Source organism: Pristiophorus japonicus, chromosome 6 (genome assembly GCF_044704955.1).
Source record: "Pristiophorus japonicus isolate sPriJap1 chromosome 6, sPriJap1.hap1, whole genome shotgun sequence".
Classification (NCBI taxonomy): Eukaryota; Metazoa; Chordata; class Chondrichthyes; family Pristiophoridae; genus Pristiophorus; species Pristiophorus japonicus.
In genome coordinates, this window is record NC_091982.1 from 187,583,408 (window position 1) to 187,655,496 (window position 72,089).

The window sequence follows — 72,089 nt, forward strand, 5'->3', positions numbered from 1 at the left end:
TGGCTGCATAGTCCTCGATGAAGTCCCTACAGTAGCCAGTGATTCCCAGGAAAGACCTTACCCCCGACACATCCCTAGGGACAGGGAGTTCCTGAACTGCTTTTCTTCTAGCCTCATCAATGGCCCTTTCTCCTGCCCTTATCGTCAGGCCCAGGAATTTTACCTCTCCTAGACCTATCTGGGCTTTCTTGGGGTTAACTTTAAAACCCCCTTTCTTCAGTAAGACCAGCAGTTCGGCCAGCAGTGGACCGTGTTCCTCACTGCTGTCTGTGAACAACAACAGGTCGTCCACATACTGGACCAGCTGCTGTGGCTGGCTGAAGCCTTTTAAGCAGTTCGCCATGCATTGGTGAAAGATGCTGGGACTATTATGAAAGCCCTGTGGGAGGCAGCTCCATGTATACTGCTGTTCCCGGAAGGTGAAGGCAAACATGTATTGGTCTTCCCTCCGTACAGGGTTAGACCAGAACCCGTTGGATATGTCCAACACTGTGAACGTGGTTGCGGATGCAGGGATTTCCCCTATCAGATCCGCAAACGCCGCTACTGTGGGGGCACAAGCTGGCATGTTTTTATTGAGCACCCTATAATCCACCGTAGCCCTCCAAGATTTATCCGGTTTCCTAATCGGTCAAAGCGGGGAGTTGACATGGGTGGCTATGGGTCTCAAAACACCCTGCTCGACAAGCGAGCTTAAAGCTGTCTCCAAGTTTGCTCCTGCCTCTCGGGGAAAGCCATACTGCTTTTGCGGGCGGGACATGGGATCCCCATCTATTCTAACCTCCACTCCTGTGACTCTTCCACAGTCGTGTTTATGGGTGGCAAATGCTGCAAGATTTGCTTGCACATAGGCCCGGTACTCGGCTGGGGTGTTACCGACCAGAACCTCCAGGTCGTAACCCCCTTTTGGCTTCATTGTACACAGAGTCCCTTTTCCCTGTTTCTTATCAATAACCATGACTTCTCCCTCTGCTCCCGTGCCCACTGTGCCCCATAGACAGTGATTCCTCAAGTCTACTAGGATCTGGCGAGCGATGATAAAATCAGCCCCCAAAATCCCTTTTCCCACCTGCTCCCAGTTCATCAGGATGCACTTCCATTGTGTTTGGAGTGCTCCTAAACGAACTGCGAGCGGGACTGAGAAAAACCCAGCCTTCTCATTACCTGTGAACCCAACTAGTTGATACGGCACCCCGTTTGATAGAGGTGAGGTTGCGGGGTCCTCCGAATGGACTATCGTGCTGGAAGCACCAGTGTCCAAAAGGTAGGTAACCAATACACCCTCAACCTCCATCTTGACCCAGGGTCGTCCCCAGGGGTCGTATTCTAGTGGGCACAGGTATGCAGGCTGGGTCTGGGCTAGTCACGGCTTCTGTACTGGCAGGGTTGCTGGTGCTTCCCTGCCTGTTGCTGTGGCTACCTTCCCAATCCCCTCCAGCGCTGTCCTCACTGCAGCTACTATCTCGTCAAGGGATGGTGAGGAGCTCGCTCCACTTCCCCCACTCTGGGCGGCTCCTGAAGAACTTCTCCCCCCATATCTCTTTACTGAGCTCCTGCAATCCCTTTTAAAATGCCCAGCTTTCCCGCACCCGTAGCACACTCCCTCCTTATCAGATGAGCGGCCACCCTCCTGGTGCCATTCCCTTTTGGGAATCGGGTTGGGTTTTACTTCATTTACCCGACCTTTGGAGGTTTTCTCCTCCTCCCCTCCTCCATTCCGTTGGACCAGTGTCAATTGCCTGACCACTGCTTCCTCGGTGAGGTTGGGGTCCCGGGAATCGAACCACAGTTCTGCCCTGGCCTTGAGCCAGGGCAAGCAGTTTGCCACCAGCATCCTCAGCCTGCGGCCAGTCTGTAGCGCGGAAAGATTCGCCCGGTCGAGGAGCTCCCCACAGGCTGCATGGTATACCACCCACAGCCTGTCCGCAAACGCCTTCGGGGTTTCCCCTGCAAGCTGCCTTGTCCTTTCGACCCGTTCGAAAGGACTGCCGTCATCGAAGCCCATAGCCTCAAGGACGGCCCTCTGGACCTCAGTAAATGTGCGCTGTCCCCTCCGGCATTCTGCCGGTAGGGCCTGGTACAATTTGCTGTCCCGAAAGAAGAGCAGCAGCTTGGCTGTCTCTTCCTCGTCACACCCATTAATTTCCCCTGCCTGCATCACCTCCATGAAGTGGATAGACGGGTCTCTGCTGTGAGTGAGTTTGGCCAAATGGGCCACCATGGCCCTGAGTGATTGAACTCCATGGGGAATAATAAAGTCGCTCTCCAGAACTCCCTGACCTTGGCCACCTCCCTGTGGAGGACCGTACTTGTGCTGCCTGACCGGGCACATCCGCCCTGGTTCAGGATCTTTCTGCGCTGGTCCCTCTACCTCCGGCTGTCCCACCATACCCGGTGCAGCAGACAGTGCCTGGTCGCCTGATCCAGCCCTTAACTGACCCTCGGCTGGAGCCTCACATCCCTGCTGCCAAACGGGACACATTGGTCCTGCCCCCAGCCCTGGGTATGCTACTACCTGCGTGCCCCGCCCCTCCTGGTACCCCACCGGACAAACCACCGGTGCCTCAGGAGGTGGTCGGGCGCCTCTTGCCTTTGGATTCTCCTCAACCCCCCAATGTTCTCCTTTGTCCCCTGTGGACCCTCCGGGTCCTATCAGGGCGACCAGCCCCTTTGCCTGGGATAGAGCGTGGGTGAGAGTTTTAATCCTCTCCTGGCAGGGACCGTGATCTGCAAACTCACTGCTACTGGCCACTTTATAGGCTGCCTGTATGTCTTTTAATTTATTCTCCAGTTCCCAAATTTTCTGGATGTACCGAGAATTCTGTTCCCGGTGGGACACCTCACTACCCTTGGCCTCAGTGACCTGACACTGAAGATAGTCCCGGCTATTTCGGAAGGTCTCCTCCAACTGCCGGTTCCTTTGCTGTTCCCCAGCTAATTCGGCCAGCAGGTTGTCCCCAACCACAGCCCGGATAGCAGAGAGCTACTCTGATTTCTGAAGACTCTGTTCCAAGTCCTTCACCCGCTGGTCGAGCTTTCGGACTTGGCGGGTGAAGCAGATAAGCCAGATGGCCTTTTCCAACCTGTGGTTGTGGTCCTTCCCTGCTGTCCACTGAGCAGCAGCATCCACTGGGCGCTCTGCCCGAGTGAGGGCTTGCACCCAAGATTTGATGAGGTTCACCTTGCCAAAAATGTATGAGGAAATTCTCTCCTCCATTTTAGTTTCCTCTCTTATCACCTCATCTGTTATATTAACATCTCCTGTTTGCTTATGTCCCTTCGTGGTCGCCATGTTCTGTAAGGGGTTTTCACAGGGTTGTTGTGCCTTGGGTATCTCTCTCTGGGGTTCTGCCCTCACAGCTTATGCCTGGCCTGTGAGGTACCCTGAGTGCTGCAAGAGCACCCCTGGAGAGACTGTGTCCACAGCTTATGAAGGGGGTTTTGAGACTCGTGCATCCCCACAGCTTATGCCTAGCCTGTGAGGCACCTGTGAGTGTCAAACACTCCTAACCCCTTCTTCCCTAGCTTGTGACACACAGTTGAGCATTTTCGAGGCGCTCCTAGCTTCCCTTACACGGTTCTGACATAAGACTCACGATCAGGAGATGTAATACAATAGAACTGAGACAAGGTGATTCCAAGAGGAACTTTAGGCTTCTAATTTATTTGACAAGGTGTAACTCAACAAATAGCAATACACCAACAAAACAATCCCCCTAAATCCCACTAAAACGGACCCAACGAAAATCTTTACACCAGTTTAGCAGTACAATGACCAACCTCCCACCTTTCCTGGCCTAACTGAGTTGGGAGTTCTGGGGACCAGAGGTTATACTCACTACTGTGCCTTCCGCAGTCTGGTGGTTTGTTTCTTCTATCTTCGGTGTCTTCGGACACTGGTTTTCCTTCAGTGTCGAGAGGCTTGCTGGTTGTGGTTGTTGGATGTTGAGGGCAGGGAAAATAATCCTTCTTTTTCACTACATCAGAAACTCCTTTTTTATAGCCATATTATCCAGTCCGCCTCTCCTGCTGAAGTCGATTCTTCTCATTGGTGGACCTTTTGATTTTGAAAAATGCAGCAGTTTTAGATTATTTTTTTTTCCACTGATCTTAACCTACTCAAGGTTTGAGTGGGTGTTGATTGCATTGGCCTCCTGTAGCCATTGTGCTAGTCTGGCCTGAGCCAGATATTTCTATGCCTGATGAAAAAGGTGTTGGAATATGTATGTGGCATTGTTTAAATGCTAATGTTTTCAAGGGGCAAGTTGCAAGGGTATACAGTTCCCAGACAATTTGATTAGTTCCAATGTCCAAACTGGCCCTTTTGATATTGACCCCACCCCTTTTCTTGCAGACCCAACATACACCTTTTAAAAATCCCAAATTCGATTAAAGTTCGTAGTTTCTTCCATGTGCACTTTAGGATTTCAAACTTTCTGGTAGATAGTTCCAAATTAAATTCCCTTTCCTATGAGTCCAAACACTGGGGGGGGGGGGGGTCTCCATGAATGCATCCCCTTTTATCCCCTGCATGCCTCGTCTGCCCTTTTAAAATTCATTTGTGTCCCAAAGTTTTCCTTCCATCGGTTTCAATTCACAGCACAGACTGATCCCACAGCCCTTTTCCTTCTGGGTAAAATGAGGGGGTTTTCATCCTCCCCTACACATGTATCTTACATTATTATATATAACTGTATCCTAACATGCTATACATGACTGTAATAAGATATGATCTGTAATCACCAGCATACCTTACCACCAGGGGTGCACTTGCAAGAGACAGGTATATAAGGACAGGTCTCAGGCAAGTGCAGCATTCCAGAGCTGTGAAATAAAGGTGCAGGTCCAGAGTGACCTTCACCTCACTACATGCCTCGTGTGAGTCTGTACTGAGGGGACAGGACTTTACAGTGACGACGAGTTACGGGATTACAGAATCCACAGAATGGCGAACAATGGATCAGATGAAAAGTACAATGTGGGAGACAATTGGGAGGACTTTATAGAAAGGCTCCAGCAAAGCTTTGTAACCAAAGACTGGTTCGGCGACGGTAAGGCAGAGAAGACAAGAGCCCATCTCTTGACCAGCTGTGGCTCGAAAACATACGCTTTAATGAAGGATCTGTTGGCACCCGAGAAACCAGCAAGCAAGTCATTTGAAGAATTGAGCACACTGTAAGAGACCACATGAAGCCAGCGAGCAGCCTGCACATGGCCAGACACAGGTTCTATAACTACAGATGCTGTGTGGGCCAGAGCATACCCGACTTCGTGGTGGAACTTCGGAGCTTGGCTAGTTTATGTGAGTTCTCCGATGAACTGAGGAGAGAAATGCTGAGAGACTTTTTCATTGAAGGAATAGGCCACGCAGGCATATTCCAAAAGCTCACAGAGATCAAGAACTTGACCTTAGAGGCAGCAGCACTGGTTGCACAGACATTCTTGTTAGGGGAAGAAGAAACGAGGTTGATTTACAATGCAGGTACAACAACTAAAGAAATATTGGAACAAGAAGTTCACAGCACTAAACAAGCTGCTACCCCCACACACAGACAAAACCGGGAGAACAGGCTATCGACAGCAGGCAGAAGCCATCAAGGGCCACAGGAATGGCCGTTCACACCTCATCAACCCACAATGCGAGCAATCAACTACAAACTGAGAGAAGCTCAAGAGAGATCAGCCAGACGCAGCTCATTCTTTGGGAACACTTTGAACAATGGAACAGGTCTGTGCTGGAGGTGTGGGGGTGGGCACTCGGCAAGGGGATGTCGATTTCAGCAGGCTGTTTGCAGAAATTGTGAAAATACAGGGCATTTGGCCCGCATGTGCAAAAAAACGGCAGCTCGGCTGGTATACGAATCGGATGGGTCGGAAAGCGGACCAGAAGATAGTGGGGACAGTACCCGGGACACCGATGCACAGCAGATCAACACGATCAATGGCCGCTGCTCCTACAACAGGACGCCTCCGATAATGATGAGGGTCCTATTCAACGGGATATCTGTCAACATGGAGCTGGAGATGGGAGCGAGTCAATCTCTCATGGGCGCTCAACAATTTGAACAACTGTGGCCGCATAAAAGAGACAGACCAAAACTCACAAGGGTCGACACCAAACTAAGGACCTATACCAAAGAAAATGTACCAGTCCTCGGCAGCGCCATGCTCTCTGTCACACACAAAGGGACAGTGAACCGAATTCCCCTGTGGATTGTCCCCGAAGACCCCCCAGCACTGCTGGGGAGAAGCTGGCTGGCAAAACTAAACTGGAAATGGGATGATGTCCATGCCATGTCATTAGAGGAACGGACCTCCTGCTCAACAGTTATAAAGCGATTTGAACATCTCTTTCAGCCAGGTGTGGGCACTTTCAAAGGGGCCAAAGTCAAAATCTACATCACACAGGATGCTAGACCGGTCCATCACAAGGCCAGAGCTGTACCCTATGTGATGAGGGAAAAGATTGAACACGAACTAGACAGGCTTCTGCGGGAAGGCATTATATCACCTGTGGAATTTAGTGACTGGGCAAGTCCCATCATCCCAGTCATGAAGCCTGATGGATCCGTACGAATCTGTGGGTCTACAAATCTACCATAAACAGAGTCTCCCTACAGGACCAGTACCCGCTGCCCAGAGCGGAGGACTTATTTGCCACATTGGCTGGAGGTAAACTTTTCTCAAAATTAGACCTCACATCTGCGTATATGACGCAAGAATTGACCGAGGAATCCAAGCTACTCACCAACATCAACACACATCGAGGCCTTTTCATGTACAATCGATGCCCATTCGGCATCAGGTCAGCAGCTGCCATATTCCAGCGCAACATGGAGAGTCTGCTCAAGTCCATCCCGGAGACAGTTGTATTTCAAGACGACATACTTATCACGGGCAGGACACCGACTCCCATCTCCGTAATTTGGAGGAAGTACTAAAGCGGTTGGATCGGGTAGGCCTTCGAGTCAAGAAATCCAAGTGTCTGTTTCTCGCACCCGAGGTTGAAATTTTGGGCAGAAGGATTGCCGCTGATGGAATCCGCCCAACAGAGTTCAAAACAGAAGCAATTCGCCTGGCACCCAGGCCCCGGAATGTCTCAGAACTGCGCGCCTTTCTCGGGCTACTCAATTACTTTGGGAACTTTATGCAGAACTTAAGCACGCTGCTGGAGCCTCTCCACGTGCTACTCAGGAAGGGGTGCGATTGGTTTTGGGGGGACGCCCAGGAACGCGCCTTCAATAAGGCACGCAACCTTCTGTGTTCCAACAGTGTTTTGACTTTCTTTGATCCAGGTAAAAAGCTAGTTCTCACATGCGATGTGTCAGCGTATGGGGTCGAGTGCGTTTTGCAACATGTCAATAGTGCGGGCAAATTACAACCCATAGTTTAAGCCTCCAGGTCACTTTCGCGGGCGGAGCGCGGGTACAGAATGGTAGAGAAGGAGGCGCTCGCGTGCGTGTACGGTGTCAAAACGATGCACCAATAACTTTTCAGGGCCAAGTTCGCGTTAGAAACCGACCACAAGTCCCTCACGTCCCTCCTATCCGAAAGCAAGGCAATAAACGCCAACGCCTCGGCGCGAATTCAATGGTGGGCACTCATGCTGGCGTCCTACGACTATACCATAAGGCACAGACCAGGCACAGACAACTATGCCGACGCGCTCAGCAGGCTACTCCTGGCGACCACGGAAGGGTCTGACGAACAGGACTGTGTGATAGTCATGGCAATCAATGCCTTTGAGTCCACAGGTTCGCCCATGATGGCTCGCCAAATCACAGCCTGGACGGTCAGCGACCCCACGTTATCCTTAGTAAAATGATGTGTCCTAACCGGTGACTGGGCAGAGGCTCGCAATGCCTGCCCCAAGGAATTAAAACCCTTTCACAGGCGCATGCATGAGCTATCACTACAAGCAGACTGCCTGATGTGGGGCAGCCGAATCGTCATGCCTCTGTGAGGCAGAGAGGCATTTGTCCGGGAGCTCCACCGCGAACACCCGGGGATCGTTCTCATGAAGGCCATAGCCGGATCCCACGTCTGGTAGCCTGGTATTGATGTGGACTTGGAGCTCTGCGTCCGAAGGTGCACCATTTGTGCCCAACTCAGCAATGCCCCCAGGGAGGCTCCACTGAGCCCCTGGCCCTGGCCTACCAAACCGTGGTCGCGGGTGCACGTAGACTATGCGGGCCCATTCATGAGCAAAATGTTCCTTGTAGTTGTAGGTGCATTTTCAAAGTGGATCGAATACAGCATTTTAAACTCGAGCACAACCTCCACCACTGTGGAGAGCCTTGCAACCATGTTTGCAATGCACGGAATCCCTGACATATTGGTCAGTGACAATGGTCCATGCTTCACCAGCACAGAATTGCAAGACTTTATAATTGACCACGGCATAAATCACGTCAAGACGGCACCGTTCAAGCCGGCCTCCAACGGCCAGGAGCAGAGAGCAGTGCAAATCATTAAACAAGGCATGCTTAAAATCCAAGGTCCCACGCTGCAGGGTCGTCTGTCGTGACTGCTGCTGGCATACAGATCTCATCTGCACTCATTGACTGGGGTCCTCCTGCGCAACTGTTGAAGAAAAGGGCTTTAAAAACAAGGCTCTCATTAATCCTCCCAGGCATGCACGAAATCGTTTCGGCAAAGCACCGTAAGCTGACTGAGTACCATGACAGAAATTCGAGAGGGAGATGGAATGAGATAGGGGACAAAGTGTTTGTACTAAACTATGGCAGGGGTCCCAAATGGCTTGCAGGGACAGTAACGGGCAAGGAAGGAAACAGTCTACTGGTAGTACAAATGGACAATGGCAAAACGTGCCGGAGGCATGTAGACCAAGTCAAAAGCAGATTTACCAATAACACTGCGGAACCAGAGGCAGACTACAATGTGGAACTCGCACCACACCTGGTGGACAGACAGAGGGAACAACCTGAGAAAAGGGCAATCCCAACAGACAGCCCAGGCGAGTCAACAACAATCACACCAACCGAAACAGACAGCCCAGGCGAGATACCAGCAACCACACCCAAAGAAAAACAGACACCAAGGCAAACAACTGAACCACAACTCAGACGCTCCACGTGAGAGCGTAGACCACCAGAGAGACTGAACCTATAAAGACAATAAGACCTTGGGGGAGGGTGATGTCATGTATCTTACATTATTATATATAACTGTATCCTAACATGCTTTCCATGACTCTAATAAGATATGACCTGTAACCACCAGCATACCTTACCACCAGGGGTGCACTTGCAAGAGACAGGTATATAAGGACAGGTCTCAGGCAAGTGCAGCATTCCAGAGCTGTGAAATAAAGGTGCAGGTCCAGAGTGACCTTGACTTCACTACATGCCTCGTGTGAATCTGTACTGAGGGGACAGGACTTTACACCTCCTAATATCTTCTTTTTTGTCTCAGGATCCATTTTTGATTATGCCTCCAAGAAGCATGTAGTTTTCTATGTTAAAGGTGCTCTATCGTTGTTGCTCTCCAAGCAAAGGGAAAAGATAATTTTCTGCAACTCTGCCATGTCAACTATCAATACAGTATGTGTGTGTATGAGTGTGTGAGTGTGGCAGAGAACATTTGATCTCCCGAGCATGAAACACTGCATATTACTTCATGACGTGTGTCCTTACGATACTCCAAAAGGTTGGTTTTAATGAAGCTTCAAAAACCTGATCTAACTCTTCAGATGTTATATTGGGATCCAATGTGCCCTTCAGTCATTTTAAGTTTCTTTTGAATGTTTGTAAGTTATGAACCACAAGCAATGTTTTTTTGAAGTATAATACTTTGCAGTGCTGCCATCAGATTTGTATTTAGTTAGATATTAATACATGCAAAGAAAAGCTTCCTACATAGAAAATAATACATTTGAAATTAATAAGCAATATTTATTCTGTTGGATATAATTATTTTCAACCAATCGACAAAATTAAATAAAGCTGCCAAAGAAAGAACTTTAGCCACATTTTAAAAGTTAAAAATTTAAAAACATTTAATTTGGATGTTCATATAACAGTTATAAAAATAATTGGTCCCAATTGTTTTCCTAATGTTTTCCTAATCATCTGGAGTTCCTGTTTAGTCAGCAGAATAACATTAAAACAATATTTCAATTTGCTTCAGAGACATAAAGCCATTTTAATCACGTATTACAAAAAATGATTTAAAAAAAAAGCTACCTTGATATATTGGCATTGAACCATCAAAAATTTTTGACATTTAGTCAATAGCATGTACAAGTGCAAGAACTACATCCCTTAAATCGAGATGAAAATTGCTCTAAAACAGAACATAAAGCATGGAAAAAGAACAGTCATTCAACCCACCAAACCTACTCTTTCTACGGAGCCTGTAAAACTTTTACCATCATTCACCTCAAAACTCCCTGTTTCCAAAGCACAGTCAAGCAAATTGCTTTAATACTTATGCCAAACTAGATTGCCACGATACAACCTTAGCTCACTGCCCTCTGTAGAAAACAGCAATTTTTGAATGATTCAAGTAACACAGCATCAATTGCTTTAACACATATCAGCACTGTGTCAGGAAAAAATATTAATCTGTACTTTTCCTTGTGACTTAATTTTAATCAGTTTTCTCTAATTCTGCAATTACAATCCAAACCAAATAGTATAGTTATTACAACTACTTTACGTATGTTCTTCAGCATTTTTCATATCTGGATTTTACATAAACTTCAATTCTTCAAATCTACTTGAAAGTTGCGCCTCTTTTCTGAACCCTCCTAAAAGATCAATGGGGTAGATTTTGACTTTGTGCGATGAGTGTAAAGTGGGTGATAGTGAGTCGGCAGCTCATTTCACATCTCTCCCGATTTTTATTTCCATTGAAGTTAACTGCTTTACACTATCCCACATAGTAAAAATCTACATCAATGTCTTTATATATATTGAACAAAATTCCAACTGTGACTTATACATATTTATAGTAACTTTAATTTTGATTCATAGTCAAATGCCTTTGAAATATAGTCTAGTGTTTAACTACAGTGAGGTGTTGGCCGCAGGCTCGGCGCTGGATAGCACCCTTGGTGGTGGTGGTCCAAGACTTGGTTGGGGTCAGGCATTGGGGGGACCAGTGGTGCACTGGGGTTCAGAATGGGGGGACAGAGGGCTCATAGCCATTGTACTCACCACGTGCTGGAGAAGGAGAGGAGACCAGGCCATCAGTGGGGAAGGAGAGGTCCAGATGGGGGTGGGGAGTGGGGGAGGAGGTGGAGGCCCGATAGCCAGGTCCAGTCGCCGCAGGAGGTCCAGCCGAGAGCTCCAGGTCAAGTCGAGTCGTCCAGCCGCTACAGGAGGTCCAGCCGGGAGGCCCAAGTCGCGTCGAGTCGCCGCAGTAGGTCCAGCCGGGAGTCACCGATGTGCGGTGTGGCGGGAGGCTTGAGGTAGGCCCGAACTTTTGGGATTCGCGGGATTGGGGTTAGGGTGGGGATTTAAGTCTTTAAGACCCCCTATTGGGGTCTATTAGGGCTAGGGCTGGGGCTTGGGGAAGTTTAGACAGTGGGAGGGGGGAGATTGAGGGCTGAGGAGCAGTTTAGCAGGGGAGCTCCCGAGGGAGCTGCTACTCCGACGGCCATCAGGCCCATATAGCAGTGCCTGGTCTCCAGTCGTCCTGGACCCCTTTGCCATTGGACCAAGACCTCGTTCAGCTAAACCCGTTTGGTAGCCGTTGTGCAACGATCACCCCACGTTAAAATAAATCACGCACAGGCATCTTCCACTCCTCTAACATAAAGTTCGGGACCTAGAACGTCAGGACCCTCATGGACAAACCCAACAGCGACATACTGGAATGCCGAACTGCCATAGTTGCCCGGGAACTTAGACGCTTTGATATTGACATTGCAGCCCTAAGCGAGACCCGGCGGGCAGGGGATGGCCAGCTCAAGGAACAAGGTGGAGATTACATCTTCTTCTGGAAAGGGAAACCAGAGGTAGAACGCCACCTCCGCGGAATCGGCTTCGCCATCAAAAACGAGCTGGTCGACCTCCTCAAAAACTCCCCCTGCAGGGCTAACAAACAATTCATGACGTTTCGACTCACCCTATCCCAGAACCAGTGCACCATAGTCATCAGTGCTTACGCCCCAACACTCAATGCAACAGATGAGGCCAAAGAGGATTTTTACTCCAATCTCGAAAAGTTTCTGTCCTGCGTCCCCGCGGGCGACAAACTAATCCTCCTCGGCGACTTCAACGCCAGGGTCAGCAAGGACACAGTCCTCTGGGGAGGCCTGATCGGCAGAGAGAGGGTAGGGAAAGCCAACTCCAGTGGTACCCTACTCCTGACAAAATGTCCAGAGCATGAACTTGTCATCACTCACACCTTGTTCCGCCAGAGAGACAAACACAAGGCATCGTGGCAAGACCCTCGCTCCAAACACTGACACCTGCTCGACTATGTCATCGTCTGAGCCAGGAATCGCAAGGATGTGTGCATCACCCGTGCCATGACAGGAGCTGACGACTGCTGGACGGACCACCGCCTATTTCGATCCATCATTGACATCAACATAGCCCCAAAGTGAAGGGGGCAGCAGAAGCAGTGTCGCAAAAAGGTCAATGCCAGGGCCCTGAAGGACACAGCAAAGAGAGCCCTTAACAACTCTTTTAAGAAGACAAAATTAAACATTACATCAAGTGCCCCCCAATAAGAGAGCCCTTTACAGTCAGCGCCTCACAGCTAACTTGGCATGTCTTGATGACCCCGAGATGCAGAATGTCCATAGCGCTTGGTCTGCCTTCCAGGCCTCCGTAACCAGTGTTTGCAAAGAGACACTCGGTCACTCAACCAGGAAACATCAGGACTGGTTTGATGAGAATGATCAGGAGATTCAAGAACTAATAGATTGCAAGTGCATGGCATTTCTGAGCCTTAAACAGCATCCCAACTCGAGAGCAGCAAAGCAGCATTATAGACGGCTAAAGGCTAAGGTCCAACAAAAACCCGGGACCTAAAGAACAGGTGGTGGATGGAGAAAGCACAGGAGAAACAGCAGCTGGCCGACAGCCATGATGTGCGAGGATTCTTCACCGCAGTCAAGGCTACATACGGACCCAACTCCCAAGGCCCCACCCCACTCCTGGCCAAGAACGGGGAAACACTCATCAAGGATATCGAGGCAGTCAAGGCCCGCTGGAAGGAACACTTTAACACTTTGAAGATTTCAATTGAGATTCTGCCTTTGACTCGAGTGTTCTCCACTCCATTCTGCAGCATGCTACCCGCCACCACCTCAGTGAAACCCCAACACTGCATGAGGTAGCAAAGGCCATAAGACAGCTAAAAAACAACAAGGCTACAAGAGTGGATGGAATCCCTGCTGAGGCACTGAAGTATGGCAGAGAGGCACTACTGGCGCGAATGCACGACCTCATATCTCTCATCTGGAGGGAGGAGAGCAGGCCGGGAGATCTTAGAGGAGCAGTGATCGTGACCATCTTTAAAAAAAGGGGACAAATCCGACTGCGGCAACCAAAGAGGAATCTCCCTGCTATCAACCACTGGCACTGGGAAAGTAGTCACTAGCGTCCTCCTCAACCGTCTTCTCCCTGTGGCTGAGGAGTTCCTCCCGGAGTCGCAGTGCAGATTTCGTCCCCTCCGGGGCACAACGGACATGATTTTTGCAGCGCGACAGCTGCAGGAAAAATGCAGGGAACAGCGCCAGCCCTTATACATGACGTTCTTCAACCTTACAAAGACCTTTGACACTGTCAACTGTGAGGGTCTATGGAGCGTCCTCCTCCGTTTCAGATGCTCCCAAAAGCATGTCACCATCCTCCACCTGCTCCACGATGACATGCAAGCCGTGATCCTTACCAACAGATCCATCACAGGCCCAATTCACATCCAGATCGGTGTCAAGCAGGGCTGTGTCATCACCCCAACCCTCTTCTCAATCTTCCTTGATGCCATGCTCCACCTCACAGTTGATAAGCTCCCCACTGGAGTGGAACTAAACTACAGAACCAGTGGGAAGCTGTTCAACCTTCGCCGTCTCCAGGCCAGGTCCAAGACCACTCCAACCTCTGTCGTCGACCTACAGTACGCGGATGGTGCCAGTGTCTGTGCACACACAGGGGCTGAACTCCAGGACATAGTCGACGTATTTACCGAGGCGTATGAAAGCATGGGCCTTATGCTAAACATTAGTAAGACAAAGGTTCTCCACCAGCCTGTCCTTGCTGCACAGCACTGGCCCACAGACATCAAGACACACTTCCCCTATCTCGGGAGCCTCCTATCAACAAGAGCAGGCATTGACAACGAGATCCAACACCGCCTCCAGTGCGCCAGTGCAGCCTTCGGCCGCCTGATGAAAAGAGTGCTTGAAGACCAGTCCCTCAAAACTGTCACCAAGCTCATGGTCTACAGGGCCATTCTAATACCCGCCCTTCTGTATGGCTCAGAGATGTGGACCATGTACAGTAGACACCTCAAGACGCTGTAGAGATACCGCCAACGATGTCTCCGCAAGATCCTACAAATCCCCTGGGAGGACAGACGCACAAACATTAGCATCCTCATCCAGGCCAACATCCCCAGCATTGAAGAACTGACCACACTTGATCAGCTCCGCTGGGCAGGCCACATAGTTCGCATGCCAGACACGAGACTCCCAAACCAAGCTCGTCCATGGCAAATGAGCCAAAAGCGGGCAAAGGAAATGATACAAGGACACCCTCAAAGCCTCGCTGATAAAGTGCAACACCCCACTGACACCTGGGAGTCCCTGGCCATAGACCGTGGAGGAAGTACATTTGGGAGGGCGCTGAGCTCCTTGAGTATCTTCGCCGAGAGCATGCAGAAATCAAGCGCAGGCAGCGGAAGGAGCATGCGGCAAACCAGGCTCCCTGCCCACCCTTTCCCTCAACGACTATCTGTCTGACCTGTGACAGAAACTGTGGTTCTCGTATTGGACTGCACAGCTACCTAAGAACTCATGCTAAGAGTGGAAGCAAATCTTCCTCGATTCCGAGGGACTGCCGATGATGATGATGATGAGTGTTTGACTGAACTGCGCTTGTGGAAAAGCAAATGATTAAGGAAGGACAATGTTTATTGATGCTACAATGTGTAATGATAACAGTGGAGACCAATAGAAATGAAATAACTGCAATGATAAACTCTGTGTAACATAGAAACATAGAAACTATGTGCAGGAGAAAGCCATTCGGCCCTTCGAGCCTGCATCACCATTCAATAAGATCATGGCTGATCATTCCCTCAGTACCTCTTTCCAGCTTTCTCTCCATACCCCTTGATTCCCTTAGCCGTAAGGGCCATATCTAACACCCTCTTGAATATATCCAATGAACTGGCATCAACAACTCTCTGGGGCAGGGAATTCCACAGTTAACAACTCTCTGAGTGAAGAAGTTTCTCCTCATCTCAGTCCTAAATGGCCTACCCCTTATCCTAAGACTGTGTCCCCTGCTTTTGGACTTCCCCAACATCAGGAACATTCTACCCACATCTAACCTGTCCCGTACCGTCAGAATCTTATATGTTTCTATGAGATCCCCTCTCATCCTTCTAAACTCCAATGTATAAAGGCCCAGTTGATCCAGTCTCTCCTCATATGTCAGTCCTGCCATCCCGGGAATCAGTCTGGTGAACCTACGCTGCATTCCCTCAATAGCAAGAATGTCCTTCCTCAGATTAGGAGACCAAAACTGAACACAATATTCTACGTGAGGTCTCACCAAGGCCCTGTACAACTGCAGTAAGACTTCCCTGCTCCTATACTCAAATCCCCTAGGTATGAAGGCCAACATACCATTTGCCTTCTTCACCGCCTACTGTACCTGTATGCCAACATTCAATGACTGATGAACCATGACATCCAGGTCTCGTTGCACCTCCCCTTTTCTTAATCTTCCGCCATTCTGCCTTCGCGTTTTTTCCCCCAAAGTGGATAACCTCACATTTATCCACATTATACTGCATCTGCCATGCATTTGCCAACTCACCTAACATGTCCAAGTCACCCTGCAGCCTCCTAGCGTTCCCCTCACTGCTCATACCACCACCCAGTTTAGTATCATCTGCAAACTTGGAGATATTACTCTCAATTCCTTCATCCAAATCATTGATGTATATTGAAAAGAGCTGGGGTCCCAGCACTGAGCCCTGCGACACTCCACTCGTCACTGCCTGCCATTTTGAAAAGGACCCATTTATCCAGACTCTCTGCTTCCTGTCTGCCAACCAGTTCTCTATCCACGTCAGTATATTACCCCCAATACCATGTGCTTTGATTTTGCACACCAATCTCTTGTGTGGGACCTTGTCAAAAACCTTTTGAAAGTCCAAATACACCCATCCACTGGTTCTCCCTTGTCCACTCTACGAGTTACATCATCAAAAAATTCAAGAAGATTTGTCAAACATGATTTCCCCTTCATAAATCCATGCTGACTTGGACCAATCCTGTCACTGCTTTCCAAATGTGCTGCTATTTCATCCTTAATAATTGATTCCAACATTTTCCCCACTACTGATGTCAGGTTAACCGGTCTATAATTCCTCGTTTTCTCTCTCCCTCCCTTTTTAAAAAGTGGTGTTACATTAGCTACCCTCCAGTACATAGGAACTGATCCAGAGTCGATAGACTGCTGGAAAATGATCACCAATGCATCCACTATTTCTAGGGCCACCTCCTTAAGTACTCTGCGATGCAGACTATCAGGCCCTGGAGATTAATCGGCCTTCAATCCCATCAATTTCCCAAACACAATTTCCTGCCTAATAAGGATATCTTTCAGTTCCTCCTTCTCACTAGACACTCGGTCCCCTAGTACTTCCAGAAGGTTATTTGTGTCTTCCTTCGTGAAGACAGAACCAAACTATTTGTTCAAGTGGTCTGCCATTTCTTTGTTCCCCATTATAAATTCACCTGAATCTGACTGCAAGGGACCTACGTTTGTCTTCACTAATCTTTTTCTCTTCACATATTTATAGAAGCTTTTGCACTCAGTTTTTATGTTCTCAGCAAGCTTCTTCTCGTACCCTATTTTCCCCCTCTTAATTAAACCCTTTGTTCTCCTCTGCTGAATTCTAAATTTCTCCTAGTCCTCAGGTTTGTTGCTTTTTCTGGCCAATTTATATGCCTCTTCCTTGGATTTAACATTATCCTTAATTTCTCTTGTTAGCCACGGTTAAGCCACCATCCCAGTTTTATTTTTACTCCAGACAGGGATGTACAATTACTGAAGTTCATCCATATGATCTTTAAATGTTTGCCATTGCCTATCCACCGTCAACTCTTTAAGTAGCATTTGCCAGTCTATTCTAGCCAATTCACGCCTCAAACCATCAAAGTTAGCTTTCCTTAAGTTCAGGACCCTAGTTTCTGAATTAATTGTGTCACTCTCCATCTTAATAATGAATTCGACCATGTTATGGTCACTCTTCCCCAAGGGGCCTCGCACAACAAGATTGCCAATCAATCCTCTCTCATTACACATCACCCAGTCCAGGATGGCCAGCTCCCTAGTTGGTTCCTCAACATATTGGTCTATAAAACATCCCTAATATACTCCAGGAAATCCTCCTCCACCGCATTGCTACCAGTTTGGTTAGCCCAATCAATATGTAGATTAAAATCACCCATGATAACTGCTGTACCTTTATTACATGCATCCCTAATTTCTTGTTTGATGCGTCCCCAACCTTAGTACTACTGTTTGGTGGTCTGTACACAACTCCCAGTAGCATTTTCTGCCCTTTGGTATTCCGTAGCTCCACCCATAGTGATTCCACATCATCCAAGCTAATGTCCTTTCTTACTATTGCATTAATTTCCTCTTTAACCAGCAATGCCACCCCGCCTCCTTTTTCTTTCTGTCTATCCTTCCTAAATGTTGAATACCACTGGATGTTGAGTTCCCAGCCTTGGTCACCCTGGAGCTATGTCTCCGTGATGCCAATTACATCATACCCGTTAACTGCTATCTGGGCAGTTAATTTGTCTACCTTATTCCGAATACTCCTCGCATTGAGGCACTGAGGCTTCAGGCTTGTCTTTCGAACACACTTTGCCCTTTTAGAATTTTGGTGTAATGTGGCTCTTTTTGATTTTTACCTTAGGTTTCTCTGCCCTCCACTTTTACTTTTCTTCTTTCTATCTTTTGCTTCTGCCCCCATTCTACTTCCCTCTGTCTCCCTGCATAGGTTCCCATCCCCCTGCCATATTAGTTTAACTCCTCCCCAACAGCACTAGCAAACACTCCCCCTAGGACTTTGGTTCCGGTCCTGCCCAGGTGCAGACCGTCCGGTTTGTACTGGCCCCACCTCCCCCAGAACCGGTTCCAATGTCCCAGCAATTTGAATCCCTCCCTTCTGCACCACTCCTGAAGCTATGTATTCATCTGAGCTTATCCTGCGATTATCTTGCGATTCCTACTCTGACTAGCACGTGGCACTGGTAGCAATCCTGAGATTACTACTTTTGAGGTCCTACTTTTTAATTTAGCTCCTAGCTCCCTAAATTCGTCTTGTAGGACCTCATCCCATTTTGTACCTATATCGTTGGTACCTATATGCGCCACGACAACTGGCTGTTCACCCTCCCTTTTCAGAATTCCCTGCACCTGCTCCGAGATATCCTTGACCTTTGCACCAGGGAGGCAACATACCATCCTGGAGTCTCGGTTGCGGCCGTAGAAACGTCTATCTCTTCCCCTTAAATTGAATCCCCTGTCACTATTTTTCCTGCCCTCCTGTGCAGCAGAGCCACCCACGGTGCCATGAACCTGGCTGCTGCTGCCCTCCCCTGATGAGTCATCCCCCTCAACAGTACTCAAAGTGCTGTATCTTGTTTTGCAGGGGGATGACCGCAGGGGACCCCTGCACTACCTTCCTTGCACTGCTTTTCCTGTTGGTCATCCATTCCCTATCTGGCTGTGTACCCTTTACCTGCAGCAAGACCAACTCACTCAATGTGCTATTCATGACATCTTCAGCATCGTGGATGCTCCAGAGTTCATCCACCCGCAGCTCCAGTGCCGCAATGCGGTCCGGCAGGAGCTGCAGGCGGATGCACTTCCCGCACACGTAGTCGTCAGGGACCCCGGAAGCGTCCCTGACTTACCACATAGTACAGGAGGAGCATAACACGTGGCCGTGCTGTCCTGTTATGACTTAACCCTTCGATAAACTTAAATTGGCAACAACAATGCTAAAGGTTACTTGCTGATATAGAAAAGAAAAAGAAAAACTACTTACCAATCACCAGCCAATCACTTACCCCCCTTTGCTGTGATGTCACCATTTATATTTCTTTCTACTTCTTTTTTGTCTCCCCGCTGCAGCTGCAGCCGCCGCCTCACCAACGTCCCGCTCCACCTCCTCGACACTGCTACTGCTCCCACCGACTGCAGGGCCTCTTGTAGGCCTCACCAACGTCCCGCTCCACCTGCTCGACACTGCTACTGCTCCCACCGACTGCAGGGCCTCTTGTAGGCCTCACCAACGTCCCGCTCCACCTCCTCGACACTGCTACTGCTCCCACCGACTGCAGGGCCTCTTGTAGGCCTCACCAACGTCCCGCTCCACCTCCTCGACACTGCTACTGCTCCCACCGACTGCAGGGCCTCTTGTAGGCCTCACCAACGTCCCGCTCCACCTCCTCGACACTGCTACTGCTCCCACCGACTGCAGGGCCTCTTGTAGGCCTCACCAACGTCCCACTCTGCCTCCTCAATGCTGCCAGAATGCCTGGATTTAGAGATAATGCCAGGCCAATTTCATTAGGTGAGATACTACAGCCACTCTTCCTTCTACCCAAATATTTTCTTGGTGTCTGGCATTATTACAGTTTAATTGTATTGTTTTTGTTGCATAACTGCATATTATTCTTATCCTTTCAACATGCAAATGTACATCATTTTTGAAACTTCACCCCCACCCCCATTTTACTAATCATTTGCCATGATATAGTTCTATTTAAAATATTTAACAAGAACTTTTAGAATCATTGGGGAGAACTTGGATTTCCACCATGCATTCTGTCTCAATGCTACTTTCTGTGTGTGCAGACTTGGGTGGGGATAGAGTCACAGGTGAAATGGCTTATTTCCAACAGCTAAAATGGAAATTGGAATAACTAGAACTGATTGATCGGAATCTTTAATCCCGATTTTAATCTAACCATCCCATCAATGGAGCGTGAAATCGGGCGGAGTGTAAAATGAGCATTTGATCTCGATCCAGTACCTTTCTCGCCAGGTAGTTCAAGTTAAAATCGGGGCTATAATTTTTTCCCTTGCAGAATTATTCTTTGCCAGCATATTTTTAATATTGTTCTTATTATATGGTTGCCATATGGTAGTATGCTGAAAGCTGGATTTATTCTTTCCACTCCGTGTAAAATAATCTAAAATCAAATCAAAAGGTCTTTCCATCATCCATCTGCAGAATAAAAACCACACCATGGGCTGAATGTTGAAATGGGTGGGCTGCGGGTGAGCGAAGTTCCTATCGCAACACCTGGAAATGCGACTTTTCCCGCATGCTGTGGAGTCATGGTTTGCCAGGTTTCCCGCCGGCAAGTCAGCCTGATTGGCAGGCTTTGCTTTCAGTCGGGCGGGAGCCACAGGAAAGGAGCCTGCTGCTGCTAGTGAGAGCCCAATCCCCGACCCGGGGTGGGCGGGGGGGGAGCTTGGGGGCCCGGGGGAAGCACTTACCTTCTCCCTGAAGCTGTTCTCATCTTCCAGCTGTTTGGTTTCTTGAGGCCTGGGAAATCCGGCTGGCCACTGTTAAACTTCCAAAGCAGATTAAATCAGAGGCTGCCAGCCTCATTAAAATATTTAATTGGATTTTGCAGGACTTACCCTCTCTCTGTAACCGGGGCTCAGCTTCTGCATGGGTGGTTGATCTTCTGGCAGTACCAATAATACTTGTGATCCTCATTTCCAGGGGTGTTAGTGGCTGCAGTCTTGCCGGACCTTCACCGGTTTTCATCCGTTCCCGGTGGTTGTTGGACAACTTCTTCTGCAAAGATGGCAATAGAAATTTTTAACAGAGGGTCCTTCTGCTGTCGTTACACACACAGATAATCACATTTACAATTCAAGTAATTGTCATGCATAAACAAAAACATTACTTACTCTAACTATTTGGCAAAGGTCCTGCCACTTCTTCCGGCACTGCTTGCCATCCCTCTGGGTGGACCCCACTGCTGAAACCTGCTCTGCAACATGCTCTCAAGCTTGAGCCATTGCTGCAGGTTTCAGCTTACCAGCACCCTTCCTGCCAATTTGTCACCATCCACTTTCCACAGCAGCTACCAAGGCATCATTGGCATCTTGTGTGAACTTCCTGGACCTTTTCCTTTCCAATTCACTGTCCATTTTTTGTTTTCGAGCTCCTGTGTGAAAATACTCAGAAATCTCCTTCAAGTTAAAGTGGTCTTTAAAAATGGCTGCCCCAGACCAGGAAGTGTACTGAGCATGTGAGTCCACACCAGTCATATGAAAAACGGACGATTTTTTTTCTTCTTTTTTTTGGCGCATGCGCAGAACGGGCATTTTTATCACAAAAATGTTTAGCTTATTCCTTTAAAAACAGAGGTATTTTAGCGCTGTGCCAAAATTAAAAAACTTTTGGGTGAAACTTGGTCCTTATTTTTTTGCCACTATCTCAGAATAAAAAATCAGCTGTCACTTGGAAATAGCGGCAAAAAACGGAGCTATTTTTCAACATGGAATTTCTAGCTCTTTGTTTCTTCTTCGTTCTTAAGTCTTACATCACACACAATTCCCTCACTTTTGTGATGGAAGCCATGGTGACATACTGCTAGCTCTTTGCTAATGATAATCTTATTCAGGATAATATGAAGCACTCAAGAACATTCCTTGGTAACTCTGCAGATGACTTTCTCTCCCTCTATCTATGTAGGAAGGTTTCCACATTGACAACTCCCGAATGGTAGATACAGCATTCGCCAGATTGCAAATCACGAGCCTGAGCCAAATGTATTTTAATGCTGTAGCAAAGGGAGTGAAACAATCTTTCACTGAATTGCTGCCCCAGGACAGACTTACTTTAAGACAAAGAAAGAGGATACTGCAATATTAACGAAATAAATAAGCTGACAAAACTAAAATGATACACTGCTTCACATCCAAAGGAGTACACTGCAATATTGATAATTGTGGCCATTGTATTGAGTTATGAAAAACAAGTCTTCAAGAACAGGCTTGATCGTTTGAGGTGGAGAAACCAACTGAGAAATTCTAAAGACAGTCATTATGTCATTTCATGGTTCACCAATCTCTTTCTAGAGGCTCACATTGTGTTGCGCAGAGCATTGTTATAAAACCCCTACGTAAAATTTTACCACAAATCTTTTCAGCTCCAGTCACATGGACAGATGGCCTCCGTCTTGCCAGTCAATAGGTTTTAAGCTTTTGCTTTTCAAAATCTTTGAGCTTACCAGAAGGACAGCTTCTCACACAGCAGTAAAGTCAGTACAGTTAAACTTTAAAAGAAAAAAAAAAAATGCTGGAAACACTCACCCAGTCAGGCTGCATCTGTGCTTAATCTATAAGGGGCCAATATTGCCCTCCGCCTGAAACAGGGTGCACCTATCGATTTTAACGTGTTCGGTCCTTCCCAATGCATGGGGTGGAGAATCCAGCGATTTTCAGCATTTTGGTTCTTGTTGCCGGTCAGGGCGGTGTTGGTGTCGGTAGAGGGGCGGAAGTGGGAGCGGATCGGAGCAGTCATCGCGCTGAGTCATCAGCGTGTCGCTGCTGACACGTAACAATATCCCTCCCCTTCAGTTAAAGGGGAGGGCCACCGCCAACTCTGTAGCCAATTTTGCGACAAACACTGGGCCACCAGGGAAGGTTTCGGCCGGGCTAGTGGCCTGGCAGCCAAGAGGGGGTGCTGGGCTGCCTGTTGGTGGCCGCCATGGTCGGGCCGACCCGGCAGTCGGCTGACAATTAAAACAAAATGCCGGCCACGGCAGTGTGCCCTTCCCTTCAAGATTCCCCGCCAAGCCACAAGAAGGCTCCTGCCGGGAAAAGCTGCCAGTGGCACTGACTGGTGGCCGATTCGCACCTGCGGGACAATTTTCCATGCATGCCAGAAACGGGGTCGCCACCGCAGCAACACGGGCGGAACAGAGATGTCGTGCACTCCACCTTCTGTTGGGGTGGTAACCGGGGCACTACTCAGGTGGGATCAGCAACACTACGTGGTTTCTCCATGTAGCGCTGACAAGTTTTAACACCCCTCCGCTTCCGTTAAAGGGGAAAGCCATTGCACACTCTGCAGGGCCTCTGATGGTCTCCACTGGGCCATCAGGGCGGCGTGGTGCCAAGGTTGCAGCCCAACACCGAAACGGAGAGCTGGGCTGCACGATGGCGGCCCGGACCACGCCGCAGAGCCACAAGACGGGCTGACCGGTGAGTCGGCCAAAACATGAAAATGATGCAGTGCACCTCCCCTTTAACTTCCGCCCCGAGAGGCTGCCGCTGACACTGCTCACAGCAGCCTCGCGGGGTGCAGGCCAATTTCCGCCATGGGGCACTAATGGGTCGCTGCACATGGCAATGATGTCATCGGCAATTGTGCGGCAGCCCAGGACGTTACTAGCGGGGCGCGGCGCTACCATGTTAGCGCTTCTGCTAACTCCAGTGCAGTTTCGCAGGAGCAGGTAGCACTCCCCTTGCCCCAGGCAAAACAGATTTACACCCTATTACTTACCCCCAGAGGCGCTAACGGGAGGCGCACAACAGGGGAATTTTGCCTCCTCTAAGTGTGGAGTCATTCTTTTGGGTTGTGAATTGTTTTAGGGGATTTTAAAAATATTATTTGTTTTCTTGCTTTTCCTTTTTTCTTCTCTCTTAATATAATCTTTCTTTCCCTTTCTGTGCCTGATTTAACATTGAATTAACCCACTCTAATTCACCCTGCTTCACAGTCCTTCCTCTGTTTATTTCTCAATCCTTAAATCCCATTGGCTAAGGAGATATGCTGTTTGTCCCATTGTTCACCAAGATCCCAGATGCCCTCTCTGCACCGTTATAAGTTCGCACTTCCATCAACTTTGCGGGCAAAAATTTTAAAACCTAATGGCTAGAAATTTGCCACATTTGCGCCTGTTTTAGCACTATTTTTGAGTGTTAAAAATGTGTTTTGTGGCGCTAAACAAATTTAGTACTGTTTTGCAAGTTTCGCCAGTGGTTTAGCGCCGGTGGTAAAAATTATCGCCCGCTTTTTTTGGCCATTTTTATGATGTCAATCGGCGTGCAACGCTCTGCTAGTGCCGTTTTTGCAAAATTTGCTGATAGCACCATTTTTAGCGCTGGTGATAAAACCCGTCCAAAAAAAATCAAGTCTTACCAGGTCGGACTCACGATGCACCCAGCGATAATGGTGCCTGCCATCTTGAAAAATGGAGCAAGCGTTCAGTGCAGAAAAGGATTTGGAGGGAAGGCTGTATTTAACAGATTGAGTTTTTTGTGAGTTTATACTTCATTTTTAAGGACATTTAAGGACATTTAAAACAATGGAGCCTATGCTATCTTTGCTATTATTGCTGGCTGCTTTTTCTATGAAGCATAGAGCTGGTAGAAGGTTTATTCAACAGCATTATGAGTGTAATCAAAGAGCTCGCAGATGTATGGGGAGGAGGCCTTATCCCCAACAAGGTTACAGGGAACAGCGCTCATACCTGCACCTGCCTGAGGCACATTGTGTTAGAAGGCTGCGCTTTCGAAAAGAGGTCACAGATATGCCAGCTCATAAAGGCAGATGTACAGCCTACAAGAGGGAAGAGGACTGCACTGCCCATCGAGGTGAAGGTGACTGCAGCACTTGCCTTCTATGCCTCCGGCTCCTTTCAGGCATCAGCAGGGGACATATGCTCCATCTCGCAGTACACTACACATTGCTGCATTCACCTGTTTTATGACTTGGACCGCATGTTCCGCCTAGCCTTTGGAAGCCAGCTTGAACGGCGCTGTCCGGACGTGTTTGATACCATTGCCCGACATAAACTCCTGGAATTCATGGCTGGTGAAACACGGGCCATTGTCGCTGACCAGGATGTCCGGCAAGCCGTGGGTCGCGAAAACCGTACGCAGACTCTCCACGATGATGGATGTCGTGCACGATCCATTTCGAGTATGCATTGACAATGATCAGGAACATTTTCCCCATGAACGGGCCCGCATAGTCTACGTGAATATGTGACCATGGCCTGGTGGGCTGAGTGGGGCCTCCCTGGGGGCATTGCCCAGCTGGGCACACATCGTGCACCTGTGAACCCAGTGTTCCAGGTCTGAGTCAATCGCCGGCCACCATACATGTGACCGGGCAATGGCTTTCATTAACACGATGTCAGGGTGCTCGCGGTGGAGTTCCCTGATGAACACTTCCCTTCCTTTCTGGGGCATGACTACCCAGCTGCCCCATAGCAGGCAGTCGGCTTGGATGGAGAGCTCATCCATCCGTCTCTGAAATGGTCTGACCTCCTTGGGGCACGCCCTGTGTGCGGGTGCCCAATCCCCAGTCAGAACACATTTCTTTATCATGCATAGGAGGGGGTCTCTGTTGGTCCAGAGTTTGATCTGGCGGACTGTGATGGGGGAGCCTGTGGTGTCAAAAGCCTCAACGGCCATGACTATCTCAGCGCTTTGCTCCGATGCCCCCTCAGTGGTGGCCAGTGGGAGCCTGCTGAGCGCGTCAGCGCAATTTTCGGTGCCTGGCCGGTGCCGTATGGTGTAGACATACGCAGCCAGCGTGAGAGCCCATCGCTGTATGCGAGCTGATGCATTGGCATTCTCAGTCTTGCTGTTGGACAACAGGGATGTTAACGGCTTGTGGTCCGTCTCTAGCTCGAACCGTCTGCCGAAAAGGTACTGGTGCATCTGTTTCACACTGTACACACACGCGAGTGCTTCCTTTTCGACCATGCCATATCCACACTCTGCCTGGGAGAGTAACCTGGAGGCATAAGCCACCGGTTGGAGTCGGCCATCATCATTACCCTGCTGCAACACACACCCAACCCTGTAGGATGACACATCGCACGTTAAAACCAGTTTTTTACTGGGGTCATACAAAGTCAACAGTTTGTTAGAACACAGCAGGTTCCTCGCCTTATTGAAAGCCCGTTCTTGACAGTCCCTCCAAAGCCATTCACAACCTTTACGCAGGAGCATGCATAATGGCTCCAACAATGTGCTTAAGTTTGGCAGAAAGTTCCCGAAATAGTTCAAAAGTCCCAGGAATGATCGCAACTCCGATGTGTTGCCAGGCCTGGGCACCTGGCGGATCGCCTCCGTTTTTGATTCAGTGGGCCGGATCCCGTCTGCGGCAACCCTCCTGCCCAAAAACTCAACCTCTGGGGCCAAAAACACACGCTTGGCCTTTTTCAGCCGCAAGCCTACCCGGTCCAGTCGGCGTAGCACCTCCTCCAGGTTGTGGAGGTGTTCTTCGGTGTCTCGACCCATTATAAGGATGTCGTCTTGGAATACAATTGTTCCAGGAATGGATTTGAGCAAGCTTTCCATGTTTCTCTGAAAGATAGCTGCTGCCGAACGAATGCCAAACGGACACCTGTTGTAGATAAATAAACCCTTGTGCGTCGTGATGGTGGTCAGAAGCTTGGATTCTTCAGCCAGTTCCTGAGTCATGTAGGCCGAAGTGAGGTCCAGCTTCGTGAACAGCTTGCCACCTGCCAGCGTGGCAAAAAGGTCCTCCGCTCTCGGGAGCGGGTATTGGTCTTGCAGCGATACTCGGTTGATGGTGGCTTTGTAGTCACCATAAATCCTGACCGAGCCATCTGCTTTAAGGACAGGAAAGATGGGACTTGCCCAGCCGCTGAATTCAACGGCCGAAATTATACCCTCTCTGAGCAGCCTGTCCAATTCACTTTCAATTTTCTCACGCATCACATACGGCACCGCTCTGGCTTTGTGGTGCACTGGTCTGGCGTCCGGGGTAAGGCATATCACTACTTTAGTGCCCTTGAACGTTCCGACACTGGGTTGAAACAATGACCCAAATTTTTGTAGGACCTATGAGCATGAACTTCGCTCCACAGATGAAATGGCGTGCACATCCCCCCCATCTATAATTAATTTCGGCGAGCCAACTCCTCCCCAAGAGCGCGGGGCCATTTCCCGGGACAATCCAGAGTGGCAGCCGGTTCTGTGATCCATTATGTGTTACCACCAAGTTTGCACTGCCCAGCACTGGGATGATCTCTTTGGTGTACGTCCGTAGCTGCGTGTCAATGCATTCCAGTTTTGGCCTGCTAGCTCTGTGTGGCCATAGTCTCTCAAATTGTTGGGCACTCATAAGTGACTGGCTAGCTCCCGTATCCAGCTCCATGCCATTCAATAAAACTTTCATCATCATGGGTGGCGTTTTAGTGTATGAGCTGTGGACGTCAGCCACATGAACCTGCTGAACTTCAGCATCCATGGCTTTTCCCCAAGCATCATCCTGCATTGCAGACCCCTCGTCTGGTTCCTCTGTCTCACAGATTAGCCTCGCTACAGCCTTTTTGCACATCCTGGCCAAGTGTCCACTGACATTACAAATCCTACAGGTATATTGCTGAAACCTGCAACTTTTCGCAGTATGTCTACCCCCGCACCTCGAGCATGGGCTGAGATTGTTGTTACCAAAAGGACTGTCACCAGGCATTCCTCTCTGATTGCCCATTTGGTTGTTTCTAGGAACTCTGATGGTGGATGTTAATGGTCCCATCGTGGGACGCATTGTTCCTCGTGGTGGCGTGAATTGACGATCCCCTTCCCATTGTCCCTGTTGCGGGCCCATCCTAGAGTCTGTTGCTGCCTGGACGGTTTTGAAATGCCCTTGCCTGTCTGCGGGGTCCCGAGCCGTGTTCACCATGTTAACTCCCTGGTCCATCGCCACGATGGGACCAGGGCTGCGTGCGTAAATTAGCTTGGTCTCCTCTTCCCCTGCCAAGAAGCTCTGAGCTATCAACGCCGCCCCTTCTAAAGTCAAGTCCTTGGTCCCTATGAGCTTCCTGAAAATCCCGGCATGATTAATGCCCTCAATGAAGAAATCCCTTAACATCTCCCCCCTGCAGGCATCTGTGAACTTACTGAGACTGGCCAAGCGCCGCAGGTCCGCAACGAAGTCCGAGATGTTTTGTCCCTCCCGACGCCGGTGTGTGTAGAACCGGTGCCGGGCCATGTGTACGCTACTCGCCGGCTTGAGATGCTCACTGATCAGCTAGCTGAGCTCTTCAAAGGACTTGTCCGCTGGCTTTTGGAGTGCGAGCAGGTCTTTCATCAGCGCATACGTCTGTGGTCCGCAGCTTGTCAGCCACTGTCGCTCCCAGCCAGTCCCTCGTGACAAAGCTCTGCTGGAGTCTCTCCACGAAGTCGTCCCAGTCCCCACCCACAAAGTAACGTTCCTTTGTGCTACCGGTGGCCATCCTCGTGGTTCGGTGATTCCCGTTTCTCGTCGCCATATGTGGTGTCCCTGCACCTTACTACAAACTCACACGAGGCATGTACTGCAGACACAGTCACTACGTGACCTTAATCTTTATTCCCAGGACCAAGGAGTGCTGACCCTGGGTGGGACCTCCCCTTTTATACCTGGAAACCCAGGTGAGGAGTGTCTAGCATAAGTTCACCCACTGTGGTCAGGGTGTGCATTTCTAGAGTATAAGTACAGTGTACAGGAGTTGCATGAAGGTTACAGTTGCATGAAGATTACCGTTGCATGATGGTTACATACATGACAGAGAGGACAATAGGTTTTGCACAAATTGCTGGCTTCTCCAAGGTACAGGCTGCCATTGACTGTACACACATCATCCTGCGAGCACCTTTGGAGGATCCAGAGGTTTACCAAAACTGAAAGGGATTCCACTCTCTGAACATACAGATCGTCTGCGACCATACTCAGCGCATCATGGCAGTAAATGCACAATTTCCAGGAAGCATCCATGATGCTTTCATCTTGCATGAGAGCAGTGTCTCACAGCTGCTTGAGTGTCAGCCGCAAGTCCAGAGCTGGATGCTTGGGGATAAAGTTACGGTCTCACCACCTGGCTCGTGATCCCACTCCGCAACTCTCAGACAGAAGCCGAGCATCGCTACAATAACAGCCATATAGTCACACTCTATATCGTCGAACAGCGTTTCCGATGCCTAGACCACGCTGGAGGCTGCCTGCAATACTCCCCTCAGCAGGTCTCTGAGTTCATTGTGGTGTGCTGCATGCTACACAACTTAGCCATCATGAGGGGACAGGATTTGCCACTGGGGATTGCAGAACCACCTCAGGAGGGAGGAGGAGGAGGAGGAGGAAGACGAGGAGCCTGTCGATGAATCCATGCCACCACCACCTCCACCACAACAGGAGAGACCTCGTGAAGCTTTCGCCACTGCAAAAGCCTTACGTCAGCAGCTGATAATTCAATGCTTTGCATTAAGGCTGAATGTTCGATTGTTGACTGCCCGCTCTATCCCACCATGTTGAATATTTCCCCCTGTTATTCTGCAAATGAGACACTGCACAAGATTGGTTAAGGTGAAAAAAAAAATTGGAATTTATTAAACATTTTTACATTAATGAAACTTTGTAAACTTTAATTTAGTAACTTGAATAAAATTTTTCAATGTGAAAACTTTTGTAAACTTTATTTAAATAACAGCAAAACAACAACAAAACAACAACCCCTGTACCAAACATCCTTTAGCTGCAGCCATTGTTACCCCCCTAATTTGAACCCACCCCCCCCCCCGCCCCCGTAGATTGTTGCCCCTACCCCTATCCCTATCCCTACCCACGTTGGGCCAAAGATGTTTTTTAGCAACGCACCCATGGTGCCGGTGTTGTCGAGGGAGCGACGAAGGAGATGCCATTGGACCCCCTGGAGAAACTGGGGCTGTGGAAAGCCCGGCTTCTGAGTGTTGAGCCTGTTGCTCAGCCTCGCCACTCACTGGTGCTGTCAGTCTGGGTGGCATGACTCTGGGGCTGGAGTGCCGTAAGTCGAGACCGTCAATTGCCGCTGGGCATTGACCACCTTGGTGTTCTCCCTTGTTGCAACTACAAGCTGTGAAAAACACTCCCTTATGTCCGCAGATCGTGCTGAAATGTTTGCGGAGATCCCACCCAGGACCTCGAGGAGTGTCGGCTGAGCTGGATGCTCTCCTCAGGCAGTCCCACCAAATCCAGGTGCGCGCCTGCCTGCCTTTCACCAGACCGACTTTACCGACTCAGCCTCCGCAGAGATGGCATACGGGATTCCACCCTGGGGGTTTGTTGCTGCAACCCACTGGGACCCAGGGACTCGGATGCTGGATAACCACGGAATGTGGTGACCTCATCCGATGAACTGGTGGCTGCAACTGAATCCTTAGTGCCTGCCTACAGACAGTGCATAACATTGACCCAACCCAGACCGTGGATTTTGCAGGACTGACTGTCATTGCCAAACGAGGGCTCAGCACCCCCATGGGTAGTTGATTTCTACAAGGCATTCTCAAGCAGGGTAAGTGGGAATAGTTTGGCCGGACTGCCACCTGTGCGTCACTGCTCACGACGGTTGTGAGACAATTTTCCCTGCAAAGATGACAATACAAATGGGCATGCTCACACTCACTCACTCACTCACTCACTCATACCGCAGAGACTGTGAGATGCTGTGTAAAGGCACTGACCCCCATCTCTCTCCCACTCTCTCTCTCTCTCTCTCACACAAGTAATTGGAGTGCATCATTAAAAATATTACTTACTCTGACGACCCTGCAATAGTCATTCCATCTTTTTCGACACTGGACATGGTCCCTCCGGATACAGTCGACTGAGGAAACCTCAGCCACACTTTTCCAGAGACGTTTCACACCGGATGCGGGGGTGGGGGGAGGGAGTTTTGCAAGACCCTTCTTTGAAATCTCCCCCCACCTGCTTTCTACAGCAGTAATGAGGGCCTCATGTGCATCAGGAGTGAATTTCCTGGCCCTCTTCCTATCCAAATCACCCTGCATTTTTAATTTCAGATGAACTGTGCTGATCTCTGCTGTCTTCGATCCTGCTGGTCTCAAAATGGCTGATTTAGCCCTGAGTGTACTGCACATGTACGGGCGCACCCGACATGTGACCAGAATCGCTGGGAAAAAAAACAATGGAAAAAATCGGCAAAATAAAAAAAAATTGCACATGTGCAGAAGGTCCGTTTTTTTTAATTTCGGAAATTTCGATTTGAGCACGCAAATGTTCTTGTGCAATGCCGTTTTTTACCACTAGCGCTAGCGCCATTTACTGTTTGCCGAATTTTGCGAGCTTATTTTATTGCAGTATTTCGACGATTAAAAAAAAGACAGTAACCACATTTAGCGGCAAAAAAACGATGCTATCGCTAATTGGCGAATTTCTAACACTAAATGTGGACGAACAAGTCTGACTAATGAGCGACGCCCTGTGATGTCTTGGTCCAGAAAAATCTGACCCATTATTACATGTGGTGTTTCCCATCCCCTGCTGGAGAAGTACACTAACTCTCTCTTAAAAACTAAACACAGGGACCCAAAGACAATTATATATGTTATATTCTGAATCAATCGATATTAAAATGAAATGAAAGGAGTTGTCGAATAGACACTGGTTAAACACAGTTCATGTTGTGTCACGGAGCCATATAAAGCAAAAATTGCGTATCGGCCCAATAACTTTTGGGGGAGCGCAAAAGCATTGCTGGTCGCTGCCCAATTCTAACAGACACAAACTTCTGGTTTAGTGCTCCAGGAGAGAGGTTAATTGTATATCAAGTGCTACCACTTTTCCCTTGGGATAATAAACTAGGCAAGAGGGGTGATAGTGGCAGAGCGCTGCACAATGTCCAGTGCAGCGCTACCAAGATCGCAGGCTCCTTCCCTCCCTTAAAGGGAAAGGCCATTGCTGAGGGCTCTGCAAGAAAATGAATCCACTGCTCGGCGACAGTAACGAACTACCTGCAATCCGCAACGATCAGCCCCAAGCAGGCTAACAGAGTGCAGGGCTGATCAATCACAGCGGAAGAAAAGGCAAAAAAGGTAAAAAAAAAAACCAGAGGGCTCATAAAGGATTTTTCACCTACCTCACCGGCGATCCCTTTTAATACCTCTCCCCAAGCAGCTGGCCTACCTGACAACTCGTCCTGCAGCTGCCAGTGTTGAAGCCCAGCGATGCTGCAGGGGACAGAACTAAAGTTTGCATCAGGGATGGTTGCACATTGGATGACGTCACGATCTCCAGCGCGCAGGAAATCATTGCGTTAGGGTTTACCGCCGCCGCTAACCTGCAAGGCAAGTTCTCGGGCATCGGTACTCTCGCCGGGTCCGGTCGCAGAGCCGCTAGCGCCCCATTATCGCGCCCCCCCCCCACCCGCCGGAGATGCTAATGAGGCAAATTTCTCCTCCTGAGATTTGATGCTTTATCTATATCAAGTTATCCAGGCTCAGCCAGCACGACTGGCTCCCAACATCCTGGGTTATAGAGAGGTAAACCCAACTTTATCCAATGAACCCTGCTTGAAGTGACCATGTGGATGGGAGAGGTAAAAAAATAGCTTCATTGTCTCGGCTGACACATGATGGTTGGCCTTTTGGGTGAGGTGCAGAAGGGCCACTGCTGATGGAACCACACAGCAGCTATAGAAACATGAAAGAAGTGCAAAGGAAAACTATTAAGGAAACATTGGAGGAAAAATAATGAATTTAAATAATCTCAAACAGAATATATTCAGGCAAAACATCCACAATTATTTTCCTGGTTTGTTATTTATAAGGGAAGTGTGTAAAGCAGTATAGTGTGGGGTAAAGTGCTTCAGTTTTCAATCTCATTTCAAACTTCCCAATTTGTTTTTATAATATTTATAGCACAGAGAAGCTGTGATTTCAAACATCAGTCTCCTGAACACTTGCTTGGTAAACAATACTTGATCATGTAAATTGCATTGAAACACGTCAGCACATCATCTGTGTATGACTTCCTTGTGACAAAAGGACTGTGGCTGCTCAAGCTCTTTCCTATTCCTGAACAGAAATAGTCTACCAAGCACTTTTTCATAAAGACAAATATCTCTTAAAGCCTTAAAAACTTATTTTTCACCAGTAAAAGCATTGATTAAATTAGAGCACTTATGTCGATACCATTCTAACTAAAGCATCTTATCAAACAATAGCGAGCATTGCATTGTGAGAACATAAACGTTCAGAATTTTGGAATGTTTTTGATCATTTATATAAATGCATACTTTAATAGACACACAAGGAAAATTTTCTAGTTTGTTTGACTTGTGCCCATTGCTCCTGGTTTAACTTTACAATGAACCTTTAAAATTCATGAGAACCTCATAGCAGCCTTATCATTAAAATATCATGTCTATCTAATTGTAATGTTGTGGTAAAGAAAGAAAGACTTGCATTTATATAGCGCCCTTCACGACTACTGGAAGTCTCAAAGCACTTTACAGCCAATGAAGTACTTTTGAAGTGTAGTCACTGTTGTAATGGTAACCATATAAAAAATTATACTGATACATTTGAAATACATATCACACAGGAGCTACATGCCATTCATACAGGTGGCATATGTCACTTTTATTGCTGCTACACTCATCTGGGATGTTTGACAAATGAATGCTGGCTCCTCCATCACCAGCACAGCTTGTCCTGCTCTCAAATTTCAGTGTCTATGCTATGGTGGCTTAACCTACTCAGTTAAAAGCACCTTATTCATGTACAGGAATTGACATTGACACACATACAAGCCATACATTACCAGATGTGAATGAATTGTTACCTTTTATCTGGCGTATACTGTAAATCAAAAACGGCCAAAGGAAAGACTGAATTGCCACACAAGTAATGTCTGTAATTCCTAAACTCAGTGTTTAACAAGTATGTAAGTACTTTGTGATGAATTAACCCTTTAATCATCAGTAAGACATACTACTAGAAATTAGATTAACTTGAATAACTATGATCAGCACTGCTAAAACTGGATTTCAATTGAATTTTTAAAAATTATATATTCTGAGCCATTATAATCTGAATTTGTGTGCAATTACAACACTAAACTTGTAATTTGACAAACTGTAGGCATTTAATACTACTTAGGTAACATATCATGAAAAATGCTATCTCATAATTTGAAAGATCAACAACTCTTTCACTTATATTCAAAGTTTCAAAATTGTGTTGAGCATGAGGTATATAGCCCCGGTTAAACATCAACGTCATAGGCTAAGGAGGCATTTGTGAACTGGCAAAGACAAAATGCATTGGATTCATGAATCTAAATGCTGAAATTTTGGGTCAAAATTGTCCACATGAGTATAAAACGGGTGTTTATAATTTAGAGGATTTATATTTTGCTTTAAATATTATCTAATATATTGGCCCTGAAATCCCGGTCCTCTGCTTCCCGTGGGCACTCGACAGAAAATGGTTAAAAAGATCCGCACCTACCTTTTTCTGTTGCGCCCACCAGCGATCTCAGTCCTGAGGCCTCCTCTCCCTGTGCATTGGAGCGCGTGCACGTCGGGACGTCCGTATGCTGGAGCTGGAGTCACATGGCACTGGGCAGCCAATCCAGGTAAAGTATTTTCTCATTCATAATAATGGGAACTCCGTAAGTAGGAGTTATTATTATGATTGAGAAACACCCCCCCCCAAACACCCAAACACATAAAAAATAGAAAAAATACATCACATATTTAACATTAATTTAAATTAAAGTTAAGTTAATAAATGTCTTAGAAAAAAAATATATTTTTCCGTTTTTTAAAAAAGTTTTTAATTATGGTTTAAAATAAACTTATCTTAGTGGGTAGGACTTTTAACATTAAAATGTGTTTTTAAATTTTATTTTTATATGTTTTTGTATGTTTTAAAACTCTTAATGCTGGTAAAAGTAGGCTTCGCTCCTGCTTTTACCAGGTGCAAGAATTTTCAGGACATTCGCTGGGCAAGATATGGGTAAAATATCGCAATCTTGCCCATGCGAATGTCCTGGCTGTGGGTATATGGACAATCTGTCCAGCCAGAGGTTGACAGATCGGAAAAAACGGTTTTCGGCACATGCACATTATGCGCCGAAAACCAGCTTTTGCAATGCCTTTCCGGGTCCGTACACACTCCATACGGACCCGGTGAGGCTGGGATTTCTGCCCCATGAATTACAATGTAGCAAATAAGCACATGTTTTGCTCCATTTTGATCCACATTTTGTTACTTGCACTAAAAGTAAGTTTGGGTTGGAATCAACAGCTTCATATCTGAGGGTGGGGGGGACATGCTGCAATGTCCCTTTTTCTCCTGTGGGCTAGCACCTGCCACTATCAGGTGCATTAGTTCCCTAGTGTTAGAACAGAAAAGTAGCAAAAAGACATTGGTCACAATTATAACTACATACTTTCTTCATCAGTGACAGGAATCAAATGCTGATATAATAGTAAAGGCAAGGCTTGTGCCTATAATTCACATCCATGAACACTAATATTTTCTTCTGCGTGAGGTAACAATTTTATTCATGTGACCAGTGGAATTTCATTACTACAGTGTATGTTTTGTTTTGATTTATGGCCCTGAGAACTTGCATTTATATAAAGTCTCGTCACATTAAAGTATTTTATTTTTAATTCACATAATTAATTACTTTGCCAGTTGCATGTAGGCAAATGTTGGACCTGCACAATCATTTCTTTAATATAAAATATTTTAGTACAAATTACTTTTGGTGACAGAACCTTCAGTCTCAACCCCACACTCTGCAATGGTCTTTCTAAACCGATTCACCTTGCCACTTCTTTCCACTCTTCAAAAGCCTCCTTACAATTGACCTTTTGATCTTGCTTTCTCCCACAACTGATTGGCATCTGGTTGTTCTTTTCACCTCTGTAAAGTGCTTCAGGACAATTTATTATGTAAAAGGTTCTGCTAATGTGTATATTGCTGTTGAATTGGGGTTAGAGTTAGTATTATCAATTAGGATATCGCAACATTTCAGAGATTTTCGTAAGGATAGTAAAAGGAAAAAGTGTCCAATAAAGTTAGATGAGAGTCAGGACCTGATAAGATCACATTTTAAAATATCAGTTTAGTCAGAAATGTAACTGGAGTTGTTTTGCGTCAAGTGCTGATATTTGTAATTAACACCAAATTAATGAAGCCTTCGATATTTCTGGAAATTGTTTTATGTTTAATGATTACACAGGTGTAACCCTATCCAGAAGGTTAATCAAAGGCATCATCAAACATTTGAAATTGATTGCAATGAGATTTTCATGTGCTGCAATTATATCAGAGATTTGCAAACCGTCCGTAATCTAGCTGTTCTCATGTCTTTCCAGTACCAGATATCTCTGGGAAGTATTGTGGACTTATTTTCGTTTATCGCTCATAATGGAACTAAAATTACCTTCTTATCACCATGTAAAACTTGGATGGAAAAACACATACGATAACATTTTTAAAAATCAGGCCATAATTACAGTTCTTTAATCTTGTTTGACCTTGAAGGACTGTTTCACATTAAGTAGTCCAAATAGAGAACTGAAGAATGAGTTTCTTATCATCTTGTACAACATTCTATCAATGCATGGTATCAGACAAGAGTGTTTATGCACCCTTTCACCATTTTTGTTTAAAAGTTATTTTTGAGCATGTTTTCCAATGGCTTACTGGGAAAAGCACTGACTTGTATAACAAGCTATAGATACTTGCAAGTCTAAGATTCAATCCTGGTCTGTACTAGTAAAGGCAACAGTTTGGGCTGTACAATTAAGCTGCACACTTCTTGGTTGCAAATAGCACAGCAAGTGTCAGCATCTTCAGGAGAGGAGGACAAGGCAGAAACAAAGATACAAATTGTAGGGACGTGCTTTACTCGAGTTGTTGCTGAAGTAATTGTGAGATTGTAATTGTGAAATTGTATGATATCAGACAACAGTGTCAGGATCAAGTAACTCTTTAAATTCCAATTTCATTCCATTTTCTGGATGTGATATTACAAAGTATAACTGCTCCTTGATGAACCCTGAGAACAAAATAGAACTCTACAACTGTTACTTTAAAAAGATATCCAGACCATAAGCAAGCTCAAATTAGTAAACTACTGGTTGCAGTGTCACCCCCACCACCTGGCTTCAGTGCCCAAAGAAGCTTCTTAACCTCAGACCACTGGTTAAGGTCAGTGAATGCATTTTCAAAAGCCATCTCCTACCAACTGCACCACTAGCCTCACACACTGCTCAATGCAAGACCCCCAATCACTCACCTATCAACAATATGCACCAATGATGAGACACATCTCCCATTCCTAACCTCACCTCATCCACTTGGAGGAGACAGTGAAGGCTATTCTTGGCAGGGGCATGGCTGAGCCCTTGGCCAGCAGCGTGGTAGAAAGGATACAAATTGCTGGTATCCTCCTTCTGAGATGCACCTCATGCTTTCCTGCCCTCCCATCACCACAACTCCACCCTTGTGCCTTCCTCATTTCCCACACACCAGAAATGCAAACTGCTCTGCCAGTGGGTGACCAAGAAGAGGGAGAGGAAATTGAAGAAGAACAAGAAGAAGATTGATTTGACACTCCTAGTCACTAGCTCCTCAAGGTCAACCAGCAAGGCCATTTGTAGTGTCCCCACTGAAAGTCAGCAGCCTTCTACCAGCCTGTTGCAGCCACTGGAGTAGCACTGCGTGACATCAGTAGGATAGGCAAAAGCACACACAAGGCAATCACTAAGAGAATGCATACGGGTGATGTTTTTGATGTCTTCATGTCATATTGGATGGATAGATGTATATCGGTGGATTGGAGAGGTTGCTTTGTGGTTGCTTTTATTTCAATATCGTGGCCATTATGATGGTCAGTAACAGATGGAATATAAGCTGTAGGACTAATGTTGAAAGGGGATTTGAGGTTGTGGTCACCGGGACCACAGGTGGATTATTCCATCCCGGATATCCCAGCCACAAAGGGGCTGTATGGGAAATTTCTAGCCCAAAGTTTCTTTCTTCTCCAATTGATCTGTTCACGTTAATTAAGAGTGAGTTCTTCTGAATATCATCATCATAGGCAGTCCCTCGAAGGAGGATGAATTGCTTCCACGAGTCCACAGGTGTTTCGATGATGGACCCGATGTTCCAATCCTGAACTTTAATTGAGGGGGTGGAAGATGCCTGTGCATGAATCTTTTTAACATGTGGTGACTGTTGTACACCAGCCACCACATGGGCTTGACAGAGCTAGGTCTTGGTCCAGTGACAAGGATTAACCAAGACGACTCGAGACCTGCTCTGCTACACGGACTGTTATGTCTTCAGATGCTCTGATAATGACTCCACGAGACAATGTGTTGTACTTGAACTGTAGTGACCTTAGTCCATTTAATGTAACTCCAGAGTGAGGATCATACATGGTGGCCTGCTTTTTATACTTGGCCTGGCACACCTGTACAGGTAACCTACAAGTCTCCCACTGCAGTGCCCTCTGGTGGTACACCTTGTAATAGTACAAGCAGTAACCATGTAGGATACATGACATCACTCTCCCCCAAATCCTTAGTACAAATCGCCTTTGCATTGAATGTGCTCTGGGCTTAGCTCTATCTGGTTGACCCTTGGAGGGTTGTTTCCACCTTGGGTGAGTAGGTGGTGTTTCATTGGCAGTAGGGATGCTGGTGGTTTCTGTTTGTGCGTCCTTGACCACTCCATTCTCTTCCCCGCCACCCGCCCCCCACCCACATACAGATTGTGCTGTTGGCTCATTACATTCATATACATTCAAGTCCAAAAAAAAAATTGGCATTTACAGTATTACTTTCGTGGTACCGTAGTGAGGCTAGTACATTTGAATGGTGAGGTACATACTTGGAGTATACTTGGAGTCAGTGCTGGGGTCAGCACCAGTGAGTCAGGACAAACTAGTGTCAGATTTGCTGGATGGTGTCTAGGTGGCGGCGCGGTGCCCAGTGCTGGCAGTGGGAACCCGGTTGGCTCAAGTTGCCTGCTCTTGGGGCTTTTGCCGTTGCTCCTAATGTTGGGCAGGTTCACAGATGCCTGTGACCTCCCTGTCCTCTCCTTGCACCTGAGCCGTTGCTGCTCCCTGAGGAGCAGTCGTCTAGCAGTGCACAGGGAACTGCTGACTCGCTGCCTGGGCGTTATTTGGTTTGAAATCCTGGCTGGTCCCAGTCCCATTTGGGAGAACCGTTGCGGGTGAACCTTCATTCCCGGGTGTGGCCTTGGTGGTGATAGGATCTGGGGGCTGTGCCTGTTTGCTCTTTCAGGTTCGTGGCGGTTGGTGCCATCGGGTGCCTGAGAGGTGGAGCCGATCGGGGGCAGGGTATCGATACCGGTGCCGTTGCCCTCCTGAGATCGCTTGCTCTGCAGCTTGTATGTACTTGCTGCTTGTGGCCACACTCCATGGTGCATCACTCTGGTCCCAGGGACGCAGGCTACAACATTAGGTAGCTCGCTGGACCTGTGTGCTCCCGATGGGTGTTTGCCCGCTGCATTGACTGTATGCAGTTGAAATCCATTATCGCACAATGTTTCATTACTTATTGTGAATAACCTGTAGCTCCGATTGCAATCGCGCGACTTTTCTTTGCTTATTGCATGTACACAACCCTGATCATCAATTACACATTTTACATGCAACTCACAATTGCTATTACATTGCTTGAGAGTGTGGAACTGTCCTTTTAAGTGCGGTGACTTGAAGGCTTCCTTTAAGAGACCCTTGCTATCTTTACCCCAATCCTCTTCTTCGCTTGGTGCCACGTGTTGCTCCATCAGCGCTGCACCTCATGGTCTGGCCGCTGCCATCTTTTTCTTCAGCGTCTCACCTCATGATTTGGGCGGCATCTTTTTTCCATCCATGATGTCGACTGCTATATGATCCACTTCTCCCCGGGTTCTGCCACCGAGGCTGGGAAGTCACCTCTGGATCCGATTTTCTTCCTCCGGAGTCCTGCCACTGGAGCCCGGGAGGTGCGTTCGGGTCGTCTCAGCTGGATCTTCTCCACGCAGTCATGCTGAGCGGTCTGTGCCTCGGGTGCTGTGCTGGTCTGCTCTCTGGTGCCGGATCCAACCTCAGGTGGGGGTTTGCTTTGTCTCTGAGCGCGGAGGATGTCGATAGCTGGAGGGATGAAATCTTCCCAGCTCCAATGGATCTTCTCCATCCACCTTCTTCTGAGTAGCGTTGGTCCATCACCTGCGACAATCCACAGGGGTAACTTGTACGCCGCGCCGTCATGGAGTACTTTACATCCGCACTACCAACGACTGGGATAAGTTTATTGGTGTACGTGCGCAGCTTTGCCTGAACCGGGACCAACTTGGATCGTTCAGCCTGATTGGCCCATAACCTCGCAAAGGCTTCTTGATTCACTTCCATGAAGACTGGAATGCCATTTATCTCGACTTCCATCCTCAACGGAGGACATTCAGCGGTGCAGGTAAACATGCCATATACCTCATTGTGTGGCTGAGCTGCCTCTCTGACTATCGCTTCATAATCCGTGCTGGATTCATGGCCATCTGCAGACTCTTCATCAACACATTGAGTCATATTTCTTTCACACATTCGCTGGAGGTGGCCCTTTGTGCTGCAGCCTTTACACACATAGTCTTTAAAACGGCACTGGTGAGCCCTGTGATTCTCTCCGCAACGCCAGCATGGTGCTACTCGATTAGCCCCCCTTGGTGGACTCTGAGTTAAGGGAGGCCTGTTCTCTCTCCCCTGAGAAGATTCACGTTCTACAGTCCAGGCTCGAAAAGGTGCCACTCTGTGCACAGTACTTGCCGGGTTTGAGTCCTGAGAATGAGTCATCCGCCTAGAGCCGCAGGTCGAGGTCATGAATGCTTGGTTCATGGAGATGGCCTTCTGCAGTGTGACTGTGGTATCCGCAGATAGTAACTTATTAAGAAGGTCCTCATGGCCGATTCCGATGATAAAGATGTCCCGCAGCACTTCGGTGAGGTGGTTGCCGAAATCACATGGTGCCGCCAGCCTCCTGAGGTCTGCAGCATATTTCGCGATTTCCTGTCCTTCGGGCCGTCGGTGTGTATAAAACCGGTGTCTGGCTGTGAGGATGCTCTCTTTGGGCTTGAGTTGTTCTTGGATCAGCGTTACAAGCTCCTCATAGGTCTTGGTCGTTGTCTTCACAGCAAGTCCCTGACAAGGCCATACACAGTGGGCCCACAACTGGTGAGCAGGATAGCTCTGTGCTTATCAGCTAGTGTGGCCGGATTGTCGCCTGCCAGGTCGTTTGCTGTGAAGAAATGGTCGAGCCTCTCCACAAAGGCATCCCAATCATCACCATCGGCGAATTTCTGCAACGTACCAAAATTAGCCATTTTCGCGTGACAATCCGTAATCTCGTCGCCAATTGTTATGTCTTCAGATGCTTTGATAATGACTCCATGAGACAATGTGTTGCAATTGAACTGTAGTGATCTTAGTCCATTTAATGTAACTCCAGAGTGAGGATCACATATGGTGGCTTTCCTTTTATACTAGGCCTGGCACACCTGTACAGGTAACCTACAAGTCTCCCACTGCAGTGCCCTCTGGTGGTAATAGAACAAGCAGTAACCTTGTAGGATACATGACACGGACCAAGCATGCACACATATCGTAGTGTGGGCTGGCTCGTGCTGCCCCTGGGCCCTCGGCTCTTCTGGGCCCCGTACCCTCATCTGTCGCACCTCCGCCACGATCCTCACCACTCCTCCGCCATAAACATTCACTGCATCTCGCCACAAACACTCTCCGCTCATCCGTCCCGACCTTCCCACTCCTCTGTACCTGGTTCCTCCCTATGTTCCTGTCCACGCTCCAAAACGGCGACCAGGGTTTTGATGATATCACGCAGTCGCCCATCACAAAATCATTGCACACTTGGAGCAGCTCGCGCTGGAGGTTGAAGTGGTATGCCGCTCCAGCTCTTTTATAGCCCGACCTACGGAGCTGTTTTCTCGCTGAATATATCAGTGTGGTCACTGTCCTAAGCATTGATCGGAATAATTTGTCATTGCAATATTTAAACCAACTTTCTCCCATTTTATTATTCCGGTATAAATTATGTAATCTCATACATATTATTAATGCAGTCTTGATGGATCTACTATGGAAATATCCCACAATTAATACACGATGAGGCCATAAAGGATTTACAGAAATTGGATCTCTAATAGCGATTCGGTAATTATAGTTGTTGCAATAAATTAGTTATGACTGATATTCTTCATTGGATAACATTTTTAAAAATGCTCCTTTTTACAAAAATATTTATCATCTTTTGTAGTTTTTAAAAATTTGTGACAGACTAGACACTCAAACTGAATGTAAAGTTTTGATGCGTATTTTGGCCTTTTGGTTTCAAGACACAAAGTACATACAAGATATATGATACCATTCTGTCTAATTGGTATATTTCAACTAGTTGAGTAGTATAGTTTAAAATGACATTTCTTTCAATTATTGTCAAAAGACAAGCAAGACCAATCATATTTTGAGTCAGCCCATAAGATTACTGGTCATCTTTGGATTACTAGCAGAAAACAAATCACAAGTACCTAGTTAATGGAAAGATTATGGCAAGATTAAAGAATAAGGTAAATAAAAGAAAACTGTCCATCTAATCAGTTACTAGGTGAACTTTCAATTACCGGTAAGTTTCTTTGATAACTTGTTTAGTTACTACATCTATTGATGCTGGAGGACCAAGGAAATTGCAGTCAAGCAGAGACCTAGAGGTTGATTTTAAGTCCAGGCAGGAATGTGCCCGAGCAAGCAGCCAGCCTGTCCAGGCCGATTTTAACAGCTGGGCCGATCCCACAGCACCTTTCCGTGTAAGCGCCGGAGATACAACACCTGCCCTTTTACCTCCTCCCTTCCCACAATCCAGGGCCCCAAATAATCCTTCCAGGAGAAACAGCGATTTACTTGTACTTCTTTCAATTTAGTATACTGTATCCGCTGCTCACGATGTGGTCTCCTCTACATTGGGGATACCAAGTATAAATTGGGTGACTGCGTTGCGGAGCACCTCTGTTCAGTCCCCAAGTGTGACCCTGACCTTCTGGTCGCTTATCAGTTTAATTTTCCAGTCCACGCCTGTCCTAGAAACATAGAAACATAGAAAATAGTTGCAGGAGTAGGCCATTCGGCCCTTCGAGCCTGCACAACCATTTAATAACATCACAGCTGATCATTCCCTCAGTACCCCTTTCCTGCTTTCTCTCCATACCCCTTGATCCCTTTAGCCATAAGGGCCATATCTAACTCCCTCTTGAATATATCCAATGAACTGGCATCAACAACTCTCTGCGATAAGGAATTCCACAGGTTAACAACTCTCTGAGTGAAGAAGTTTCTCCTCATCATGGCCTACCCCTTATCCTAAGACTGTGTCCCCGGGTTCTGGACTTCCCCATCATCGAGAACATTCTTCTCGCATGTAACCTGTCCAGTCCCATCAGAATCATGTAAGTATATATGAGATCCCCTCTCATCCTTCTAAACTCCAGTGTATAAAGGCCCAGTTGATCCAGTCTCTCCTCATATGTCAGTCCTGCCATCCCAGGAATCAGTCTGGTGAACCTTCGCTGCACTCCCTCAATAGCAAGAACATCCTTCCTCAGATTAGGAGACCAAAACTGAACACAATATTCCAGGTGAGGCCTCACCAAGGCCCTGTACAACTGCAGTAAGACCTCCATGCTCCTATACTCAAATCCCTTAGCTATGAAGGCCATAATACGATTTGCCTTCTTCATTTGTCTGTTGTACCTGCATGCCAACTTTCAATGACTGATGAACCATGACACCCAGGTCTCGTTGCACCACCCCCTTTCCTAATCTGCCGCCATTCAGATAATATTCTGCCTTCCTGTTTTTTCCCCCAAAGTGGATAACCTCACATTTATCCACATTATACTGCATCTGCCATGCATTTGCCAACTCACCGAACCTGTCCAAGTCACCCTGCAGCCTTTTAGTATCCTCCTCACAGCTCACACAGCCACCCAGTTTAGTGTCATCTGCAAACTTGGAGATATTACACTCTATTCCTTCATCTAAATCATTGATGTATATTGTAAAGAGCTGGGATCCCAGCACTGAGTCCTGCGACACTCCACTAGTCACTGCCAGCCATCCTGAAAAGGACCAGTTTAGCCCGACTCTCTGCTTCCTGTCTGCCAACCAGTTCTCTATCCACGTCAGTACATTACCCCCTATACTATGTGCTTTGATTTTGCACACCAATCTCTTGTGTGAGACCTTGTCAAAAGCCTTTTGAAAGTCCAAATACACCACATCCACTGATTCTCGCTTGTCCACTCTACTAGTTACATCCTCAAACAATTCCAGAAGATTTGTCATGTATGATTTCCCTTTCATAAATCCATGCTGACTTGGACCAATCCTGTCACTGCTTTCCAAATGCGCTGCTATTTCATCCTTAATAATTGATTCCAACATTTTCCCCACTACTGATGTCAGGCTAACCGGTCGATAATTACCAGTTTTCTCTCTCCCTCCTTTTTTAAACAGTGATGTTACATTAGCTACCCTCCAGTCCATAGGAACTGATCCAGATTCGATAGACTGTTGGAAAATGATCACCAATGCATCCACTATTTCTAGGGCCACTTCCTTAAGTACTCTGGGATGCAGACTATCAGACCCAGGGACTTATCGACCTTCAATCCCATCAATTTCCCTAATACAATTTCTCGCTTTATAAGTATATCCTTCAGTTCCTCTGTCTCACTAGACCCTCGGTCCCATAGTATTTCCAGAAGGTTATTTGTGTCTTCCTTCGTGAAAACAGAACCAAAGTATTTGTTCAACTGGTCCGCCATTTCTTTGTTCCTCATTATAAATTCATCTGAATCTGACTGCAAGGGGCCTACGTTTGTTTTCACGAATCTTTTTCTCTTCACTGTCTCCTACACTGTTCCAACGAAGCTGAACGCAAGCTCGAGGAACAGCATCTCATCTTTCATTTAGGCACTTTACAGCCTTCTGGACTCAACATCGAGTTCAATAATTTCAGAGCATAACCTCTCCCCACCTTCCCCCCCCACCCCCCGCCGCCCTCGCTCCTATGTTTTTTTTCTCTGTGTCTTCAATGGCAGTTGGTCATTATTCCGCCATTCACACCCAATCTTGACTAATGTTTTTCTAACTCCTGGCATTACCATTTCAATTCGGCCCATCATCCCTTTTGTCTTTCTAATCTCTCCTGTCGTTCAACCTATCACAGATCTTCCTTTTTGTTCTTTCTCCCCTCCCCCTTTTAGTGCTTCTTAAGAATGTGTTCTTTTCAAAAACTCTCCATTCTGACGAAGGGTCATCGACCTGAAATGTTAACTCTGCTTTTATCTTCACAGATGCTGCCTGACCTGCTGAGATTTCCAGCATTTTCTGTTTTTAGTTCAGATTCCAGCATCCGAAGTATTTTGCTTTTGTCTCATCAGTAAGGCGCTGGCTGACTTCTTGATTTAAACAACCTGAAAGTCGTCAGAACACAGCTGCCTGGCTGTTATAATTGGGCGGCAGGAGGTCTTCGCCAGGGACCAGAGGGAACAGTACCCGCCGCTAAGGTAACTCTTCAGGAGTGGTCCGACCGGGATTGCGATCGGGAGAGGGAGGGGGAATCCCAGGGCAGGAGAGGCCTAAGGTTTCCTTATGGGTCTCAGAGCTGCACTCCTGCTCCTGCTGAACTTCAAGAAAACATTTGAATAAAAATGTTAAACTTATCTGTTTTGGGCTCTTCCGGGCCTGGATCCACTTCCTGATAGCTTTATCTTAGCGGGCAAACCACTGCCACATCCCTGCTCAGGCCTCGGGTTTAATATTGCATCTGCGCCTGGATGAGATCATTCGAGCGGGATCTGCATAGTTAAAGAACTGCCCCACCGGCCTTGGACAGGTATCCTTGCTGCCTGCAATTTAAAATTGCAGCCAGCCAGATTGGGGATGGAAGCCAATGGGTATGTCCCCAACCCCCACTTCATTTTAACTGTCTCCCCCTGCCTGGTTTTTGCAAGACGGGATGGGTTAGATTTTTCTCCCCATTATGATCAGTGTTGCTCTGTCCTTTTTAAATTTACTAATTTGTCACCGCTGTTTATGCAGCCCATTGGTTTTTCATTAAGTAGAAGACAGGTGTTTTCTGCTGCATGTGACAGCCATTCTGGAACTGAAGTCCTGGATATGGGAGTAATGCAATTTACTTGCTTTATATGTTAGATTCTGTCACTGGTGGGAGTACAACAGTCTTGGTGCTGACAGCACATGATCAATATAAAAGTGCCATAAATACACAGGGAGCTTTGTGAAGTAATTTGCAGCTGATATGGTTTAGAGAAGTCAATGTCTAATCATCCATTCAATACACTCACTGTAAAATGAAACACTGAAGTGCAAGGGTGATCGCACCCATGTCTTAGCATCTGGAACGAACAATTGGTTCACTTGTAAATGATGTGCATGAAGCTGGATCAACAGAAAGTCGCCTGCAGTATTTTTTTATTCCAGCTCGAGTAGTATACATCCCATCCTGCTGCTAATGCTTTACAATATGCTCACTGACTTTCTCATCAGGCTTTGAACTTCAAAGAAATAGCACATGATCAGCACATGATGCAAGGAAAATAACCAACCAATTATAGGCTTGGAATTACAACCCAAAATGCAGTGATTGTGATTGGAAGAGGAACATTCATCTATGTCAGGATTTTGTATAATGCAGAGGAGCCCTTTGTGATGACATTAAGAACATAAGAAATAGGACCAGAAGTAGGCCATTTGCCCCTCAAGCCTCCTGGTACCCTGCTCCACCATTCAATGAGATCATAGCTGATCTTCTACCTCAACTCGGATCGGATCAGCCATGATCATATTAAATGGCACAGCAGGCTCGAGGGCCGTATGGCCCACTCCTGCTCCTATTTCTTATGTTCTTATTTATGTTTTGTGGGAAAATGTGAGATTATCCACTTTGGTAGGAAGAATTAAAAAGCAAATTATATAAGAGCTCCCCAGTGCACTACTGCTCCACCTAGTGGACCACTGATGTATTGCAACTACTGATATAAATAATAAAAGATCATGTGGCAAATTCACATAATGACAGTTTCTGTTAAGAGCCCTCTTGTGTAGTGTGATTGTTAGTGATGTCATAAGAATATATCACATTGGCGATAAGAATAGGATTTCTGGATTCCCCAGCTGAAATTTTTGTAGGTTGATGTTCCTGCCAATGAAAAGAGAGACTTTGAGAGGTACTCTGTTTTGCAGAACAGCTAAAAATCCAAAGTAAATTACAAATACACTTGGTTGAACTGTTGATGTTGCCGGAGTCTAAATGACTGCGCCTATGGGAATAATAGGATGCTTGGGTGAGTTCCATCACAAGCAAGAGCGTATGTGGAGTGGTTAGAAATGTTTTTCACCACAAATAGTATTATCGAAGTCCCCGATGATGAAAACCATAACCGGGTGGTTTTAGAAAAATGGGATGAGGTCCTACGAGATGAATTTAGGGAGCTAGGAGCTAAATTAAAAAGTAGGACCTCAAAAGTAGTAATCTCAGGATTGCTACCAGTGCCACATGCTAGTCAGAGTAGGAATCGTAGGCTAGCTCAGATGAATACGTGGCTTGAGGAGTGGTGCAAAAGGGAGGGATTCAAATTGCTGGGACATTGGAACCGGTTCTGGGGGAGGTGGGACCAGTGGAAACCGGACGGTCTGCACCTGGGCAGCACCGGAACCAATGTCCTAGGGGGAGTGTTTGCTAGTGCTGTTGGAGAGGAGTTAAACTAATATGGCAGGGGGATGGGAACCTATGCAGGGAGACAGAGGGAAGTAGAATGGGGGCAGAAGCAAAAGATAGAAAGAAGAAAAGTAAAAGTGGAGGGCAGAGAAACCTAAGGCAAAAAGCAAAAAGGGCCACATTACAGCAAAATTCTAAAGGGGCAAAGTGTGTTAGAAAGACAAGCCTGAAGGCTCTGTGCCTCAATGCGAGGAGTATTCAGAATAAGGTGGACAAATTAACTGTGCAGATAGCAGTTAACGGGTATGATGTAATTGGCATCACGGAGACATGGCTCCAGGGTGACCAAATCTGGGAACTCAACATCCAGGGATATTCAACATTTAGGAAGGATAGACAGAAAGGAAAAGGAGGCGGGGTGGCATTGCTGGTTAAAGAGGAAATTAATGCAATAGTAAAAAAGGACATTAGCTTGGATGATGTGGAATCGGTATGGGTGGAGCTGCGGAATACCACAAAGGGCAGAAAACGCTACTGGGAGTTGTGTACAGATCACCAAACAGTACTAGTGAGGTTGGGGACAGCATCAAACAAGAAATTAGGAATGCGTACAATAAAGGTACAGCAGTTATCATGGGTGACTTTAATCTACATATTGATTGGGCTAACCAAACTGGTAGCAATGTGGTGGAGGAGGATTTCCTGGAGTGTATTAGGGATGGTTTTCTAGACCAATATGTCGAGGAACCAACTAGAGAGCTGGCCATCCTAGACTGGGTGATGTGTAATGAGAAAGTACTAATTAGCAATCTTGTTGTGCGAGGCCCCTTGGGGAAGAGTGACCATAATATGGTAGAATTCTTTATTAAGATGGAGAGTGATACAGTTAATTCAGAGACTAGGGTCCTGAATTTAAGGAAAGGTGACTTCGATGGTTTGAGGTGTGAATTGGCTAGAATAGACTGGTAAATGATACTTAAAGGGTTGACGGTGGATAAGCAATGGCAAACATTGAAAGATCACATGGATGACCTTCAGCAATTGTAAATCACTCTCTGGAGTAAAAATAAAACGGGGAAGGTGGCTCAACCGTGAATAACAAGGGAAATTAAGGATAGTGTTAATCCAAGGAAGAGGCATATAAATTGGCCAGAAAAAGCAGCAAACCTGAGGACTAGGAGAAATTTAGAATTCAGCAGAGGAGGAAAAAGGATTTAATTAAGAGGGGGAAAATAGAGTACGAGAAGAAGCTTGCTGGGAACATAAAAACTGACTGCAAAAGCTTCTATAGATATGTGAAGAGAAAAAGATTAGTGAAGACAAACGTAGGTCCCTTGCAGTCGGATTCAGGTGAATTTATAATGGGGAACAAAGAAATGGCAGACCAATTGAACAAATACTTTGATTCTGTCTTCACGAAGGAAGACACAGGGGACCGAGGATCTAGTGAGAAGGAGGAACTGAAGGATATCCTTATTAGGCGGGAAATTGTGTTCGGGAAATTGATGGGATTGAAGACCGATAAATCTACAGAGCTTGATAGTCTGCATCCCAGAGTACTTAAAGAAGTGGCCCTAGAAATTGTGGATGCATTGGTGATCATTTTCCAACAATCTATCGACTCTGGATCAGTTCCTATGGACTGGAGGGTAGCTAATGTAACACTACTTTTTAAAAAGGGAGGGAGAGAGAAGGCGGGTAATTATAGACTGGTTAGCCTGACATCAGTGGTGGGGAAAATGTTGGAATCAACTCTTAAGGATGAAATAGCAGCGCATTTGGAAAGTGGTGACAGGATCGGTCCAAGTCAGCATGGATTTATGAAGGGCGAATCATGCTTGACAAATCTTCTAGAATTTTTTGAGGATGCAACTAGTAGAGTGAACAAGGGAGAACCAGTGGATGTGGTGTATTTGGACTTTCAAAAGACTTTTGACAAGGTCCCACACAAGAGACCGGTGTGCAAAATCAAAGAACATGGTATTGGGGGTAATATACTGATGTGGATAGAGAACTGGTTGGCAGGTAGGAAGCAGAAAGTCGGGATAAACGGGTCCTTTTTAGAATAGCAGGCAGTGACTAGTGAAGTGCCGCAGGGCTCAATGCTGGGACCCCAGCTCTTTACAATATACATCAATGATTTAGATGAAGGAATTGAGTGTAATATCTCCAAGTTTGCCAATGAAACTAAACTGGGTGGCAGTGTGAGCTGTGAGGGGGACGCTAAGAGGCTGCAGGGTGACTTGGACAGTTAGGTGAGTTGGCAAATGCATGGCAGATGCAGTATAATGTGGATAAATGTGAGGTTATCCAATTTGGGGGCAAAAACCTGAAGACAGAATATTATCTGAATGGTGGCAGATTAGGAAAAGGGGTGGTGCAACGAGACCTGGGTGTCATGGTTCATCAGTCATTGAAAGTTGGCATACAGGTGCAGCAGGCGGTAAAGAAGGCAAATGGTATGTTGGCCTTCATAGCTAGGGGATTTGAGTATACGAGCAGGGAGGTCTTACTGCAGTTGTGCAGGGCCTTGGTGAGGCCTCACCTGGAATATTGTGTTCAGCTTTGGTCTCCTAATCTGAGGAAGGACGTTCTTGCTATTGATGGAGTGCAGCGAAGGTTCACCAGACTGATTCCCAGGATGGCTGGACTGACACATGAGGAGAGACTGGATCAACTGGGGCTTTATACATTGGAGTTTAGAAGGATGAGAGGGGATCTCATAGAAACATATAAGATTCTGACGGGACGGGACAGGTTAGATGCGGGTAGAATGTACCCGACGTCCAGAACCAGGGGACACAGTCTTAGGATAAGGGGTAGGCCATTTAGGACTGAGATGAGGAGAAACTTCTTCACTCAGAGAGTTGTTAACCTGTGGAATTCCCCGTCGCAGAGAGTTGTTGGTGCCAGTTCATTGCATATATTCAAGAGGGAGTTAGATATGGCCCTTACAACTAAAGGGGGTATGGAAAGAAAGCAGGAAAGAGGTACTGAGGGAATGATCAGCCATGATCTTATTGAATGGTGGTGCAGACTCGAAGGGCCGAATGGCCTACTCCTGCACCTATTTTCTATGTTTCTATGTTTCTAAGGTTCTGGAGCTGCAAGTCATCAGGAGCACGAGGGTATCTAACAGTGATTTGCGATATATCATCCTCAAAATAGACCTTGCAGGAACCAGGATACCCATGGAAATCAACATTAGTGCATCTGTGAGCATAGAATCGGAATCGCTATATCTCAACAAGTTACATGATTTTCCACTGGAGAAATCGAAGATAGAGCTGCGAGTCTACTCAGGAGAGCAAATCCCTCTGGCAGTCTGATCCAAGGCTTCAAGGAGCGTGCCAGAGTGCAGAAAGTAGCGAGATCAGTTCACTGCAAACTATATCCCATACCATCTGCACTCAAGGTGAAAGTTGTGCAAGAACTCAAAAAGACTAGAAACTGAGAACATTGGGTTGGAAATTCAGGACCGCTCGAAACGGGTCACACCTACTGCTTTTGAAGTGTTTTTTCCCCTTTCGTGAAATTCAGCTCTTTGTCATATTTTTTCTGGCGGACTAGAAGTCAGTCATAATGTGGGTGAAAGTGGGGCAGTAAGCAGAAGATCGACCACAAGAGGGGCGGAAGTGCAAGCGGGATGGAGTCTCTGCCACTGTAATTCATCAGAGTAGTGGTGATGAAGTCACCACGTCTGTCCCTTTCATTTAAAGAAGGCCACTGCGAACTCTGCGAAGCATTTAGTTAGGTCCACTGGGCCACCAGGGAGGGTTTTGGCCGGGCCAGTGGCTTGGCACCCAAGAGGATTGGCGGCCCAGCCGAACACGGGGGCATAATTGTCTGGCCAATCTGAAAGTCAGCCGGCAATCTGGAAGTCGGCCGGCAAAAAAATGAAATGCGGCAGTGCGCCCTCCCCTTGAATGGCTGCCGCACATCCATGTCGCACACACTGAAAACAAGGTACATCGACAGAAAAAGCTGTCAGGGGCACCACTCGGCAGCCCAAGATTTTTTGTGCTGAATATTGATTGAGGTGCGGGAGATCGGTGACATGCCTTTTGGTGATGCACTTAGGAGGGGTCAGCAGCAACGGGGTGGAAGTGTGGACCATCGGAAATATCACCAAGGTAAATTTCATTGGACGGCGGCCATTGGACCCCAAATTGACAGCCACTCAACTCCGCCGCTTGGCCACTGCTTTCCGGCGGTAAGCGGACTTTTTGGGAGGCTGAATTTCGGCCCCAATATCTCTAAGGTAGATCTAAATAATTGGACTACACCCATTGTCGTTGTACCTAAGTCAGATGGTAAGATAAGGTTGTGTGGTGCTTATAAAGTAACATAAACCAGGTTCTAGAGGACAATCTACCCAATACATTGTCAAAAGTAGAAGAATTGTTCACAATGCTGACAGATGGCCAGATCTTCTCAGTTCGATCTCAGAAATGCCTACTCACAACTTGAGCTAGATGAGGAGTCCAAGTCATGCTTGACAATAAATACTCATCTAGGCCTATATCAGATTAATAGACTACCATTTGGAGTGTTTCTTGGAGTTGAAAAAACAGATTCAATGGAATGGTGAGAAGAATGTGACACAGCATTAAAAGAGTGTAAAAGCTAGTTGGTAGAGAGTAGCATGTGATGCCTCTCCATATAGAGATGGGCCAGTGATCTCTCATGTCCTGCATAGTGGGGAGGAGAGTCCAATTGCTTTTGCTTCAGGCATTCTCGGTGCCAGTGAGCGTAATAATGTGCAGATCAAAAGGGAAAGTTTGGCATTCATTTTTGGGGTCAAGAGGTTCCACAAATACTTGTAGAGTCATAAGTTTACTCTCGTTACTGACAATAAGCCCCAGACAGCAAGTCCTCACTTCCAACCGTAACTGCAGCCCGAATGCAGAAATGGGCTTTGATTTTGTCAGGATATATATATGACATTGAGTACAGACGATCAGCTGATCACAGTAATGCTGATGCTATGTCTACATTGCCATCCCCATCACAGGTTACACCCAATAGGGAAGAAGTGTTCTATTTTTCATGCAACTCATTTGGTTGCAACAGAAATAAACATTAAATCAAGTGCCCCCTTTTCTGGGCGACACTCCAACACTTATCAAGGCACTTTTTTTTTTCTTTTTTTTTTGGGCACTAAAACATACATTATACAAGTGCCCCCTATAAAAGGGGAGGGGGGCACTAAAACCGGCAATAAAACAAATTAAACTTTAAAACATATAAAATCAAATTAAAATTTGGTTGCCGGGGATGATGATGCACTCCAGTCCCTCCGGCGCCCACCTCTCGTGGAAGGCCGCGAGCGTACCGGTGGACACTGCGTGCTCCATCTCCAAGGACACCCTGGCGCGGATGTACACGCGGAAGAGATCCAGGCAGTCAGGCTGAACGACCCCCTCGACCGCCCGCTGCCTGGACCGGCTGATGGGTCCCTTGGCTGTGCCCAGGAGCAGTCCTACGAGGAGGCCCTCGGACCTACCCACTCCCCTCTGCACAGGGTGCCCAAAGATCAGGAGTGTGGGACTGAAGTGCAACCAGAATATGAGGAGCAGCCCCTTTAAATAATGGAACAGAGGCTGCAATCTCGCACATTCTATAAAAACATGGAACACAGACTCTTCCAGACCGCAGAAATTGCAGGTGGCCTGGGAGCCTGTGAACCGACTTTAAAATTTGTTGCATGGGACTGCTCCGTGCACCACCCTCCAGGCCAAGTCCCCGATAAACAGTGGGAGGACTCCCACATAGAGTGCCCTCCATCGGGGACCCCCGCCTCCTCCGGACGGCAAATGGTGCGCCATGACATGTCCGGACGGCAGACGAGGATGGCAAGGTTGAAAGTGTGCAGGAGCAACCCGTACAGGAAACCCCTCCGTGCAGAACTGAAAGGCACGGAAGGGATTTCCCTGAGGCGGCTCAAGTTGTGAGGCTCCGGTTCCTGAGGGAGGTTTCGGGGCTTGGCGCTGATGAAGAATTCCGTCCGGACGGGGGTCAGTTCGGACGGGATCTCCCCACGTGCTTGAGCCTTCTCAACACACCTAACGGAGCCAGGGCCCAGCGCTGTTTTTAGCGACTCGATGGCATCGGCCGTGCGGCGGACGTCGGCCCAGTTTAGGCACCGTGCCAGCACGTCTGGCGCCATCCAGCCCGCTCCTCCGCCATCGAGCAGGTCCCTGACCCTGGTCACTTCGCCAGCCACAGCCCTCTCGTCCACCTGCCACCTAAAACTGCGGTCATGGAGGTACGGATTCCTGAGCAGCGGCTCCTGCAGGACAGCCGCCACTCCAGCCGGTGGAGAGCTGCGCTTGGTGGAGACTCTGTTCCAGACCCTGATGAGTTCCTGGTAAAAGACTGGCAGCCCCTGCATGGTGATCCTGACGCCCCCCAGGCTCACAAACAGGAGCTGCGTGTCATAATTGAGGCTGTACTGCTGGCGAAAGAAATACGTCGCCAGCGCACACCACCTAGGAGGGGGCTCGACGTAAAGGTATCTCTGCAGAGTCTGCAGACGGATAGTCGCTAGCTGGGTGCTGACGCACACCAACGACTGACTGCCCTCCCTAAGCGGGAGACTCAAGACCGTGGCAGAGACCCAGTGCTTCCTGTTGTTCCAGAAGAAGTCCACCAGCTTCTTCTGTATCTTGGTGACAAACGCAGGGGGAGGGGTTAAAGTGACCAGCCGGTACCACAACATAGCGGCCACCAGCTGGTTTATGACTAGCGCTCGACCCCTGTAGGACAGCACTCGGAGCAGTCCTGTCCAGCACCTGAGGCGAGCGGCGACCTTGGCCTCCAGTTCTTGCCAGTTCGCCGGCCAGGCTTCCTCGTCGGGGCTAAGGTAGACTCCCAGATCGAGGAGATGGGTCGTGCTCCAGGCAAAAGGCCTGAGCTCCTCCGGCAGGGAGTCCACCCACCAGTGACCCACCAGGAGTCTGAAACATTTCTCCTAGTTGATCCTGGCGGAAGATGCGGCCGAGTAAATCTCCTGGCATTCACGCATCCTCCGCAGGTGAGCAGGATCCTCAACCGTGAGGAGCATGTCATCGGCGTAAGCCGAGAGGACGACCTCCACGCCCGGCCCTTGCAGAACCAGTCCCATCAACCTCGTCCGCAGGAGGCGCAGGAAAGGCTTCACGCAGATGGCATATAACTGGCCCGACATGGGGCATCCCTGGCGCACCCCTCTCCTAAAGCGAAGGGGCGCCATCAAAGACCCGTTAACCTTAATCAGACACTCTGCGGTGGCGTACAAAAGTTGGATCCGGGCGACGAAATGCGTCCTGAACCCGAAAGCACGCAGTGTTCCGAACAGATATTCATGACCCACCCTGTCGAACGCCTTCTCTTGGTCAAGGGATAGGAAGGCGACCGGCAGACCAGCCTCCTGGGAATGATGGATCAGGTCCCCGGACCAAATGGATGTTATTGTGGATTGTCCGGCCCGGGACTGTGTAGGACTGGTTGGGGTGGATCATGTGGTCCAGCACGGCGCCAAGGCGAGCAGACATCACCCTGGCGAAGATTTTGTAATCCGTGCTGAGGAGGGAGACCGGTCATCAGTTCTTAAGTAGGCGGAGATTGCCCTTCTTAGGCAGCAGGACGATGACTGCCCTGCACCAAAAGAGGGGCATCTCCCCAGTCATCAGACTTTCCCCCAGGACCCATGCGTAGTCGCCCCCCAAGACATCCCAGAACATAAGAACATAACAACATAAGAATTAGGAACAGGAGTAGGCCATCTAGCCCCTCGAGCCTGCTCCTCCATTCAACAAGATCATGGCTGATCTGGCTGTGGACTCAGCTCCACTTACCCGCCCGCTCCCCGTAACCCTTAATTCCCTTATTGGTTAAAAATCTATCTATCTGTGATTTGAATACATTCAATGAGCTAGCCTCAACTGCTTCCTTGGGCAGAGAATTCCACAGATTCAGAACCCTCAAGGACAAGAAATTCCTTCTCAACTCGGTTTTAAATTGACTCCCCCATATTTTGAGGCTGTGCCCCCTAGTTCTAGTCTCCCCGACCAGTGGAAACAACCTCTCTGCCTCTATCTTGTCTATCCCTTTCATTATCTTAAATGTTTCTATAAGATCACCCCTCATCCTTTGAACTCCAACGAGTAAAGACCCAGTCTACTCAATCTATTATCATAAGGTAACCCTCTTATCTCCGGAATCAGCCTAGTGAATCGACTTTGTACCCCCTTCAAAGCTAGTATATCCTTCCTTAAGTAAGGTGACCAAAACTGCACGCAGTACTCCAGGTGCGGCCTCACCAATACCCTATACAGTTGCAGCAGGACCTCCCTGCTTTTGTACTCCATCCCTCTCGCAATGAAGGCCAACATTCCATTCATCTTCCCGATTACCTGCTGCACCTGCAAACTAACTTTTTGGGATTCATGCACAAGGAGGCGTGGAGGTCGTCCTCTCGGCTTACGCCGATGACGTGATCCTCGCGGTAGAGGATCCCGCTGACCTGCGGAGGATGCGTGAGTGCCAGGAGATTTACTCGGCCGCGTCCTCTGCCAGGATCAACTGGGAGAAATGTTCCGGACTCCTGGTGGGTCAGTGGCGGGTGGACTCCCTGCCGGAGGAGCTCAGGCCTTTTGCCTGGAGCACGACCCATCTCCTCTATCTGGGAGTCTACCTTAGCCCCGACGAGGGAGCCTGGCCGGCGAACTGGCAGGAGCTGGAGGCCAAGGTCACCGCTCGCCTAGGGTGCTGGACAGGACTGCTCCGAGTGCTGTCCTACAGGGGTCGAGCGCTAGTCATAAACCAGCTGGTGGCCGCAATGTTGTGGTACCGGCTGGTCACTTTGACCCCTCCCCCTGCGTTTGTCGCCAAGATACAGAAGAAGCTGGTGGACTTCTTCTGGAACAACAGGAAGCACTGGGTCTCTGCCGCGGTCCTGAGTCTCCCGCTTGAGGAGGGCGGTCAGTCGTTGGTGTGCGTCAGCGCCCAGCTCGCGACTTTCCATCTTCAGACCCTGCAGAGATACCTTTACGTCGAGCCCCCTCCTAGGTGGTGTGCTCTGGCGAGGTATTTCTTCCGCCAGCAGCGCGACCTCAATTATGACACGCAGCTCCTGTTTGTGAACTTGGGGGGTGCCAGGACCGCCCTCCGGGAGCTGCCTGTCTTTTACAGGGAACTCATCAGGGTCTGGAACAAAGTCTCCACCAAGCGCAGCTCTCCGCCGGCTGGAGTGGCGGCCATCCTGCAGGAGCCGCTGCTCGGGAATCCGTACCTCCACGGCCGAGGTTTCATGTGGCGGTCGGAAGAGAGGGCTGTGGCTGGTGAGGTGACCAGGGTCAGGGACCTGCTCGATGGCGGAGGAGCGGGCTGGATGGCGCCAGACATGCTGGCGCGGCGCCTAAGCTCTGCCAACGTCCGCCACGCGGCCGATGCCATCGAGTCGCTAAAAACAGCTCTGGGCCCTGACTCCGTTAGGTGCATCGAGGAGGCTCAAGCACGTGGGGAGATCCCGTCCGAACTGACCCCCGTCCGGACGGAATTCCTCATCGGCGCCAAACCCCGGAACCTCCCTCGGGGGCCGGCGCCTCACAACTTGAGCCGCCTCGGGGAAATCCCCTCCGTGCCTTTCAGTTCCGCGCGGAGGGGTTTCCTGTACGGGCTGCTCCTGCACAACCTCAACTTTGCCATCCTTGCCGGCCGTCCGGACACGCCATGGCGTACCATCTTGCCGTCCGGAGGAGGCGGGGGTCCCCGATGGAGGGCACTCTACGCAGGGGTCCTCCCACTATTCATCGGGGACTTGGCCTGGAGGGTGGTGCACGGAGCAGTGCCGTGCAACAAATTTTTAAGCCGGTTCACGGACTCCCAGGCCGCCTGCAATTTCTGCGGTCTGGAGGAGTCCGTGTTCCATGTTTTTATTGAGTGCACGAGGTTGCAGCCCCTGTTCCATTATTTGAAGGGGCTGCTCCTGAAATTCTGGCTGCACTTCAGTCCTACTCTCCTGATCTTTGGGCACCCTGTGCGGAGGGGAGCGGGTAGGTCCGAAGGCCTCCTCGTAGGACTGCTCCTGGGCACGGCCAAGGGTGCCATCAGCCGGTCCAGGCAGCGGGCGGTCGAGGGGGTCGTTCAACCTGACTGCCTGCCTCTCTTCCGCTCTTACATCCGGTCCAGGGTGTCCTTGGAGATGGAGCACGCGGTGTCCACCGGTACGCTCGCGGCCTTCCGCGAGAGGTGGGCACCGGAGGGACTGGAGTGCATCATCACGCCCGGCAACCAAATTTTAATTTGATTTTACGTTTTAAAGTTTAATTTGTTTTCATTGCCGGTGCTTTTAGTGTCCCCCTTCCCTTTTACAGGGGGCACTGGGGAAAATTGTGAATTTAGTGCCCAAAAAAAAAACAGAAAAAAAAAAAGGGGAAAAAAAAAAAGGGTCTTGTAAATGTCTGGAGTGTCACCCAGGTCGGGTGGAACAGTTTTAATGTTTTATGTTTTGCAGGTGAACTCCAAAAAGAGTTTCATGCACAAGGACCCCCAGGTCCCTCTGCACCGCAGCATGTTGTAATTTCTCCCCATTCAAATAATATTCCCTTTTACTGTTTTTTTTTCCAAGGTGGATGACCTCACATTTTCCGACATTGTATTCCATCTGTCAAACCTTAGCCCATTCGCTTAACCTATCTAAATCTCTTTGCAGCCTCTCTGTGTCCTCTACACAACCCGCTTTCCCACTAATCTTTGTGTCATCTGCAAATTTTGTTACACTACACTCTGTCCCCTCTTCCAGGTCATCTATGTATATTGTAAACAGTTGTGGTCCCAGCACCGATCCCTGTGGTACACCACTAACCACTGATTTCCAACCGGAAAAGGACCCATTTATCCCGACTCTGCTTTCTGTTAGCAGCCAATTCTCGATCCATGCTAATACATTTTCTCTAACTCCGCATACCTTTATCTTCTGCAGTAACCTTTTGTGTGGCACCTTATCGAATTCCTTTTGGAAATCTAAATACACCACATCCATCGGTACACCTCTGTCCACCATGCTCGTTATATCCTCAAATAATTCCATGCCCTGTGGAACTCCACGGTCAGCCCGTCCAGCCCCGGGGCTTTTCCCCTCGAGAGCTGGTCGAGGGCGCCGGTCAGCTCCGCCAGGCTTGGTGGAGCTTCCAGATTTTCGGTGCCCTCCGGGCCGACCTTTGGCAGGTCCTCCCACAAAACTCCATGCGTTTCCTCGCTGGACGGATCCGGAGAGAACAGAGCCCCGTAATATTCTCGGGCCCTGTTGCTGACGCCCTCCGGATCCGAGACGAGAGACCCGTCATTGGCCAGCAGCATCAAGGGCTGCTTATGGACCCCTTGTCTTTTTTCCAGCGAGTAGAAGAAAGGGGAGCCGCGGTCCATGTCCCGCAGGAATCGGATCCGCGACCTCACGAACGTGCCTTGGGACCCGACGAGTTGCAGGTCCTTCAGCACGGTCTTCCTTGCTTCATACACCGTCCACAGGGCTGGGTCCTCGACGACTTGACCGAGACAGGATTCCAGATCGAGCACCTCTTTTTCTAGGCACCCGACCCTGGCCGCCCGCCTCTTGGTCGACCCCCTCGCATACTCTTGATAGAAGAGACAGACGTGAGCCTTGCCCATGTCCGCTGTTTTTCATACATTGATGAACTGCCAGTCACAGCAGAAGAGATTGGTAGAGCAACCAAACGTGACCCTGTTATGTCAAAGGTGTATGATTACATTGCAAATGGCTGGCTAAACCAAGTATCAGAGAAAGATATTCATTAATACCTTGTTTGTCGGAATGAATTATCAGTGGATAAAGATTGTATCATGTGGGTGCAAGATTAGTTATCCCAAATAAGTTCAGGTCCAAATTGTTCAGAGATCTTCATGAACAGCACCTGGGAATGTGCTTGACTAAGAGCTTTGCACGCAGTTATTTATGGTGGCCAGGTTTAGATAAGGATATAGAGTACATTGTTAGTCAGTGTACCACATGTCAATCGGTGAGCAAGCAACCACCATCACTACCATTACAGCCACGGAAATGGCCTCCCAGGGTGTGGCAAAATTACATGTAGGTTTTGCTGAGCTATAAGGACAGCAATTGTTTATTGTGATTGATAGTCATTCAAAGGAGGTAGAGGTATTTCCGATGCGGAAAATAGCAATAGTAACACTATAGACAATTTGCGAAGATTGTTTTCTTCATATGGCCTCCCAGAAGAAATTGTGGCTGACAATAGGCAACAATTTTGTTCAGAAGAATTTTCACAGTTCATGTGTAGAAACAATGTGAAACATACCAAAGTTCCACCATACCAGCATGCTTCAAATGATGCAGCAGAGCGCACAGTACAAATTGTAAAACATGCCCTCATCAAGCAAATGTTGGATCTAAATCCAAAGAAACGACAGTTGTCATTGGATCACAAATTCGCACGTTTCTAATTACTTATCATAATACTCCTCATACAACTACTGGTAGAACACCAGCAGAGTTGTTCTCAAATGACAGCCACAAACCAGGTTCTTGTTGTTCAAGCCAAACTTGGCACAGTCAGTAGAAGAAACAATTAAGACACGAAGAGAATCATGATAGAAGTAGAGTAAGAGAGAGAAGTGTGAAATTGAATCAGAAGGTGAGAGTGAAATACATGGTTAAAGTGATTGCCAGGAAGAGGAGTAAAGCTATATGGCCCTCACATATTTGGTCAAGTTGTTTGATCATGCACAGGTTACGGTTGTTCACATTGATCATATTTTATCGACAGATGTGGAAGGAGTTGAAAGTTGGAATGATTTGATTTATTCTGTTGAGTCAGATAGTCTTGTTATAAGTAGAGTACCAACAGCAAATACTACACCAGCTGTATTAGAAACAAGTCCAAAAGAAAGTCAGAATTTAAGTCTGAGTCCGAGTCTGACAGACAAACAGTTTGACTTTGTAGAGTCCAAATGTAGATCAAGGGTTACCCTTGTAGAAAAACTCTCCTCAGGCTCAATGAGTTCAAGTTCTACAACAAGTTTGTAAAGTTCTGTTCAAGAGTGAAGGTATCCGCTTCGAAACAGAAAACTGTGGTTAAGTTTGATTTGTAAATATGGAAAAATAAGTCCATATCTTTTGTTGTGTATAACCATGCAAGTTATGCATGATGATTATTTTGTTATAATTACTTCTTCATTAAGAAAGGAGAACTGTAATAGTATTCCCCTAGTGGACTACTGATATACTGCAACAACTGATGTAAATAATAAAAGATCATGTGGCAAAGTCACATGATGACAGTATCTGTTAAGGGCCATCTTGTGTTACGTGTTTGTTAGTGATGTCGTAAGAATATCTCGCACAAATTATTATTGAAGTGGAGCGAGTCTATAAAATGCTGATGTATAGAGGGATCTGGAGGTCCTTGTACATGAAACACAAAAGTTAGCATGGAAGTACAGCAAGTAATTAGGAAGGCAAATGGAATGTTGGCACTTATTGCCAAGGGGATAAAGTATAAAAGCAGAGAAGTCCTGCTACAAGTGTACAGGGAATTGGTGAGGCCACACCTGGAGTACTGTGTACTGTTTGGTCTCCTTATTTAAGGAGGGACATATTTGCGTTGCAGGCAGTTCAGAGAACGTTCACTAGGTTGATCCCTGAGATGAAGGGGTTGTCTTATAAAGAAAGTTTGAGCAGGTTGGGCCTATACTCATTGGAGTTTAGAAGAATGAGAGGTAATCTTATTGAAACATATAAGATTCAGAGGGGGCTGGACAGGATAGATGCAGAGAGGATGTTTCCCCTCATGGGGAATCTAGAACTAGGGGGCATAATTTTAGAATAAGGGGTCGCACATTTAAAACGGAGATGAAGAGGAATTTCTTCTCTCAGAGGGTCGTGAATCTTTGGAATTCTCTACCCTGGAAAGCTGTTGATGTTGGGTCATTGAATATATTTAAGGTGGCGATACACAGATTTTTGAACGATAGAGGAGTCAAGGATTATGGGAGTAGGCAGGAAAGTGGAGTTGAGGCCAAGGTCAGATCAGCCATGATATTGAATGGAGGAGCAGGCATGCCCAGCTTCCACAGCTTTCTGGGGCAGCGAATTCCACAAATTTACGACCTTCCGAGAGAAGAAATTCCTGCTCATCTCAGTTCTAAATAGGTGACCCCTTATTCTGAAACTATGCCCGCTAGTTCTCGATTTCTAGATTCCCCCATGAGGGGTAATATCCTCGTTGCATCTGCCTTCAGTATCTTACATGTTTCACTAAGATCACCTCTCATTCTTCTAAACTCCAATGAGTATAGTCTTAAACTGCTCAAACTTTCTTCAAAAGTCAATCCCTTCATCTCAGGAATCAACCTAGTGAACCTGCTTTCCCACCCATCTGTGTATCATCAGCAAACTTGGCTACATTACACTCAGTCCCTTCATCCAAGTCATTAATATAGATTGTAAATAGTTGAGGGCCCAGCAGCGATCCCTGTGGCATCCCACTAGTTATTGTTTGCCAATTGGAAAATTACCCATTTATCCTGATTCTGTTTTCTGTTACTTAGCGAAAAGACTATTCATGCTAATATATTACCCCCAACCACATGAACTTTTATCTTGTGCAGTAACCTTTCATGTGGCATCTTATCGAATGCCTTCTGGAAATCGAAATACACCACATCCACTGGTCCCCCCCCTTATCCACCCTGCTTGTTACATCCTCAAAGTACTCCAGCAAATTTGTCAAACATGATTTCCCTTTCATAAAACCATACTGACTCTGCTTGATTGAATTATATGTTTCCAAATGTCCTTCTACTGCTTCTTAATAATGGACTCCAGCATTTTCCCAACGACAGATGTTATGCTAACTGGCCTATAGTTTCCAGCTTTGTGTCTGCCTCCTTTTTTAAATAGGGGCGTTACATTTGTGGTTTTCCAATCCGCTGGGACCTCTCCTGAATCCAAGGAATTTTGGTAGATTACAACCAAAGCATCCACTATCTCTGCAGCCACTTCTTTTAAGACCCTAGGATGCAAGGCATCAGGTCCAGGGGATTTAATCCACCTTTAGTCACATTATTTTACCCAGTACGTTTTCTCCAGTGATAGCGATTGTATTAAGTTCCTCACTCCCTATAGACCCTTGATTATCCATTATTGGGATGTTTTTCATGTCTGTACTCTGAAGATCGATACAAAATATTTGTTCAAAGTCTTGCCATTTCCCTGTTCCCCATTATTAATTTCCCAGTCTCATCCTCGAAGGAACCAATGTTTACTTTAGCTACTCGCTTCCTTTTTATATACCTGTAGAAGCTCTTACTATGGACTAGATTTTACACTTTTTTTGCATGCATAATGCCCACTTAATATCCATTTTACTGCTGAAATGAGGTATTAACGCCCAGATATCGCCCATTTAGCCACAAAATGTAAACTGAAGCCTATTTTTCAGACACTTATCGCCGAGCGTTACTTTCCCCATGTGCGTAACGCCGGGAAAAAAATAATACCGCCCGCCCACTTTTTTTGGGCGGAATCATCAGAATGGGCGAAACTAACGCCCATAATATCGCCCAGCATTACTTTCTGCACGTAATTAATGCCGAGTTTCAATAATACCGCCCGCTCACTTTTTTTGGGCGGAATCATCAGAATGGGCAAAACTACGCTCATAATATCGACCAGCATTACTTTCTGCACGTAATTAATGCCGAGCTTCAATAATACCGACCGCCCAGTTTTTTTTGTCGTAAAGATCACATTTGCTGAAACTAAAGCCCAGGAGATCGGCCAGCATCACTTTCACCACCTCGCACACATCTCGTTCACAATATCGCTCGCCCAAAACACCGCTCAGAAAAAGTGGAACTGTTCTGAATGAATCACAGTGGTGTGAGCGTGATTTTTAAAATCACAGATCGCTTCATTATAAAGGCTGCTTCAACTTCAGGGGAGTTTGGATTGACTCTGGAGTTCTTCTCAGGTGAAGTGACCATCCAACACACATAATTTCAGACTCTGGATGATTAGGGTTTACTGCAGGTGTATTTTAGTAAGGAAATTATTGCTTCTGATCAATCGTTATTATACTTTCATTGCAATGGGGCCAGCCACTTCTATGTTTCTATAGCAGGAATGGGGTACTGAAATTGCATGTTCAGCCATGAACTCATTGAATGGCGGTGCAGGCTCGAAGGGCTGAATGGCCTACCCCTGCACCTATTTTCTATGTTTCTATGTTTCTATGTTTCTCAGCCTGCATCGATTAATACACAGATGCTGCAGAGTGAAAATGGCTCAATGTGTGATGCACATCATTATGTGCCCAATTTAAGACATGCCAGAATGAGGAGGAGGGCCAGTCTATTATTAAAGAAGCAGCAGCAGGACATATAGAAAAGCAAAATTCGGTCAGGCAGAGTTAGCATAGATTTATGAAGGGGAAGTCATGTTTGACAAATTTGCTGGAATTCTTTGAGGATGTAACGAACAGGGTGGACAAAGGGGAAACAGTGGATGTGGTGTATTTGGACTTCCAGAAGGCATTTGACAAGGTGCCACATAAAAGGTTACGGCACACGATAAAAGTTCATGGGGTTGGGGGTAATATATTAGCATGGATAGAGGATTGGCTAACAGAAAACAGAGAGTCGGGATAAATGGTTCATTCTCTGGTTGGCAACCAGTAACTAGTGGGGTGCCGCAGGGATCAGTGCTGGGACACCAACTATTTACAATCTATATTAACGACTTGGGGGAAGGGACTGACTGTAACGTAGCCAAGTTTGCTGATGATACAAAGATAGGAGGAAAAACAATGTGTGAGGAGGACACAAAAAATTTGCAAAAGGACATAGACAGGCTAGGTGAGTGGGCAAAAAATTGGCAGATGGAGAATAATGTTGGAAAGTGTGAGGTCATGCATTTTGGCAGAAAAAAACAAAGAGCAAGTTATTATTTAAATGGAGAAAGATTGCAAAGTGATGCGTACAACGGGACCTGGGGGTACTTGTGCATGAAACAGAAAAGGATAGTATGCAAGTACAGCAAGTGATCAGGATGGCCAATGGAATCTTGGCCTTTATTGCAAAGGGGATGGAGTATAAAAGCAGGGAAATCTTGCGATAGCTATACAGGGTATTGGTGAGGCCACACCTGGAATACTGTGTGCAGTTTTGGTTTCCATATTTACGAAAGGATATACTTGGAGGCAGTTCAGAGAAGGTTCACTAGGTTGATTCCAGAGACAAGGGGTTTGACTTATGAGGAAAGGTTGAGTAGGTTGGGCCTCTACTCATTGGAATTCAGAAGAATGAAAGGTGATGTTATCAAAACGTATAAGATTATGAGGGGGCTTGACAAGGTGGATGCAGAGAGAATGTTTCCTCTGATGGTGGAGACTAGAACGAGAGGGCACGATCTTAGAATAAGAGGCCACCCATTTAAAACTGCGATGAGGAGAGATTTCTTCTCGCAGAGGGTTGTATATCTGTGGAATTCACTGCCTCATAGAGCTGTGGAAGCTGGGACATTTGTTGTCTATCTGTAAAGCATGCACTCCCATGTTCCGCCACCAGGGAGTGCATCCCCTGAAGTCCCAAGGGATCCCAGCATCCCTTGAGAGCACTGAATATAAGCCGGCCCCTAAGGCCTGTTCGTCACTCTGGAGTGTCTTAATAAAGATTGAGGTCACTGTTACTTTAACCTCCCTGTGTGCAGTCTCATCTGTGTTCGGAACACAATAACTGGCGACGAGTATACAAATCCAACGCAAAGATGCAGCAAACTGTGGGCATCCTGGAGAAGTTCTCGGAGGGTGAGGACTGGGAAGCCTATGTCGAATGGCTAGACCAGTACTTTGTAGCCAACGAGCTGGATGGAGAAGGAAGCACTGCAAAAAGGAGAGCGGTCCTCCTCACGGTCTGCGGGGCACCGACCTACAGCCTCATGAAGAATCTTCTGGCTCCGGTCAAACCCACAGATAAGTCATACGAGGAGCTGTGTACAATGGTTCGGGAGCATCTTAACCTGAGGGAGAGCGTGCTGATGGCGAGGTATCGGTTCTACACGTGCCAACGATCTGAAGGTCAGGAAGTGGCGAGCTACGTCGCTGAGCTAACGCGACTTGCAGGACAATGTGAGTTTGATGGCTGCCTGGATCAGATGCTCAGAGACTTTTTTTACTGGGCAGTGGCCACAAGATCATCCTACGAAAACTTTTGACTGTAGAGGCACCGACCCTCACTAAGGCCATTGCGATAGCACAGGCGTTTATGCCCACCAGTGATAACACCAAACAAATCTCTCAGCACACAAGTGCTAGCAATGTTCATAAATTAACTGGAACTATGTTTGCGAGAAGAAATGTACAGGGCAGAAACCACGAGTCTGCAACTGCCAGCAGGCCTCAGGTGACCCAGATGATTCAGAGTCTGCAACAAAGGATGAATGTAAGGCAATTCACACCTTGTTGGCGTTGTGGAGGCGTCCATTCAGCCTACTCATGCCACTTCAAAGGGTATGTTCGCAAGAGCTGTGGAACAATGGGACACCTCCAATGAGCTTGCAGACGAGCTCCAAGCTCTGCAAAACCTGCTAACCACCATGTGGCAGAGGAAGATTGGTCCATGGTGGATCAAAGCAATTTCGAGCCTCAGAGCGAGGAGGCAGATGCTGAAGTACATGGGGTGCACACGTTTTCAACGAAATGTCCACTTATAACGTTAAATGTAAAATTGAATGGCTTACCCGTAGTCATGGAACTGGACACTGGCGCTGGCCAATCCATCATGAGTAAAAAGATGTTTGAGAGACTGTGGTGCAACAAGGCACTCAGACCAGCCCTGAGCCCCATCCACACGAAACTAAGAATGTTCACCAAATAACTCATCACTGTCCTGGGCAGCACCATGGTCAAGGTCACCTACGAGGGTACGGTGCATGAACTGCCACTCTGGATTGTCCCGGGCGATGGCCCCACACTGCTTGGAAGGAGCTGGCTGGGTAAAATCTGCTGGAACTGGGATGAAATCCGAGCGCTATCACATGTCGATGAGGCCTCATGTACCCAGGTTCTTAACAAATTTCCTTCCCTTTTTGAGCCAGGCATTGGAAACTTTTCCGGGGCGAAGGTGCGTATCCACTTGGTCCCAGAGGCATGACCCATTCACCACAAGGCGTGAGTGGTGCCTCACATGATGTGGGAGAGATGGAAATCGAGCTGGACAGGCTGCAACGCGCGGGCATCATCTCCCCATTGGAATTCAGCGAGTGGGCCAGCCCAATTGTTCCAGTACTCAAAAGTGATGGCACGGTCAGGATTTGCGGCGATTATAATGTACTATTAATCGTTTCTCGCTAACGAACCAATACCCGCTACCTAAGGCAGATGACCTATTTGCGACGCTGGCAGGAGGCAAGACATTCACCAAGCTCAACCTGACTTCGGCCTACATGACGCAGGAGCTGGAGGAGATTGCGAAGGGCCTCACCTGCATCAACATGCACAAGGGACTTTTCATCTACAACAGATGCCCATTTGGAATTCGGTCGGCTGCAACGATCTTCCAGAGAAACATGGAGAGCCTACTCAAGTCGGTACCACGCACGGTGGTTTTTCAGGACGACATATTGGTCATGGGTCAGGACACCGTCGAGCGCCTACAAAAACTGGAGGAGGTCCTCCAGCGACTCGATCGTGTACTTCTGCGGCTGAAGTGGTCGAAATGTGTCTTCAGGGCAACAGAAGTGGAATTTTTGGCGAGAAAGATCGCGGCGGATAGCATTCGGCCCACGGACACCAAGACAGAGGCTATCAGGAACGCGCCCAGGCCACAGAATGTCACGGAGCTGTGGTCGTTCCTGGGACTCCTTAACTATTTTGGGAACTTCCTACCTGGGTTAAGCACCCTCTTAGAGCCCCTACATGTGTTATTGCGTAAAGATGAGAACTGGGTATGGGAAGCAAACCAAGTAATTGCTTTTGAGAAAGCCAGAAACATTTTATGTTCCAACAAGCTGCTCGAATTGTATAACCCATGTAAAAGACTTGTGCTAGCATGTGTTGCGTCGTCGTACAGAGTCGGATGTGTATTACAACAAGCTAACGTTGCGGAGAAGTTGCAACCTGTCGCCTATGCCTCCAGGAGCTTCTCTAAGACCGAGAGGGCCGACAGCAGATTGAGAAAGAGGCATTAGCGAATGTGTTCGGGGTAAAGAAAATGCATCAGTACCTGTTTGGCCTCAAATTTGAGCTGGAAACCGATCACAAAGCCCTCATATCCCTGTTCGCGGAAAACAAGGGGATAAATACTAATGCCACAGCCCACATACAAAGGTGGGCACTCATGCTATCAGCGTATAAGTATACCGTCCGCCACAGGCCAGGCACTGAGAACTGTGCGGATGCTCTCAGTCAGCTACCATTGCCCACCACGGGGGTGGAAATGGCACAGCCTGCAAACTTGTTGATGGTGGCGCAGTCCGCAGACTTGTTGATGGTCATGGAAGCATTTGAAAATGATAAATCACCTATCATGGCCCACCAGATTAGGACTTGGACCAGCCCAGATCCTCTGCTGTCCCTAATAAAAAACTGTGTACTGCATGGGAGCTGGGGCAGCATCCCCGTTGAAATGCAAGAGCTAATCAAGCCGTTCCAGCGGTGAAAGGACAAGCTGTCCATTCAGGCAGACTGCCTGTTGTGTGGTAACCGCGTTGTGCTACCCAAAAAGGGCAGGGAGACGTTCATCTCGGATCTCCACAGCACACACCCGGGTATAGTAATGATGATAGCGATAGCCAGATCCCACGTATGGTGGCCCGGTATCGACTCTGACTTAGAGTCCTGTGTACGGCAATGCAGCGTGTGTGCTCAGTTGGGCAACGTGCCCAGAGAGGCACCACTAAGTTTGTGGTCCTGGCCCTCGAGACCATGGTCAATGATCCATGTCGACTGTGTGGGCCCGTTTCTCGGTAAAATGTTCCTGGTGGTGGTGGATGCTTTTTCAAAATGGATTGAATGTGAAATGTCGGGAAGCACCGCCACTGCCGCCATCGAAGGCCTGAGGGCCATATTTGCCACCCACGGCTTGCCTGACATACTGGTCAGTGACAACGGGCCATATTTCACCAGTGCCGAATTTAAAGAATTCATGACCCGCAATGGGATCAAACATGTCATCTCGGTCCCGTTTAAACCAGCCTCCAATGGGCAAGCAGAATGGGCAGTACAAACAATCAAACAGAGCCTTAAACAAGTCACAGAAGGCTCACTCCAAACCCACTTGTCCCGAGTACTGCTCAGCTACCACACGAGACCCCACTCGCTCACAGGGCTGCCCCCGGCTGAGCTACTCATGAAAAGGACACTTAAAACCAGACTCTCGCTGGTTCACCCCAACCTGCATGATCAAGTAGAGAGCAGGCGGCAGCAACAAAATGTAAACGATGGTCGCGCCACTGTGTCACGGGAAATTGATCTGAATGACCCTGTGTATGTGCTAAACTATGGACATGGTCCCAAGTGGATCGTGGGCACGGTGATAGCTAAAGAAGGGAGTAGGGTGTTTGTATCAAACTAAAAAATGGACAAATTTGCAGAAAGCACCTGGACCAAATGAGGCTGCGGTTCACAGAATACCCTGCACAACCCACAGCAGACACCATCTTTTTTGAGCCCACAACACACACCCAAAGGATCAACGACACCACCCCGGACCAGGAAGTTGAACCCATCACTCCCAACTGCACAGCAAGGCCAGGTTCACCCAGCAGCCCTGCAGGGCCAACAACACGCCAGCCCAGCGAGGGCTCAGCCAACGCACCAAAACAGACATTTGTGCCGAGAATGTCCACCAGGGAAAGAAAGGCTGCCGACCGCCTCACCTTGTAAATAGTTTTCACTTTGTCTTTGGGGGGGGGAGTGATGTTGTGTATCTGTAAAGCATGCACCCCCATGTTCCGCCACCAGGGAGTGCATCCCCTGAAGTCCCAAGGGATCCCAGCATCCCTTGGGAGCACTGTATATAAGCCGGCCTCTAAGGCCTGTTACTCCATCTGGAGTGTCTTAATAAAGACTGAGATCACTGTTACTTTAACCTCCCTGTGTGCAGTCTGATCTGTGTTAGGAACACTATAACATTGAATAAATTTAAGACAGAAATAGACAGCTTCTTAAATGATAAGGGGTTATGGGAACGGGCAGGGAAGTGGAGCTGAGTCCAAGATCAAATCAACCATGATCTTATTGAATGGCGGAGCAAGCTCGAGGGGCCGTATGGCCTACTCCTGTTCCTATTTCTTATGTTCTTATAAATATCTCGCACTTACAGGGAGAAGATGTCTTCCCTCGATGTGTCCGAGCATACCTGCCTTTGGAGACTGTGCTTCCACAAGGTGGTGATCAATGAAATATGCAAGCTCATCAGGCCAGATATGTAGCCTGCCTTCAGGACATCAGAGTCGGTCGAGGGCAAGGTCACTGCGCCTCTGTCTTTCTGAGCGTCCGGTTCCTTTCGGGCCTCTGCAGTCGAGATTTTCCCTCTGTCTCACCATGCCACACATCGCTTCATTAGACAAGTCACGGAGGCCCTGTACGTGCAAAGGATGGACTTTATCAGCTTCCCCATAACCATGGAGGCTCAGACTGACAGGGCTGGAGCATTCTACTGCATTACTAAGTTCCCCAGGGTGCAGGGAGCAAGACAGTGCACTCACATCACCATGCGGGCACCTTCTGAGGACCCAGAGCATTTTCGTAACAGAAAAGAATTTCACTCCCTGAAGGTCCAACAAGTTGTCAACCACAACCAGATCATAATGGCAGTAAATGCCAAATGTCCGGACAGATTTGATGAGGCTCACATGCTGCGTGAGAACGCTGTCTCTGACATGTTTCAGAGTCAGCCACAAGGACAATGCTGGATGCTTGGTGACAACCGATATGGCCTAGCCACCTGGCTGATGACCCCCCTGCATGACACCCACACCGAGGCAGAGAAGTGATACAACCAGAGCCACAGAGACACGCAATGTGGTCCAGAAAACAATAACTGCTGAAGCAGCACTTTAGATGCCTGGAGCACTCAGGAGGGGAGCTACAATACAACCCTGAGCAAGTAGCTAAATTTGTGGTCATGTGCTCCATGCTGCACAACCTGGCTATCAAGAGGGGACAAGAATTGCCAGAAGGGACGAATGGTCCACCTCAGGAGAGAAAGCCAGAGGAGGACGAGATGCTGGACACTGGCCTAGGGCCAGACAATCAGGCTGACTATGCAACCATTCCCACTTCCCCGCTCCAGACCGTAGTGACTACATAGCTGCAAGACTCTTACGTCAGGAGCTCATAAATGTACGATTTGCTTGAAAGAACATTGCTGTGAGTCACAACGCTGACACACTGCTGTGTGTGTGCAGCTCAGACATCAATGGTGGGCATCACTTTGGTGCCAGTTAAAGTTTAAGTTGTTTGAGGTTGGTTTTATTTAACCCTTTCATGTAAAGGAATCACCAGTGTGTAATGGTCCAGCTATCTGAGACAATGCGCAACAAGGTTATGTTGAATTAAAAACATTTTGCACGACCATTGGTCTGAAATCATAAATATCATGGGCAAAAACACCCCACCCCCGCCCCCACCCCTCTTTGTCATCAATTAAATGGTCAACATGTCTAGCAACACAGAATACAAATGCAAAGCAGGAGGGTGGTCCCCTCTCCCCATACATAGCAACAAATTGCATACACCCAGATTGAGGTATAACACAGCCATCACCTGTGGACATGCACTCATTTTCCTTCCCCCTTCCCCTTCTTCTCCCCACCTCTACTCCACCCCTCCTCGCTCCACGCCGCCTGGCCGAAGAGCTCCTCAGGCGGTGCGTCATTGGGGGGGGATGAAAGCAGAGGCGGTGGTTAGACGGGTACAGGAGCGGGGGCTGCCGAGGGGGGAACATTCTCGGATCCAGAAGCAGCATCTTGGTCCTGCCTCTCATCTGCCATTGGCAGTGGTGGTGCAGAACTTAGGGGTGGAGTAGCGTGCTCTGGGACCACTGGGAGGCCTGTGCCACAAGTGTTCCTGGCTATCGCCTCCAGGGCCTCCGCTATCCGCGGAATGTACTCAGTCATGGTGGCCAGCTGTCGGGATATGCCCCCCAATGCATTGAGGATTTGGTCACCAATGTCTACAGCCCTCCTGGACAACTATACTATCTCTCCGCTCTCATGTGGTGCTCG